This window comes from Perognathus longimembris, chromosome 10, assembly GCF_023159225.1.
Source record: "Perognathus longimembris pacificus isolate PPM17 chromosome 10, ASM2315922v1, whole genome shotgun sequence".
NCBI lineage: Eukaryota > Metazoa > Chordata > Mammalia > Rodentia > Heteromyidae > Perognathus > Perognathus longimembris.
In genome coordinates this window covers 30,029,070-30,101,158 of record NC_063170.1, presented here as the reverse complement: position 1 = coordinate 30,101,158, position 72,089 = coordinate 30,029,070, and positions in this window count along the sequence as shown.

Here is a 72,089-nt window from a genome sequence, read left to right as displayed (position 1 = left end):
TTACTGATAAACAGCTACCTATGCAGCATGTACATGTCGTTCCTAAATGAGCTTTTATCTCTCTCCCCTCACCACAAATCATATTCTTCTGAGGAGTTCCCAGTACATTATCCTTTCCACTGTGTAATTACCTTAACAAGCTCCAGCTGTTTTTATTCTCTGAAGGTTTACTCCCTGATATACAGCTGCCCTACCCTCTTCGTAAGTGCAGGTCCTAAATGAGCTATTTTGTCTGTTTCCTAACCACAATACAGATTCTTTTGGGGAGTTACCAGTACAGTAACCATACCAGGAAGTACTTAAATTATTAAGCTACTGCTTTTCTTAATCTCAGTGGAGATATTTACTAATAAACAGCTACCTACGCAGCATGTTCATGTCGTTTTTAAATGAGCTTTTATCTCTCTCCCCTCACCACAAATCAGATTCTTCTGAGGAGTTCCCAGTACATTATCCTTTCCCCTGTGTAATTACCTTAACAAGCTCCAGCTGTTTTTAGTCTCAGAAGGTTTACTCCCTGATATACAGCTGCCTACCCCCTTCGTAAGTGCTGGGCCTAAATGAGCTTTTTTCTCTGTTCCCTCACCACAATCCAGATTCTTTTGGGGAGTTACCAGTACAGTAACCATACCAGGAAGTACTTAATTTATTAAGCTACTGCTTTCTTAATCTCAGTGGAGATATTTACTGATAAACAGCTACCTACGCAGCATGTTCATGTCGTTCCTAAATGAGCTTTTATCTCTCTCCCCTCACCACAAATCAGATTCTTCTTTTTTTTTTTCAATTTTTTTTTATTATTAATTAAGCAAAAAAAGTTTTTTTACAATGTGTTGTGCAACGAGGGTACATTTACATAGTAGGGCAGTGTGTACATTTCTTGTGATATCTTACAACCTGTTTTTCTATCCCTTGTCTAGGTCAGGTAGACCCATATGCAATTTACAATGTATCAAGCACATATACAGTGTTCACAGACTTGGTCTCTACTGTCTCTCCATCTCCCTTTGTTAACAGTCATATATCAGGGAGATCATGCCCCTTTGTTTTCTGTGTTCTAGGCTTGTCTCGCTCAACATTATTTGTTCGAGTTCTGACCATTTCCCTGCGTATAACAGTATTTCACCATTCCTAATCGCTATGTAGTATTCCATTGTGTATAAGTACCATATTTTTTGGATCCATTCATCTGTGGAGGGGCATCTGGGTTGTTTCCAAATTTTGGCTATTGTGAATTGTGCCGCAATAAACATGGAAGTACAAATGTCCTTTTGATATCTTGGGTTTTGCTGTTTAGGATAGATGCCTAGGAGTGGTATGGCTGGGTCATAGGGTAGGTCTATATTGAGCTTTTTGAGAAACCTCCATACTGTTCTCCAAAGTGGTTGTACTAATTTGCACTCCCACCAACAATGGAGAAGGGTTCCTCTTTCCCCACAGCCCCTCCAGCATTTGTTGTTTCCTGAGTTCAGAGTATAGGCCATTCTAACTGGGCTGAGGTGGTATCTCAGGGTTGTTTTTATTTGCATTTCCTTTACTAGCAGGGATGTTGAGCATTTCCTCATGTGTTTCTTTGCCATTTTTATATCTTCTCTTGTGAAGTCTCTCTTTAGCTCTTTTGCCCATTTCCTAATAGGTTTATTGGGCTTGGAGGGGCTTAGTTTTTTGAGTTCTCTGTAGATGACAGATATCAGGCCTTTGTCTGTTGCTGTGCTGGTAAATATACTTTCCCATATCGTTGGCTGTCTTTCTATTTTGGTGGCTATGACCTTAGCTGTGCAGAAACTTTTTAATTTGTAGTAGTCCCATTTGTTGAGTCTTTCCCCTATTTGTTGTGCCCCTGGGACTCTATTCAGGAAGTTCCTTCCTGTGCCTATAAGTTCTAGTGTCTTTCCTACTCTGTCCTTCAGTAGTTTCAAGGATTCAGGTCTGATGTTGAGGTCCTTGATCCATTTTGAGTTGATCTTGGTGCATGGTGATAGGCTTGGGTCTACTTTGAGTTTTCTGCATATGGCTGCCCAGTTCTCCCAGCACCAGTAGTTGAAGAGGCTATGTTTATTCCATTGTATGTCTTTAGCTCCTTTGTCGAATATCAGTTTGCTGTAAGAGTGCGGTTTTATTTCTGGGTCTTCAATTCTAATCCACTGGTCTTCCGATCTGTTTTTATACCAATACCATGCTGTTTTTGTTATGATGGCCTTGTAGTAGAGCTTGAAGTCTGGTATGGTGATACCTCCTGCACTATGTTTTTTGCCTAGAATTGCTTTGGCTATTCTAGGTTTTTTGCTGTTCCATATGAATTTATGGACTGGTTTCTCTATTTCAGTGAAGAATGTGGCTGGGATTTTGATTGGTATTGCATTGAATTTGTATAACAATTTGGGCAATATGGCCATTTTCACTATATTGATTCTGCCTACCCATGAGCATGGGAGGTCTTTCCATCTCCTTGTGTCTTCTTTGATTTCCCTTATTAGATTTTTGTAGTTTTCATTGAATAGGTCCGTCACGTCCTTGGTTAAGTTGATCCCTAGGTACTTTATTCTTTTTTTGGCTACTGTAAATGGAATTGTTTCCATAATTTCCTTTTCTGTTTGTCTATTGCTGGTGTACAGAAAAGCTGCTGACTTTTGTGGATTGATTTTGTATCCTGCTACTTTGCCAAATTGGTTTATTAGATGTAGGAGTTTGGGTACTGAGTTTTTTGGGTCCTTGAGATATAAGATCATGTCGTCTGCGAATAGGGATAACTTGATTTCTTCCTTGCCGACGTGGATCCCTTTGATGTCCTCCTCTTGCCTTATTGCTATGGCTAGGGATTCCAGCACTATGTTGAACAGAAGTGGGGAGAGTGGGCATCCTTGTCTTGTTCCTGTGTTTAGGGGGAATGATTTAAGTTTCTCTCCATTTAATATGATATTAGCAGTTGGTCTGTTGTATATGGCTTTTATTGTTTTGAGGAATGTTCCATCTATTCCTGTTCTCTCCAAAGCTTTTAATAGGTATGGATGTTGTATTTTGTCGAAGGCTTTTTGGGCATCAACTGAGATAACAATGTGATTCTTGATTTTAGTTCTGTTTATGTGGTGAATTACATTGATTGATTTACGGATGTTGAACCATCCTTGTGACTGAGGGATGAAGCCTAATTGGTCATGATGTATGATATTCTTAATCAGTTTCTGGATCCTGTTAGCTAATATTTTATTGAGAAGCTTTGCATCTGTGTTCATTAGTGATATTGGTCTGTAGTTCTCTTTTTTTGTTGGATCTTTGCCTGGTTTGGGGATGAGTATGATATTAGCTTCATAGAATGAGTTCGGGATTTCTCCCTCCATTTCTATTTCGCGGAAGAGTTTGAGGAGTATTGGAATTAGCTCCTCACTAAAGGTTTTGTAGAATTCATTGGTGAATCCATCTGGGCCTGGGCTCTTCTTAGTAGGGAGGTTCTTGATTACCTCTTGTATCTCACTGTAAGTTATTGGTTTATTTAGTTGACTTATTTCTTCTTGGTTCAGTTTGGGCTGTTTGTACTTCTCTAAGAATTGATCCATTTCTGTAAAATTTTTGTTTTTTGCTGAGTAGAGGTTTTGCAAATAGCTCCTTATGATTGTTTGAATATCGTGTGTACTTGTCGTAATTTTTCCTGTGGAGTCCCTGATTTTACGAATATGAGTCTCTTCTCTTCTTTTTTTTGTGAGTCTTGCAAGGGGCCTGTCAATTTTGTTTATTTTCTCAAAGAACCAGCATTTAGTCTTATTTATTTGTTGAATGGTCTTTCTATTTTCAATCAGATTTATCTCTTCTTTAATCTTTGTAATCTCTCCCCTCCTAGTCGTTTTAGATTCTGTCATTTCTTGTTTCTCCAGTTGTTTTAGTTTCATCGTGAGGGTATTCACCTGCTCTGCTTCCATTCTTTTAATGTGGGTACTGAGTGCAATGATCTTGCCCCTCAGTACTGCCTTAGCTGAGTCCCATAGGTTTCTTTGTGATGTGTTTTCTTTGTCATTGTGGCTTATGAATTCCTTGATTTCATCTTTAATTTGATCTGTGGCCCAAGTGTTGGATAGCAACGTGGGGTTTAGCCTCCAAGAGTGTGTATAGGCTCTGTGGTATCCTTTGTTGTTGAGGGTTAACTTTAATCCACTGTGATCAGATATAATACATGGGATGATGTCAATACTTTTGTATTTGCTGAGGTTCTTTGTGTGGGCTATGACGTGGTCTATTTTGGAATATGATCCATGGGCTGCTGAAAAGAAGGTGTATTGGGTCTCTGTAGGGTGGAAGGTTCTATATAGGTCTGTTAGATCCATTTGGGAAATGGTGTTATTTAGGTCCTCAGCTCCCTTACTAATCCTCTGGGTGTTGGATCTGTCTATTGGAGAGAGAGGAGTATTAAAGTCACCCACTATGATTGTGTTTGCATCTATCTTGCTCTGTAATTCTGTGAGAATTTGCTTGACATATGTCGGGCCTCTTTTGTTCGGTGAGTATACATTTATTCTCAGAAGGTTTACTCCCTGATATACAGCTGCCTACCCCCTTCGTAAGTGCAGGTCATAAATGAGCTTTTTTCTCTGTTCCCTCACCACAATCCAGATTCTTTTGGGGAGTTACCAGTAGAGTAACCATACCAGGAAATACTTAATTTATTAAGCTACTGCTTTTCTTAATCTCAGTGGAGATATTTACTGATAAACAGCTACCTACGCAGCATGTTCATGTCGTTCCTAAATGAGCTTTTATCTCTCTCCCCTCACCAAAATTCATATTCTTCTGAGGATTTCCAAGTACATTATCCTTTCCACTGTGTAATTACCTTAACAAGCTCCAGTTGTTTTTATTCTCAGAAGGTTTACTCCCTGATATACAGCTGCCTACCCCCTTGGTAAGTGCAAGTCTTAAATGAGCTTTTTTCTCTGTTCCCTCACCACAATCCAGATTCTTTTGGGCAGTTACCAGTACAGTAACCATACCAGAAAGTACTTAATTTATTAAGCTACTGCTTTTCTTAATCTCAGTGGAGCTATTTACTGATAAACAGCTGCCAATGCAGCATTTTCATGTCTTTCCTAAATGAGCTTTTATCTCTCTCCCCTCACCAAAATTCATATTCTTCTGAGGATTTCCCAGTACATTATCCTTTCCCCTGTGTAATTACCTTAACAAGCTCCAGTTGTTTTTATTCTCAGAAGGTTTACTCCCTGATATACAGCTGCCTACCCCCTTGGTAAGTGCAAGTCTTAAATGAGCTTTTTTCTCTGTTCCCTCACCACAATCCAGATTCTTTTGGGCAGTTACCAGTACAGTAACCATACCAGAAAGTACTTAATTTATTAAGCTACTGCTTTTCTTAATCTCAGTGGAGCTATTTACTGATAAACAGCTGCCAATGCAGCATTTTCATGTCTTTCCTAAATGAGCTTTTATCTCTCTCCCCTCACCACAATTCATATTCTTCTGAGGATTTCCCAGTACATTATCCTTTCCCCTGTGTAATTACCTTAACAAGCTCCAGCTGTTTTTATTCTCAGAAGGTTTACTCCCTGATATACAGCTGCCTACCCCCTTCGTAAGTGCAGGTCCTAAATGAGCTTTTTTCTCTGTTCCCTCACCACAATCCAGATTCTTTTGGGGAGTTACCAGTACAGTAAACATACCAGGAAGTACTTAATTTATTAAGCTACTGCTTTTCTTAATCTCAGTGGAGATATTTACTGATAAACAGCTACCTACGCAGCATGTTCATGTCGTTCCTAAATGAGCTTTTATCTCTCTCCCCTCACCACAAATCAGATTCTTCTGAGGAGTTCCCAGTACATTATCCTTTCCCCTGTGTAATTACCTTAACAAGCTCCAGCTGTTTTTATTCTCAGAAGTTTTACTCCCTGATATACAGCTGCCTACCCCCTTCGTAAGTGCAGGTCCTAAATGAGCTTTTTTCTCTGTTCCCTCACCACAATCCAGATTATTTTGGGGAGTTACCAGTACAGTAACCATACCAGGAAGTACTTAATTTATTAAGCTACTGCTTTTCTTAATCTCCGTGGAGCTATTTACTGATAAACAGCTGCCTAAGCAGCATTTTCATATCTTTCATAAATGAGCTTTTATCTCTCTCCCCTCACCACAAATCAGATTCTTCTGAGGAGTTCCCAGTACATTATCCTTTCCCCTGTGTAAGTACCTTAACAAGCTCCAGCTGTTTTTATACTCAGAAGGTTTACTCCCTGATATACAGCTGCCTACCCCCTTCGTAAGTGCAGGTCCTAAATGAGCTTTTTTCTCTGTTCCCTCACCACAATCCAGATTCTTTTGGGAAGTTACCAGTACAGTAACCATACCAGGAAGTACTTAATTTATTAAGCTACTGCTTTTCTTAATCTCAGTGGAGATATTTACTGATAAACAGCTACCTACGCAGCATGTTCATGTCGTTCCTAAATGAGCTTTTATCTCTCTCCCCTCACCACAAATCAGATTCTTCTGAGGAGTTCCCAGTACACTATCCTTTCCCCTGTGTAATTACCTTAACAAGCTCCCGCTGTTTTTATTCTCAGAAGGTTTACTCCCTAATATATAGCTGCCTACCCGCTGAGTAAGTGCAGGTCCTAAATGAGCTTTTTTCTCTGTTCCCTCACCACAATCCAGATTCTTTTGGGGAGTTACCAGTACAGTAACCATACCAGGAAGTACTTAACTTATTAAGCTACTGCTTTTCTTAATCTCAGTGGAGATATTTACTGATAAACAGCTACCTACGCAGCATAATCATGTCGGTCCTAAGTGAGCTTTTATCTCTCTCCCCTCACCACAAATCAGATTTTTCTGAGGAGTTCCCAGTACATTATCCTTTCCCCTGTGTAATTACCTTAACAAGCTCCAGTTGTTTTTATTCTCAGAAGGTTTACTCCCTGATATACAGCTGCCTAACCCCTTGGTAAGTGCAAGTCATAAATGAGCTTTTTTCTCTGTTCCCTCACCACAATCCAGATTCTTTTGGGCAGTTACCAGTACAGTAACCATACCAGAAAGTACTTAATTTATTAAGCTACTGCTTTTCTTAATCTCAGTGGAGATATTTACTGATAAACAGCTACCTACACAGCATGTTCATGTCGTTCCTTAATGAGCTTTTATCTCTCTCCCCTCACCACAAATCAGATTCTTCTGAGGAGTTCCCAGTACATTATCCTTTCCCCTGTGTAATTACCTTAACAAGCTCCAGCTGTTTTTATTCTCAGAAGATTTACTCCCTCATATACTGCTGCCTACCCCCTTCGTAAGTGCAGGGAGTAAATGAGCTTTTTTCTCTGTTCCCTCACCACAATCCAGATTCATTTGGGGAGTTACCAGTACAGTAACCATACCAGGAAGTACTTAATTTATTAAGCTACTGCTTTTCTTAATCTCAGTGGAGATATTTACTGATAAACAGCGGCCTATGCAGCATTTTAATGTCGTTCCTAAATGAGCTTTTATCTCTCTCCCCTCACCAAAAATCAGATTCTTCTGAGGAGTTACAAGTACATTATCCTTTCCCCTGTGTAATTACCTTAACAAGCTCCAGCTGTTTTTATTCTCAGAAGGTTTACTCCCTGATATACAGCTGCCTACCCCCTTCGTAAGTGCAGGTCTTAAATGAGCTTTTTTCTCTGTCCCCTCAACACAATCCACATTCTTTTGGGGAGTTACCAGTATAGTAACCATACCAGGAAGTACTTAATTTATTAAGCTACTGCTTTTCTTAATCTCAGTGGAGATATTTACTGATAAACAGCTACCTACACAGCATGTTCATGTCGTTCCTAAATGAGCTTTTATCTCTCTCCACTCACCACAAATCAGATTCTTCTGAGGAGTTCCCAGTACATGATCCTTTCCCCTGTGTAATTACCTCAACAAGCTCCAGCTGTTTTTATTCTCAGAAGGTTTAGTCCCTGATGTACAGCTGCCTACCCCCTTCGTAAGTGCAGGTCCTAAATGAGCTTTTTTCTCTGTTCCCTCACCACAATCCAGATTCTTTTGGGGAGTTACCAGTACAGGAACCATACCAGGAAGTACTTAATTTATTAAGCTACTGCTTTTCTTAATCTCAGTGGAGATATGTACTGATAAACAGCTATCTACGCAGCATTTTTATGTCGTTCCTAAATGAGATTTCATCTATCTCCCCTCACCACAAATCAGATTCTTCTGAGGAGTTCCCAGTACATTATCCTTTCCCCTGTGTAATTACTTTAACAACTCCAGCTGTTTTTATTCTCAGAAGGTATACTCCCTGATATACAGCTGCCTACCCCCTTTGTAAGTGCAGGTCTTAAATGAGCTTCTTTCTCTGTTCCCTCACCACAATCCAGACTCTTTTGGGTAGTTACCAGTACAGTAACCATACCAGGAAATACTTAATTTATTAAGCTACTGCTTTTCTTAATCTCAGTGGAGATATTTACTGATAAACAGCTACCAATGCAGCATTTTCATGTCGTTCCTAAATGAGCTTTTATCTCTCTCCCCTCACCACAAATCAGATTCTTCTGAGGAGTTCCCACTACATTTTCCTTTCCCCTGTGTAATTACCTTAACAAGCTCCAGCTGTTTTTACTCTCAGAAGGTTTACTCCCTGATATACAGCTTCCTACCCCCTTCGTAAGGGCAGGTCCTTAATGAGTTTTTTCTCTGTTCCCTCACCACAATCCAGATTCCTTTGGGAAGTTACAACTACAGTAACCATACAAGGAAGTACTTAATTTATTAAGCTACTGCTTTTCTTAATCTCAGTGGAGATATTTACTGATAAACAGCTACCAATGCAGCATGTTCATGTCGTTCCTAAATGAGCTTTTATCTCTCTCCCCTCACCACAAATCAGATTCTTCTGAGGAGTTCCCAGTACATTATCCTTTCCCCTGTGTAACTACCTTAACCAGCTCCAGCTATTTTTATTCTCAGAAGGTTTACTCCCTGATATACAGCTGCCTACCCTCTTCGTAAGTGCAGGTCATAAATGAGCTTTTTTTTCTGTTCCCTCACCACAATCCAGATTCTTTTGGGGAGTTAACAGTACAGTAACCATACCAGGGATTACTTAATTTATTAACCTACTGCTTTTCTTTATCTCAGTGGAGATATTTACTGATAAACAGCTACCTATGAAGCAGGTTCATGGCGTTCCTAAATGAGCTTTTATCTCTCTCCCCTCACCACAAATCAGATTCTTCTGAAGAGTTCCCAGTACATTATCCTTTCCCCTGTATAATTACCTTAACAAGCTCCAGCTGTTCATATTCTCAGAAGGGTTCCTTCCTCATGTACAGCTGCCTGCCCCCTTGGTAAGTGCAGGTCCTAAATGAGCTTTTTTCTCTGTTCCCTCAACACAATCCAGATTCTTTTGGGGAGGTACCAGTACAGTAACCATACCAGGAAGTACTTAATTTATTAAGCTACTGCTTTTCTTAATCTCTGTGGAGGTATTTACTGATAAACAGCTACCTACGCAGCATGTTCATGTCGTTCCTAAATGAGCTTTTATCTCTCTCCCCTCACCACAAATCAGATTCTTCTGAGGAGTTCCCAGTACATTATCCTTTCCCCTGAGTAATTACCTTAACAAGCTCCAGCTGTTTGTATTCTCCGAAGGTTTACTAACTGATATAGAGCTGCCTAACCCCATCGTAATTGCAGCTCATAAATCAGCTTTATTCTCTGTTCCCTCAGCACAATCCAGATTGTTTTGTGGAGTTACCAGTACAGTAAACATACCAGGAAGTACTTAATTTATTAAGCTACTGCTTTTCTTAATCACAGTGGAGATATTTACTGATAAACAGCTACCTATGCAGCATTTTCCTGTCGTTCCTAAATGAGCTTTTATCTCTCTCCCCTCACCGCAAATCAGATTCTTCTGAGGAGTTCCCAGTACATTATCCTATCCCCTGTGTAATTACCTTAACAAGCTCCAGCTGTTTTTATTCTCAGAAGGGATACTCCCTGATATACAGCTGCCTACCCCCTTCGTAAATACAGGTCCTCAATGAGCTTTTTTCTCTGTTCCCTCACCACAATCCAGATTCTTTTGGGGAGTTACCAGTACAGTAACCATACCAGGAAGTACTTAATTTATTAAGCTACTGCTTTTCTTAATCTCAGTGGAGATATTTACTGATAAACAGCTACCTATGCAGCATTTTCATGTCGTTCCTAAATGAGCTTTTATCTCTCTCCCCTCACCACTAATCAGATTCTTCTGAGGAGTTCCCAGTACATTATCCTTTCCCCCGTGTAATTACCTTAACAAGCTCCAGCTCTTTTTATTCTCAGAAGGGATACACCCTGATATACAGCTGCCTACCCCCTTCGTAAGTGCAGGTCCTAAATGAGCTTTTTTCTCTGTTCCCTCACCACAATTCAGATTCTTTTGGGGAGTTACCAGTACAGTAACCATACCAGGAAGTACTTAATTTATTCAGCTACTGCTTTTCTTAATCTCAGTGGAGATATTTACTGATCAACAGCTACCTACGCAGCATGTTCATGTCGCTCCTAAATGAGCTTTTATCTCTCTCCCCTCACCACAAATCAGATTCTTCTGAGGAGTTCCCATTATCCTTTCCCCTGTGTAATTTCCTTAACAAGTCAGAGCTTTTTTTATTCTCAGAAGGTTTACTCCCTGATATACAGCTGACTACCCCCTTCGTAAGTGCATGTCCTAAATGAGCTTTTTTCTCTGTTCCCTCAACACAATCCAGATTCTTTTGGGGAGTTACCAGTAGAGTAACCATACCAGGAAGTAATTAGTTTATTAAGCTACTGCTTTTCTTAATCTCAGTGTAGATATTTACTGATAAACAGCTACCTATGAAGCAGGTTCATGTCGTTCCTAAATGACCTTTTATCTCTCTCCCCTCACCACAAATCAGATTCTTCTGAAGAGTTCCCAGTACATTATCCTTTCCCCTTTGTAATTACCTTAACATGCTCCAGCTGTTTTTATTCTCAGAAGGGATACTCCCTGATATACAGCTGCCTACACCCTTCGTAAGTGCAGGTCCCAAATGAGCTTTTTTCTCTGTTCCCTCACCACAATCCAGATTCTTTTGGGGAGTCACCAGTACAGTAACCATACCAGGAAGTACTTAATTTATTAAGCTACTGCTTTTCTTAATCTCAGTGGAGACATTTACTGATAAACAGCTACCTATGCAGCATTTTCATGTCGTTCCTAATTGAGCTTTTATCTCTCTCCCCTCACCACGAATCAGATTCTTCTGAGGAGTTTCCGGTACAATATCCTTTCCCCTGTGTAATTTCCTTAACAAGCCAGAGCTTTTTTTATTCTCAGAAGGTTTACTCCCTGATATACAGCTGACTACCCCCTTCGTAAGTGCATGTCCTAAATGAGCTTTTTTCTCTGTTCCCTCACCACAATCCAGATTCTTTTGGGGAGTTACCAGTACAGTAACCATACCAGGAAGTACTTAATTTATTAAGCTACTGCTTTTCTTAATCTCAGTGGAGATATTTACTGATAAACAGCTACATATGCAGCATTTTCATGTCGTTCTTAATTGAGCTCTTATCTCTCTCCTCTCACCACAAATCAAATTCTTTTGAGGAGTTCCCAGTACATTATCCTTTCTCCTGTGTAATTACCTTAACAAGCTCCAGCTGCTTTTATTCTCAGAAGGGTTACTCCCTGATATACAGCTGCCTACCCCCTTCATAAGTTCAGGTCGTAAATGAGCTTTTTTCTCTGTTCCCTCACCACAATTCAGATTCTTTTGGGGAGTTACCAGTGCAGTAACCATTCCAGGAAGTACTTAATTTATTAAGCTACTGCTTTTCTTAATCTCAGTGGAGATATTTACTGATAAACAGCTACCTATGCAGCATTTTCATGTCGTTCCTAAATGAGCTTTTATCTCTCTCCCCTCACCACTAATCAGATTCTTCTGAGGAGTTCCCAGTACATTATCCTTTCCCCTGTGGAATTACCTTAACAAGCTCCAGCTGTTTCTATTCTCAGAAGGGATCCTCCCTGATATACAGCTGCCTACCCCCTTCGTAAGTGAAGGTCCTAAATGAGCTTTTTTCTCTGTTCCCTGGCCACAATCCAAACTCTTTTGGGGAGTTACCAGTACAGGAACCATACCAGGAAGTACTTAATTTATTAAGCTATTGCTTTTCGTAATCTCAGTGGAGACATTTACTGATAAACAGCTACCTACGGAGCATGTTCATGTCGTTCCTAAATGAGCTTTTATCTCTCTCCCCTCACCACGAATCAGATTCTTCTGAGGAGTTTCCGGTACAATATCCTTTCCCCTGTGTAATTTCCTTAACAAGCCAGAGCTTTTTTTATTCTCAGAAGGTTTACTCCCTGATATACAGCTGACTACCCCCTTCGTAAGTGCATGTCCTAAATGAGCTTTTTTCTCTGTTCCCTCAACACAATCCAGATTCTTTTGGGGAGTTACCAGTAGAGTAACCATATCAGGAAGTACTTAATTTATTAAGCTACTGCTTTTCTTAAACCCAGTGGAGATAGTTACTGATAAACAGGTACCTAAGCAGCATGTTCATGTCGTTCCTAAATGAGATTTTATCTCTCTCCCCTCACCACAAATCGGATTCTTCTGAGGAGATCCCAGTACATTATCCTTTCCCGTGTGTAATTACCTTAACAAGCTCCAGCTGTTTTTATTCTCAGAGGGTTTACTCCCTGATATACAGCTGCCTACCCCCTTCGTAACTGTCGGTCCTAAATGGGCTTTTTTCTGTGTTCTCTCACCACAATCCAGATTCTTTTGGGGAGTTACCAGTACAGTAACCATACCAGGAAGTACTTAATTTATTAAGCTACTGCTTTTCTTAATCTCAGTGCAGATATTTACTGATAAACAGCTACCTATGCAGCATTTTCATGTCGTTCCAGAATGAGCTTTTATCTCTCTCCCCTCACCCCAAATCAGATTCTTCTGAGGAGTTCCCAGTACATTATCCTTTCCCCTGTGGAATTACCATAACAAGCTCCAGCTGCTTTTATTCTCAGAAGGGTTACTCCTTGATATACAGCTGCCTACCCCCTTCGTAAGTGCAGGTCGTAAATCAGCTTTTTTCTCTGTTCCCTCACCACAATCCAGATTCTTTTGGGGAGTTACCAGTACAGTAACCATACCAGGAAGTACTTAATTTATTAAGCTACTGCTTTTCTTAATCTCAGTGGAGATATTTACTGATAAACAGCTACCTATGCAGCATTTTCATGTCGTTCCTAATTGAGCTTTTATCTCTCTCCTCATACCACAAATCAGATTCTTCCGAGGAGTTCCCAGTACATTATCCTTTCCCCTGTGTAGTTACCTTAACACGCTCCAGCTGTTTTTATCCTCAGAAGGTTTACTCCCTGATATACAGCTGCCTACAACCTTCCTAAGTGCAGGACCTAAATGAGCTTTTTTCTCTGTTCCCTCAACACAATCCAGATTCTTATGGGGAGTTACCAGTACAGTAACCATACCAGGAAGTACTTAATTTATTAAGCTACTGCTTTTCTTAATCCCAGTGGAGATATTTACTGATAAACAGCTACGTAAGCAGCATGTTCATGTCGTTCCTAAATGAGATTTTATCTCTCTCCCCTCACCACAAATCAGATTCTTCTGAGGAGATCCCAGTACATTATTCTTTCCCGTGTGTAATTACCTTAACAAGCTCCAGCTGTTTTTATTCTCAGAAGGGATACTCCCTGATATACAGCTGCCTAACCCCTTCGTAAGTGCAGGTCCTAAATGAGCTTTTTTATCTGTTCCCTCACCACAATCCAGATTCTTTTGGGGAGTTAACAGTACAGTAACCATACCAGGAAGTACTTAGTTTATTAACCTACTGCTTTTCTTAATCTGAGTGAAGATATTTACTGATAAACAGCTACCTACGCAGGATGTTCATGTCGTTCCTAAATGAGCTTTTATCTCTCTCCCCTCACCACAAGAAATATTCTTCTGAGGAGTTTCCAGTACATTATCCTTTCCCCTGTGTAATTACCTTAACAAGCTCCAGCTGCTTTTATTCTCAGAAGCTTTACTCCCTGATATACAGCTGCCTACCCCCTTCGTAAGTGCAGGTCCTAAATGAGCTTTTTTCTCTGTTCCCTCAACAAAATCCAGATTCTTTTGGGGAGTTACCAGTACAGTAACCATATCAGGAAGTACTTAATTTATTAAGCTACTGCTTTTCTTAATCCCAGTGGAGATATTTACTGATAAACAGCTACCTAAGCAGCATGTTCATGTCGTTCCTAAATGAGCTTGTATCTGTCTCCGCTCACCACAAATCAGATTCTTCTGAGGAGTTCCCAGTACATTGTCCTTTCCCCTATGGAATTACCTTAACAAGCTCCAGCTGTTTCTATTCTCAGAAGGGATACTCCCTGATATACAGCTGCCTACCCCCTTCGTAAGTGAAGGTCCTAAATGAGCTTTTTTCTCTGTTCCCTCGCCACTATCCAAACTCTTTTGGGGAGTTACCAGTACAGAAACCATACCAGGAAATACTTACTTTATTAAGCTACTGCTTTTCTTAATCTCAGTGGGGATATTTACTGATAAACAGCTACCTACGCAGCAAGTTCATGTCGTTCCTAAAGAGCTTTTATCTCTCTCCACTCACCACAAATCAGATTCTTCTGAGGAGTTCCCAGTACATTATCCTTTCCCCTGTGTAATTACCTTAACAAGCTCCAACTGTTTTTATTCTCAGAAAGTTTACTCCCTGATATACAGCTGCCTACCCCCTTCGTAAGTGCAGGTCTTAAGTGAGCTTTTTTCTCTGTTCCCTCACCACAATCCAGATACTTTTGAGGAGTTACCAGTACAATAACCATACCAGGAAGTACTTAATTTATTAAGCTACTGCTTATCTTAATCTCAGTGGAGATATTTACTGATAAACAGCTACCTATGCAGCATTTTCATATCGTTTTTAAATGAGATTTTATCTCTCTCCCCTCACCACCAATCACATTCTTCTGAGGAGTTCCCAGTATATTACCCTTTCCCCTGTGTAATTACCTTAACAAGCTCCAGCTGTTTCTTTTCTTAAAGGGATACTCCCTGATATACAGCTGCCTACCCCCTTCGTAAGTGCAGATACTAAGTGAGCTTTTTCTCTTTCCCTCACCACAATCCAGATTCTTATATGGAGTTACCAGTACAGTAAACAAACCAGGAAGTACTTAATTTATTAAGCTACTGCTTTTCTTAATCTCAGTGGAGATATTTACTGATAAACAGCTACCTACGCAGAATGTTCATGTTGTTCCTAAATGACCTTTTATCTCTCTCCCCTCACCACAAATCAGATTCTTCTGAGGAGCTCCCAGTACATTATCCTTTCCCGTGTGTAATTACCTTAACTTGCTCCAGCTGTTTTTTTTTCTGAAATTTTTATTATCAAACTGACGTACAGAGAGGTTACAGTATCATACGTTGGGCATTGGATACTTTTCTTGTACTGTTTGTTGCCTTGTCCCTCATGCACCCCTCCCTCCCCCCCTTTCCCTCCCCCCCCAGGTGTTCAGTTCACTTACACCAAACAGTTTTGCATGTATTGCTTCTGTAGTTATTTCTCTTTTTTTACCCTGTGTCTCTAAAATTTGGTATTCCCTTTGAATTTCCTACTTCCAATAGCAGTAAACACGGTTTCCAAAATACTCAGATAAGATTACAGAGATAGTGTAGGTACAAACATAGGAAGGTGATACAAAACATCATCAATAATAGAAACTACACATACACATAGGACGTTGAAAGTAGTTACAATTGTGATATATCACTTGTTTCCATAACATGGAGTTCATTTCACTTAGCATCATCTTATTTGTTTCTAAGTTTATAGCTATTGGGCCTTGTAATGCTCTGCTATGGCTTGCCTAACCTGTACTAATTATTCCCAATAAGGGAGGCCATAGAGTCCATGTTTCTTTGGGTCTGGCTCACTTCACTTAGTATAACTTTTTCCAAGTCCTTCCATTTCCTTACAGATGGAATATCATTCTTTCTGATAGAGTCATAAAATTCCATTGTGTAAATGTACCACATTTTCCTGATCCATTCATCTATGGAGGGGCATCTGGGTTGGTTCCAGCTTCTCGCTATGACAAATTGTGCTGCGATGAACATTGTTGTGCTGGTGGCTTTACTGTGATTTTGTTTGTGGGCTTTTGGATAGATACCCAACAGTGGGGCTGCTGGGTCATAGGGGAGTTCTATATTGAGCCTTCTGAGGAATCTCCATACTGCTTGCCAGAGTGGCTGAACCAGTTTACATTCCCACCAACAATGAAGTAGGGTTCCCTTTGGCCACACCCCCTCCAACAATTGTTATTATTAGTTTTCTTGATATATGACATCCTTGCTGGGGTGAGATGGAATCTCAATGTTGTTTTGATTTGCATTTCCTTTATGGCCAGTGATGTAGAGCATTTTTTCATATTTCTATTGGCCATTCTCATTTCCTCATCAGAGAAGTTTCTTTGCAAGTCTTTAGCCCACTTGATGAAGGGGCTATTGGTTCTTTGCAGTTTTGTTTTGGAAGAAGGTAATTTTTTTAGTTCTGCATATATTTTAGAGATGAGGCCTTTGTCTGTTGAATGTCGGGTAAAGATCTTCTCCCAGTCTGTGGGCTTTCTGTTTACCTTGAGAGCTATGGCCTTTGCCGTGCAGAAGCTCTGGAGTTTGATGCAGTCCCATTTGTCCAACCTTTCTTTGATTTGTAGCCTTTGAGGGTCTTTGTTAAGGAAGTTGTGTCCTGTGCCAAGGAGCCCAAGTGTTTCTCCTACTCCTTCCTTTAGTGTCTTCAGGGTGCCTGTATTGATTTCAAGGTCTTTAATCAATTTGGAATTGATTTTGGTGCAGGGTGATATACAGCTGCCTACCCCCTTCGTAAGGACAGGTCCTAAATGAGGTTTTTTCTCTGTTCCCTCACCACAATCCCGATACTTTTGGGGAGTTACCAGTACAGTAACCATACCAGGAAGTACTTAATTTATTAAGATACTGCTTTTCTTAATCTCAGTGGAGATATTTACTGATAAACAGCTACCTACGCAGCATGTTCATGTCGTTCCTAAATGAGCTTTATCTCTCTCCCCTCACCACAAATCAGATTCTTCTGAGGAGTTCCCAGTACATTATCCTTTCCCCTGTGTAATTACCTTAACAAGCTCCAGCTGTTTTTATTCTCAGAAGGGATACTCCCTGATATACAGCTGCCTACCCCCTTCGTAAGTACAAGTTCAAAATGAGCTTTTTTCTCTCTTCCCTCACCAAAATCCAGATTCATTTGGGGAGTTACCAGTACAGTAACCATACCAGGAAGTACGTAATTTATTAAGCTACTGCTTTTCTTAATATCAGTGTAGATATTTACTGATAAACAGCTACATACGCAGCATGTTCATGTCGTTCCTAACTGAGCTTTCATCTCTCTCCCCTCACCACAAATCAGATTCTTCTGAGGAGTTCCCAGTACATTATCCTTTCCCCTGTGTAATTACCTTAACAAGCTCCAGCTGTTTTTATTCTCAGAAGGTTTACTCCCTGATATACAGCTGCCTACCCCCTTCGAAAGTGCAGGTCCTAAATGAGCTTTTCTCTTTGTTCCCTTACCACAATCCAGATACTTTTGGAGAGTTCCCAGTACAGTAACCATACCAGGAAGTACTTAATTTATTAAGTTACTACTTTTCTTAACCTCAGTGGAGATATTTACTGATAAACAACAACCTACACAGCATATTCATGTTGTTCCTTAATGTGCTTTTATCTCTCTCCCCTCACCACAAATCAGATTCTTCTGATGTTTTCTCAGTACATTATCCTTTCCCCTGTGTAATTACCTTAACAAGCTCTAGCTGTTTTTATTCTCAGAAGGGATACTCCCTGTTATACAGCTGCCTACCCCCTTCGAAAATGCAGGTCCTAAATGAGCTTTTTTCTCTGTTCCCTCACCACAATCCAGATTCTTTTGGGGAGTTACCAGTACAGTAACCATACCAGGAATTACTTAATTTATTAAACTACTGATTTCCTTAATCTCAGTTTAGATATTTACTGATAAACAGCTACCTACGCGGCTTGTTCATGTCGTTCCTAAATGAGCTTTTATCTATCTCCCCTCACCACAAATCAGATTCTTCTGAGGATTTCCAGGTACATTTTCTTTTCCCCTGTGTAATTAACTTAACAAGCTCCAGCTGTTTTTATTCTCAGAAGGGATACACCCTGATATACAGCTGCCTACCCCCTTCGTTTGTGCACGTCAAAAATGAGCTTTTTTCTCTGTTCCCTCACCACAAATCAGATTATTGTGAGGAGTTCCCAGTATATTATCATTTCCCCTGTGTAATTACCTTAACAAGCTCCAGCTGTTTTTATTCTCAAAAGTTTTACTCCATGATATACAGCTGCCTACCCCCTTCATATGTGCAGGTCCTAAATGAGCTTTTCTCTCTGTTTCCTCACCAAAATCCAGATTCTTTTGGAGAGTTCCCAGTACAGTAACCATACCAGGACGTACTTAATTTATTAAGTTACTACTTTTCTTAATCTCACTGGAGATATTTACTGATAAACAGCTACCTACACAGCATGTTCATGTCGTTCCTAAATGAGCTTTTATCTCTCTCCCCTCACAACAAATCAGATTCTTCTGAGGAGTTCCCAGTACATTATCTTTTCCCCTGTGTAATTACCTTAACAAGCTCCAGCTGTTTTTTTGCTCAGAAGGGATACTCCCTGATAGACAGCTGCCTACCCCCTTCGTAAGTGCAGGTCCTAAATGAGCTTTTTTCTCTTTCCCTCACCACAATCCAGATTTTTTTGGGGAGTTACCAGTACAGTAACCAAACCAGGAAGTTCTTAATTTATTAAGCTACTGCTTTTCTTAATCTCAGTGGAGATATTTACTAATAAACAGCTACCTATGCAGCATTTTCATGTCGTTCCTAAATGTGCTTTTATCTCTCTCCCCTCACCACAAATCAGATTCTGCTGATGTTTTCTCAGTACATTATCCTTTCCCCTGTGTAATTACCTTAACAAGCTCTAGCTGTTTTTATTCTCAGAAGGGATACTCCCTGATATACAGCTGCCTACCCCCTTCGTAAGTACAGGTCCTAAATGAGCATTTTTCTCTGTTCCCTCACCACAATCCAGATTTCTTTGGGAAGTTACCAGTACAATAACCATACCAAGAAGTACTTAATTGATTAAGCTACTGCTTTTCTTAATCTCAGTGGAGATATTTACTGATAAACAGCTACCTACACAGCATGTCCATGTCGTTACTAAATGAGCTTTAATCTCTCATCCCTCACCACAAATCAGATTCTTCTGAGGAGTTCCCAGTACATTAACCTTTCCCCTGTGTAATTACCTTAACAAGTTCCAGCTGTTTTTATTCTCACAAGGTTTACTCCCTGCTATACAGCTGCCTACCCCTTCGTAAGTGCAGGTCCTAAAAGAGCTTTTTTCTTTGTTCCCTCACCACAATCCAGATTCTATTGGGGAGTTACCAGTAGAGTAACCATACCAGGAAGTACTTAATTTATTAACCTACTGCTTTTCTTAATCTCAGTGGAGATATTTACTGATAAACAGCTACCTATGCAGCATGTTCATGTCGTTCCTTAATGAGCTTTTATCTCTCTCCACTCACCATAAATCAGATTCTTCTGAGGAGTTCCCTGTACATTATCCTTTCCCCTGTGTAATTACCTTAACAAACTCCAGCTGTTTTTATTCTCAGAAGGTTTACTCCCCGATATACAGCTGCCTACCCCCTTCGTAAGTGCAGGTCCTAAATGAGCTTTTTTCTCTGTTCCCTCACCACAATCTAGATTCTTTTGGGGAGTTACCAGTACAGTAACCATACCAGGAAGTACTTAATTTATTATGCTACGGCTTTTCTTAATCTCAGTGGAGATATTTACTGATAAACAGCTACGTATGCAGCATTTTCCTGTCGTTCCTAAATGAGATTTTATCTCTCTCCGATCACCACAAATCAGATTCTTCTGAGGAGTTCCCAGTACATTATCCTTTCCCCTGTGTAATAACCTTAACAAGCTCCAGCTGTTTTTATTCTCAGAAGGGATACTCCCTGATATATAGCTGCCTACCCCCTTCGTAAGTGCAGGTCCTAAATGAGCTTTTTTCTCTGTTCCCTCACCACAATCCAGATTCTTTTGGGGAGTTACCAGTACAGTAAACATACCAGGAAGTACTTAATTTATTAAGCTACTGCTTTTCTTAAACTCAGTGGAGATATTTACTGATAAATAGCTCCCTACGCAGCATGTTCATGTCGTTCCTAAATGAGCTTTCATCTCTCTCCCCTCACCACAAATCAGATTCTTCTGAGGAGTTCCCAGTATGTTATCCTTTCCCCTGTGTAATTACCTTAACACGCTCCAGCTGTTTTTATTCTCAGAAGGTTTACTCCCTGATATACAGCTGCCTACCGCCTTCGTAAGTGCAGGTCCTAAATGAGGTTTTTTCTCTGTTCCCTCACCACAATCCAGATTCATTTTTTTTTTGGCCAGTCCTTTGCCTTGGACTCAGGGCCTGATCACTGTCCCTGGCTTCTTCCCGCTCAAGGCTACCACTCTGCCACTTGAGCCACAGCGCCGCTTCTGGCCCTTTTCTGTATATGTGGTTGCTGGGGAATCGAACCTAGGGCCTCGTGTATCCGAGGCAGGCACTCTTCCCACTAGGCCATATCCCCAGCCATATCCTGGCGCGCACGCCAGGACGGAGATGCCCCTACGTCTCACCCCGACAGACCTGCAGGCCGAGGGTTGGTGGAGAGGACGATACGAGGGCAAAAAGAGAGAAAATAAGCATTTGAGCCAGAGCAGACAAAGCAGTCCCCACAACTGCTTTCTTAATCTCAGTGGAGATATTTACTGATAAACAGCTACCTATGCAGCATGTTCATGTCGTTCCTAAATGAGCTTTTATCTCTCTCCCCTCACCTCGAATCAGATTCTTCTGAGGAGTTCCCAGTACGTTATCCTTTCCCCTGTGTAATTACCTTAACAAGCTCCAGCTGTTTTTATTCTCAGAAGGGATACTCCCTGATATACAGCTGCCTACCCCCTTCGTAAGTGCAGGTCCTATATGAGCTTTTTTCTCTGTTCCCTCAACACAATCCAGATTCATTTGGGGAATTACCAGTACAGTAAACATACGAGGAAGTACTTAATTTATTAAGCTACTCCTTTTCTTAATCTCAGTGGAGTTATTTACTGATAAACAGCTCCCTACGCAGCATGTTCAGGTCGTTCCTAAATGAGCTTTTATCTCTCTGCCCTCACCACAAATCAGATTCTTCTGAGGAGTTCCCAGTACATTATCCTTTCCCCTGTGTAATTACCTTAACAAGCTCCACCTGTTTTTATTCTCAGAAGGTTTACTCCCTGATATACAGCTGCCTACCCCCTTCGTAAGTGCAGGTCCTAAATGAGCTTTTTTCTCTGTTCCCTCACCACAATCCAGATTCTTTTGGGGAGTTACCAGTACAGTAACCATACCAGGAAGTACTTAATTTATTAAGCTACTGCTTTTCTTAATCTCAGTGGAGATATTTACTGATAAACAGCTACCTACGCAGCATGTTCATGTCGTTCCTATATGAGCTTTTATCTCTCTGCCCTCACCACAAATCAGATTCTTCTGAGGAGTTCCCAGTACATTATCCTTTCCCCTGTGTAATTACCTTAACAAGCTCCAGCTGTTTTTATTCTCAGAAGGTTTACTCCCTGATATACAGATTCCAACCCACTTCGTAAGTGCAGGTCCTAAATGAGTTTTTTCTCTCATCCCTCACCACAATCCAGACTCCTTTGGGGAGTTACCAGTACAGTAACCATACCAGGAAGTAGGTAATTTATTAAGCTACTGCTTTTCTCAATCTCAGTGGAGATATTTACTGATAAACAGCTAACTACGGAGCATGTTCATGTCGATCATAAATGAGCTTTTATCTCTCTCCCCTCACCACAAATCAGATTCTTCTGCGGAGTTCCCAGTACATTATCCTTTCCCCTGTGTAATTACCTTAACAAGCTCCTGCTGTTTTTATTCTCAGAAGGGATACTCCCTGATATACAGCTGCCTACCCCCTTCGTAAGGGCAGGTCCTAAATGAGCTTGTTTCTCTGTTCCCTCACCACAATCCAGATTCTTTTGGGGAGTTACCAGTAGAGTAACCATACTAGGAAGTACTTAATTTATTAAGCTACTGCTTTTCTTAATATCAGTGGAGATATTTACTGATAAACAGCTACATATGCAGCATGTTCATGTCGTTCCTAACTGAGCTTTTATCTCTCTCCCCTCACCAAAAATCAGATTCTTTTGAGGAGTTCCCAGTACATTATCCTTTCCCATGTGTAATTACCTTAACAAGCTCCAGCTCTTTTTATTCTCAGATGGTTTTCTCCCTGATATACAGCAGCCTACCCCCTTCGTAAGTGCAGGTCCTAAATGAGATTTTTTCACTGTTCCCTCACCACAATCCAGATTCTTTTGGGGAGTTACCAGTATAGTAACCATACCAGGAAGTACTTAATTTATTAACCTACTGCTTTTCTTAATCTAAGTGAAGATATTTACTGAAAAACTGCTACCTATGCAGCATTTTCATTTCGTTCCTAAATGAGCTTTTATCTCTCTCCCCTCACCACAAATCAGATTCTTCTGAGGAGTTCCCAGTACATTATCCTTTCCCCTGTGTATTTACCTTAACAAGCTCCAGCTGTTTTTATTCTCAGAAGGGATACTCCCTGATATACAGCTGCCTACCCCGTTCGTAAGTACAAGTCCAAAATGAGCTTTTTTCTCTCTTCCCTCACCAAAATCCAGATTCATTTGGGTAGTTACCAGTACAGTGACCATACCAGGAAGTACTTAATTTATTAAGCTACTGCTTTTCTTAATCTCACTGGAGATATTTACTGATAAACAGCTACATATGCATCATGTTCATGTCGTTCCTAAATGAGCTTTTATCTCTCTCCCCTCACCACAAATCAGATTCTTCTGAGGAGTTCCCAGTACATTGTCCTTTCCCCTGTGTAATTACCTTAACAAGCTCCAGCTCTTTTTATTCTCAGAAGGTTTACTCCCCGATATACAGCTGACTACCCCCTTCGTAAGTGCCGGTCCTAAATGAGCATTTTTCTGTGTTCCCTCACCACAATCCAGATTCTTTTGGGGAGTTACCAGTACAGTAACCGTACCAGGAAGTACTTAATTTATTAAGCTACTACTTATCTTAATCTCAGTGGAGATATTTACTGATAAACAGCTCCCTATGCAGCATTTTCATGTCGTTTTTAAATGAGATTTTATCTCTCTCCCCTCACCACCAATCAGATTCTTCTGAGGAGTTCCCAGTATATTATCCTTTCCCCTGTGTAATTACCTTAACAAGCTCCAGCTGTTTCTTTTCTTAAAGGGATACTCCCTGATAAACAGCTGCCTAACCCCTTCGTAAGTGAAGGTCCTAAATGAGCTTTTTTCTCTGTTCCCTCGCCACAATCCAAACTCTTTTGGGGAGTTACCAGTACAGAAACCATACCAGGAAGTACTTACTTTATTAAGCTACTGCTTTTCTTAATCTCAGTGGGGATATTTACTGATAAACAGCTACCTACGCAGCAAGTTCATGTCGTTCCTAAAGAGCTTTTATCTCTCTCCACTCACCACAAATCAGATTCTTCTGAGGAGTTCCCAGTACATTATCCTTTCCCCTGTGTAATTACCTTAACAAGCTCCAACTGTTTTTATTCTCAGAAAGTTTACTCCCTGATATACAGCTGCCTACCCCATTCGTAAGTGCAGGTCTTACATGAGCTTTTTTCTCTATTCCCTCACCACAATCCAGATACTTTTGGGGAGTTACCAGTACAGTAACCATACCAGGAAGTACTTAATTTATTAAGCTACTGCTTATCTTAATCTCAGTGGAGATATTTACTGATAAACAGCTACCTATGCAGCATTTTCATGTCGTTTTTAAATGAGATTTTATCTCTCTCCCCTCACCACCAATCTGATTCTTCTGAGGAGTTCCCAGTATATTATCCTTTCCCCTGTGTAATTACCTTAACAAGCTCCAGCTGTTTCTTTTCTTAAAGGGATACTCCCTGATATACAGCTGCCTACCCCCTTCGTAAGTGCAGATACTAAGTGAGCTTTTTTCTCTTTCCCTCACCACAATCCAGATTCTTATGGGGAGTTACCAGTACATTATCCTTTCCCCTGTGTAATTACCTTAACAAGCTCCAGCTGTTTTTTTTTCTGAAATTTTTATTATCAAACTGACGTACAGAGAGGTTACAGTATCATACGTTGGGCATTGGATACTTTTCTTGTACTGTTTGTTGCCTTGTCCCTCATGCACCCCTCCCTCCCCCCCTTTCCCTCCCCCCCCAGTTGTTCAGTTCACTTACACCAAACAGTTTTGCATGTATTGCTTCTGTAGTTATTTCTCTTTTTTTACCCTGTGTCTCTAGAATTTGGTATTCCCTTTGAATTTCCTACTTCCAATACCAGTAAACACGGTTTCCAAAATACTCAGATAAGATTACAGAGATAGTGTAGGTACAAACATAGGAAGGTGATACAAAACATCATCAATAATAGAAACTACACATACACATAGGACGTTGAAAGTAGTTACAATTGTGATATATCACTTGTTTCCATAACATGGAGTTCATTTCACTTAGCATCATCTTATTTGTTTCTAAGTTTATAGCTATTGGGCCTTGTAATGCTCTGCTATGGCTTGCCTAACCTGTACTAATTATTCCCAATAAGGGAGGCCATAGAGTCCATGTTTCTTTGGGTCTGGCTCACTTCACTTAGTATAACTTTTTCCAAGTCCTTCCATTTCCTTACAGATGGAATATCATTCTTTCTGATAGAGTCATAAAATTCCATTGTGTAAATGTACCACATTTTCCTGATCCATTCATCTATGGAGGGGCATCTGGGTTGGTTCCAGCTTCTCGCTATGACAAATTGTGCTGCGATGAACATTGTTGTGCTGGTGGCTTTACTGTGATTTTGTTTGTGGGCTTTTGGATAGATACCCAACAGTGGGGCTGCTGGGTCATAGGGGAGTTCTATATTGAGCCTTCTGAGGAATCTCCATACTGCTTGCCAGAGTGGCTGAACCAGTTTACATTCCCACCAACAATGAAGTAGGGTTCCCTTTTGGCCACACCCCCTCCAACAATTGTTATTATTAGTTTTCTTGATATATGACATCCTTGCTGGGGTGAGATGGAATCTCAATGTTGTTTTGATTTGCATTTCCTTTATGGCCAGTGATGTAGAGCATTTTTTCATATTTCTATTGGCCATTCTCATTTCCTCATCAGAGAAGTTTATTTGCAAGTCTTTAGCCCACTTGATGAAGGGGCTATTGGTTCTTTGCAGTTTTGTTTTGGAAGAAGTTAATTTTTTTAGTTCTGCATATATTTTAGAGATGAGGCCTTTGTCTGTTGAATGTCGTGTAAAGAACTTCTCCCAGTCTGTGGGCTTTCTGTTTACCTTGGGAGCTATGGCCTTTGCCGTGCAGAAGCTCTGGAGTTTGATGCAGTCCCATTTGTCCAACCTTTCTTTGATTTGTAGCCTTTGAGGGTCTTTGTTAAGGAAGTTGTGTCCTGTGCCAAGGAGCCCAAGTGTTTCTCCTACTCCTTCCTTTAGTGTCTTCAGGGTGCCTGTTTTGATTTCAAGGTCTTTAATCCATTTGGAATTGATTTTGGTGCAGGGTGATATACAGCTGCCTACCCCCTTCGTAAGGACAGGTCCTAAATGAGGTTTTTTCTCTGTTCCCTCACCACAATCCCGATACTTTTGGGGAGTTACCAGTACAGTAACCATACCAGGAAGTACTTAATTTATTAAGATAATGCTTTTCTTAATCTCAGTGGAGATATTTACTGATAAACAGCTACCTACGCAGCATGTTCAAGTCGTTCCTAAATGAGCTTTATCTCTCTCCCCTCACCACAAATCAGATTCTTCTGAGGAGTTCCCAGTACATTATCCTTTCCCCTGTGTAATTACCTTAACAAGCTCCAGCTGTTTTTATTCTCAGAAGGTTTACTCCCTGATATACAGCTGCATACCCCCTTCTTAAGTGCAGGTCCTAAATGAGCTTTTCTCTCTGTTCCCTTACCACAATCCAGATACTTTTGGAGAGTTCCCAGTACAGTAACCATAACAGGAAGTACTTAATTTATTAAGTTACTACTTTTCTTAATCTCAGTGGAGATATTTACTGATAAACAGCAACCTACACAGCATGTTCATGTCGTTCCTAAATGAGCTTTTATCTCTCTCCACTCACCACAAATCAGATTCTTCTGAGGAGTTCCCAGTACATTATCCTTTCCCCTGTGTAATTACCTTAACAAGCTCCAGCTGTTTTTTTGCTAAGTAGAGATACTCCCTGATAGACAACTGCCTACCCCCTTCGTAAGTGCAGGTCCTAAATGAGCTTTTTTCTCTTTCACTCACCACAATGCAGATTCTTTTGGGGAGTTACCAGTACAGTAACCAAACCAGGAAGTTCTTAATTTATTAAGCTACTGCTTTTCTTAATCTCAGTGGAGATATTTACTAATAAACAGCTACCTATGCAGCATTTTCATGTTGTTCCTTAATGTGCTTTTATCTTTCTCCCCTCACCACAAATCAGATTCTTCTGATGTTTTCTCAGTACATTATCCTTTCCCCTGTGCAATTACCTTAACAAGCTCTAGCTGTTTTTATTCTCAGAAGGGATACTCCCTGATATACAGCTGCCTACCCCCTTCGAAAGTGCAGGTCCTAAATGAGCTTTTTTCTCTGTTCCCTCACCACAATCCAGATTCTTTTGGGGAGTTACCAGTACAGTAACCATACCAGGAAGTACTTAATTTATTAAGCTACTGCTTTTCTTAATCTCAGTGGAGATATTTACTGATAAACAGCTACCTATGCAGATGTTCATGTCGTTCCTAAATGAGCTTTTATCTCTCTCCCCTCACCACAAATCAGATTCTTCTGAGAAGTTCCCAGTTCATTATCCTTTCCCCTGTGTAATTACCTTAACAAGCTCCAGCTGTTTTTATTCTCAGAAGGGATACTCCCTGATATACAGCTGCCTACCCCCTTCGTTTGTGCAGGTCCTAAATGTGGTTTTTTCTCTGTTCCCTCACCACAATCCAGATTCTTTTGGGGAGTTACTAGTACAGTAACCATACCAGGAAGTACTTAATTTATTAAGCTACTGCTTTTCTTAATCTCAGTGGAGATATTTACTGATAAACAGCTACCTACGCAGCATGTTCATGTCGTTCCTAAATGAGGTTTTATCTCTCTCCCCTCACCACAAATCAGATTCTTCTGAGGAGTTCCCAGTACATTATCCTTTCCACTGTGTAATTACCTTACCAAGCTCCAGTTCTTTTCATCTCAGAAGGTTTACTCCCTGATATACAGCTGCCTACTCCCTTCGTAAGTGAAGGTCCTCAATGAGCTTTTTTCTCTGTTCCCTCACCACAATCCAGATTCTGTTGGGGAGTTACCAGTACAGTAACCATACCAGGAATTACTTAATTTATTAAACTACTGATTTCCTTAATCTCAGTTTAGATATTTACTGATAAACAGCTACCTACGCGGCTTGTTCATGTCGTTCCTAAATGAGCTTTTATCTATCTCCCCTCACCACAAATCAGATTCTTCTGAGGATTTCCAGGTACATTATCTTTTCCCCTGTGTAATTAACTTAACAAGCTCCAGCTGTTTTTATTCTCAGAAGGGATACTCCCTGATATACAGCTGCCTACCCCCTTCGTCTGTGCACGTCAAAAATGAGCTTTTTTCTCTGTTCCCTCACCACAAATCAGATTATTGTGAGGAGTTCCCAGTATATTATCATTTCCCCTGTGTAATTACCTTAACAAGCTCCAGCTGTTTTTATTCTCAAAAGGTTTACTCCATGATATACAGCTGCCTACCCCCTTCATATGTGCAGGTCCTAAATGAGCTTTTCTCTCTGTTTCCTCACCAAAATCCAGATTCTTTTGGAGAGTTCCCAGTACAGTAACCATACCAGGAAGTACTTAATTTATTAAGTTACTACTTTTCTTAATCTCACTGGAGATATTTACTGATAAACAGCTACCTACACAGCATGTTCATGTCGTTCCTAAATGAGCTTTTATCTCTCTCCCCTCACAACAAATCAGATTCTTCTGAGGAGTTCCCAGTACATTATCTTCTCCCCTGTGTAATTACCTTAACAAGCTCCAGCTGTTTTTTTGCTCAGAAGGGATACTCCCTGATAGACAGCTGCCTACCCCCTTCGTAAGTGCAGGTCCTAAATGAGCTTTTTTCTCTTTCCCTCACCACAATCCAGATTTTTTTGGGGAGTTACCAGTACAGAAACCAAACCAGGAAGTTCTTAATTTATTAAGCTACTGCTTTTCTTAATCTCAGTGGAGATATTTACTAATAAACAGCTACCTATGCAGCATTTTCATGTCGTTCCTAAATGTGCTTTTATCTCTCTCCCCTCACCACAAATCAGATTCTGCTGATGTTTTCTCAGTACATTATCCTTTCCCCTGTGTAATTACCTTAACAAGCTCTAGCTGTTTTTATTCTCAGAAGGGATACTCCCTGATATACAGCTGCCTACCCCCTTCGTAAGTACAGGTCGTAAATGAGCATTTTTCTCTGTTCCCTCACCACAATCCAGATTTCTTTGGGAAGTTACCAGTACAGTAACCATACCAGGAAGTACTTAATTGATTAAGCTACTGCTTTTCTTCATCTCAGTGGAGATATTTACTGATAAACAGCAACCTACACAGCATGTTCATGTTGTTCCTTAATGTGCTTTTATCTCTCTCCCCTCACCACAAATCAGATTCTTCTGATGTTTTCTCAGTACATTATCCTTTCCCCTGTGTAATTACCTTAACAAGCTCTAGCTGTTTTTATTCTCAGAAGGCATACTCCCTGATATACAGCTGCCTACCCCCTTCGAAAGTGCAGGTCCTAAATGAGCTTTTTTCTCTGTTCCGTCACCTCAATCCAGATTCTTTTGGGGAGTTACCAGTACAGTAACCATACCAGGAATTACTTAATTTATTAAACTACTGATTTCCTTAATCTCAGTTTAGATATTTACTGATAAACAGCTACCTACGCGGCTTGTTCATGTCGTTCCTAAATGAGCTTTTATCTATCTCCCCTCACCACAAATCAGATTCTTCTGAGGATTTCCAGGTACATTATCTTTTCCCCTGTGTAATTAACTTAACAAGCTCCAGCTGTTTTTATTCTCAGAAGGGATACTCCCTGATATACAGCTGCCTACCCCCTTCGTTTGTGCACGTCAAAAATGAGCTTTTTTCTCTGTTCCCTCACCACAAATCAGATTATTGTGAGGAGTTCCCAGTATATTATCATTTCCCCTGTGTAATTACCTTAACAAGCTCCAGCTGTTTTTATTCTCAAAAGTTTTACTCCATGATATACAGCTGCCTACCCCCTTCATATGTGCAGGTCCTAAATGAGCTTTTCTCTCTGTTTCCTCACCAAAATCCAGATTCTTTTGGAGAGTTCCCAGTACAGTAACCATACCAGGACGTACTTAATTTATTAAGTTACTACTTTTCTTAATCTCACTGGAGATATTTACTGATAAACAGCTACCTACACAGCATGTTCATGTCGTTCCTAAATGAGCTTTTATCTCTCTCCCCTCACAACAAATCAGATTCTTCTGAGGAGTTCCCAGTACATTATCTTTTCCCCTGTGTAATTACCTTAACAAGCTCCAGCTGTTTTTTTGCTCAGAAGGGATACTCCCTGATAGACAGCTGCCTACCCCCTTCGTAAGTGCAGGTCCTAAATGAGCTTTTTTCTCTTTCCCTCACCACAATCCAGATTTTTTTGGGGAGTTACCAGTACAGTAAACAAACCAGGAAGTTCTTAATTTATTAAGCTACTGCTTTTCTTAATCTCAGTGGAGATATTTACTAATAAACAGCTACCTATGCAGCATTTTCATGTCGTTCCTAAATGTGCTTTTATCTCTCTCCCCTCACCACAAATCAGATTCTGCTGATGTTTTCTCAGTACATTATCCTTTCCCCTGTGTAATTACCTTAACAAGCTCTAGCTGTTTTTATTCTCAGAAGGGATACTCCCTGATATACAGCTGCCTACCCCCTTCGTAAGTACAGGTCCTAAATGAGCATTTTTCTCTGTTCCCTCACCACAATCCAGATTTCTTTGGGAAGTTACCAGTACAATAACCATACCAAGAAGTACTTAATTGATTAAGCTACTGCTTTTCTTAATCTCAGTGGAGATATTTACTGATAAACAGCTACCTACACAGCATGTCCATGTCGTTACTAAATGAGCTTTAATCTCTCATCCCTCACCACAAATCAGATTCTTCTGAGGAGTTCCCAGTACATTAACCTTTCCCCTGTGTAATTACCTTAACAAGTTCCAGCTGTTTTTATTCTCACAAGGTTTACTCCCTGCTATACAGCTGCCTACCCCTTCGTAAGTGCAGGTCCTAAAAGAGCTTTTTTCTCTGTTCCCTCACCACAATCTAGATTCTTTTGGGGAGTTACCAGTACAGTAACCATACCAGGAAGTACTTAATTTATTATGCTACGGCTTTTCTTAATCTCAGTGGAGATATTTACTGATAAACAGCTACGTATGCAGCATTTTCCTGTCGTTCCTAAATGAGATTTTATCTCTCTCCGATCACCACAAATCAGATTCTTCTGAGGAGTTCCCAGTACATTATCCTTTCCCCTGTGTAATAACCTTAACAAGCTCCAGCTGTTTTTATTCTCAGAAGGGATACTCCCTGATATATAGCTGCCTACCCCCTTCGTAAGTGCAGGTCCTAAATGAGCTTTTTTCTCTGTTCCCTCACCACAATCCAGATTCTTTTGGGGAGTTACCAGTACAGTAACCATACCATGAAGTACTTAATTTATTAAGCTACTGCTTTTCTTAAACTCAGTGGAGATATTTACTGATAAATAGCTCCCTACGCAGCATGTTCATGTCGTTCCTAAATGAGCTTTCATCTCTCTCCCCTCACCACAAATCAGATTCTTCTGAGGAGTTCCAAGTATGTTATCCTTTCCCCTGTGTAATTACCTTAACACGCTCCAGCTGTTTTTATTCTCAGAAGGTTTACTCCCTGATATACAGCTGCCTACCGCCTTCGTAAGTGCAGGTCCTAAATGAGCTTTTTTCTCTGTTCCCTCACCACAATCCAGATTGTTTTTTTTTTTTGGCCAGTCCTTTGCCTTGGACTCAGGGCCTGATCACTGTCCCTGGCTTCTTCCCGCTCAAGGCTACCACTCTGCCACTTGAGCCACAGCGCCGCTTCTGGCCCTTTTCTGTATATGTGGTTGCTGGGGAATCGAACCTAGGGCCTCGTGTATCCGAGGCAGGCACTCTTCCCACTTGGCCATATCCCCAGCCATATCCTGGCGCGCACGCCAGGACGGAGATGCCCCTACGTCTCACCCCGACAGACCTGCAGGCCGAGGGTTGGGGGAGAGGACGATACGAGGGCAAAAAGAGAGAAAATAAGCATTTGAGCCAGAGCAGACAAAGCAGTCCCCACAACTGCTTTCTTAATCTCAGTGGAGATATTTACTGATAAACAGCTACCTACGCAGCATGTTCATGTCGTTCCTAAATGAGCTTTTATCTCTCTCCCCTCACCTCGAATCAGATTCTTCTGAGGAGTTCCCAGTACGTTATCCTTTCCCCTGTGTAATTACCTTAACAAGCTCCAGCTGTTTTTATTCTCAGAAGGGATACTCCCTGATATACAGCTGCCTACCCCATTCGTAAGTGCAGGTCCTATATGAGCTTTTTTCTCTGTTCCCTCAACACAATCCAGATTCATTTGGGGAATTACCAGTACAGTAAACATACGAGGAAGTACTTAATTTATTAAGCTACTCCTTTTCTTAATCTCAGTGGAGTTATTTACTGATAAACAGCTCCCTACGCAGCATGTTCAGGTCGTTCCTAAATGAGCTTTTATCTCTCTGCCCTCACCACAAATCAGATTCTTCTGAGGAGTTCCCAGTACATTATCCTTTCCCCTGTGTAATTACCTTAACAAGCTCCACCTGTTTTTATTCTCAGAAGGTTTACTCCCTGATATACAGCTGCCTATCCCCTTCGTAAGTGCAGGTCCTAAATGAGCTTTCTTCTCTGTTCCCTCAGCACAATCCAGATTCTTTTGTGGAGTTACCAGTACAGTAATCATACCAGGAAGTACTTAATTTATTAAGCTACTGCTTTTCATAATCTCAGTGTAGATATTTACTGATAAACAGCTACCTATGCAGCATGTTCATGTCGTTCATAAATGAGCTTTTATCTCTCTCCCCTCACCACAAATCAGATTCTTCTGAGGAGTTTCCAGTACATTATCCTTTCCCTGTGTAATTACCTTAACAAGCTCCAGCTGTTTTTATTCTCAGAAGGGATACTCCCTGATATACAGCTGCCTACCCCCTTCGTAAGTGCAGGTCCTAAATGAGCCTTTTTCTCTGTTCCCTCACCACAATCCAGATTCTTTTGGGGAACTACTAGTACAGTAACCATACCAGGAATTACTTAATTTATTAAGCTACTGCTTTTCTTAATCTCAGTGGAGATATTTACTGATAAACAGCTACATACGTAGCATGTTCAGGTCGTTCCTAAATGAGCTTTTATCTCTCTCCCCTCACCACAAATCATATTCTTCTGAGGAGCTCCCAGTACATTATCATTTCCGCTGTTTACTTACCTTAACAAGCTCCAGCCGTTTTTATTCCCAGAAGGTTTCCTCCCTGATATAAACATGCCTAACCCCTTCGTAAGTCCAGGTCCTAAATGAGCTTTTTTCTCTGTTCCCTCACCACAATCCAGATTCTTTTGGGGAGTTACCAGTACAGTAACCATACCAGGAAGTACTTAATTTATTAAGCTACAGCTTTTCTTAACCTTAGTGGAGATATTTACTGATAAACAGCTACCTACGCAGCATGTTCATGTCGTTGCTAAATGAGCTTTAATCTCTCTCCCCTCACCACAAATCAGATTCTTCTGAGGAGTTCCCAGTACATTATCCTTTCCCCTTTGTAATTACCTTAACAAGCTCCAGCTGTTTTTATTCTCAGAAGGTTTACTCCCTGATATACAGCTGCCTACCCCCTTCGTAAGTGCAGGTCCTAAATGAGCTTTTTTCTCTGTTCCCTCACCACAATCCAGATTCTTTTGGGGAGTTACCAGTACAGTAACCATACCAGGAAGTACTTAATTTATTAAGCTACCACTTTTCTTAATCTCAGTGGAGTTATTTACTGATAAACAGCTACCTAAACAGCATGTTCATGTCGTTCCTAAATGAGCTTTTAACTCTCTCCCCTCACCACAAATCAGATTCTTCTGAGGAGTTCCCAGTACATTATCCTTTCCCCTGTGTAATTACCTTAACAATCCCCAGCTGTTTTTATTCTCAGAAGGGATACTCCCTGATATACAGCTGCCTACCGACTTCGTCAAGGCAGGTCCTAAATGAGCTTTTTCCTCTGTTCCCTCACCACATTCCAGATTCTTTTGGGGAGTTACCCAGGAAGTACTTAATTTATTAAGCTATTGCTTTTCTTAATCTCAGTGGAGATATTTACTGATAAACAGCTACCTACGCAGCATGTTCATGTCTTTCCTAAATGAGCTTTTATCTCTCTCCCCTCACCACAAATCAGATTCTTCTGAGGAGTTCCCAGTACATTATCCTTTTCCCTGTGTAATTACCTTAACAAGCTCGAGCTGTTTTTATTCTCAGAAGGATTACTCCCTGATATACAGCTTCCTAACCACTTCGTAAGTGCAGGTCCTAAATGAGCTTTTTTCTCTGTTCCCTCACCACAATCCAGATTCCTTTTGGGGAGTTACCAGTACAGTAACGATACCAGGAAGTACTTAATTTATTAAGCTACTGCTTTTCTTAATCTCAGTGGAGATATTTACTGATAAACAGCTACCTATGCAGCATGATCATGTCGTTCCTAAATGAGCTTTTATCTCTCTCCCCTCACCACAAATCAGATTCTTCTGAGGTGTTCCCAGTACATTATCCTTTCCCCTGTGTAATTACCTTAACAAGCTCGAGCTGTTTTTATTCTCAGAAGGTTTACTCCCTGATATACAGCTGCCTATCCCCTTCGTAAGTGCAGGTCCTAAATGAGCTTTTTTCTCTGTTCCCTCACCACAGTCCAGATTCTTTTGGGAGTTACCAGTACAGTAACCACACAAGGAAGTACTTAATTTATTAAGCTACTGCTTTTCTTAATCTCTGTGGAGATATTTAGTGATAAACTTCTACCTATGCAGCATGTTCATGTCGTTCCTAAATGAGCTTTTATCTCTCTCCCCTCACCACAAATCATATTCTTCTGAGGAGTTCCCAGTACATTATCCTTTCCCCTGTGTAATTACCTTAAAAAGCTCCAGCTGTTTTTATTCTCAGAAGGTTTACTCCCTGATATACTGCTCCGTACCCCCTTCGTAAGTGCAGGTCCAAAATGAGCTTTTTTCTCTGTTCCCTCACCACACTCCAGATTCTTTGGGGGAGTTACCAGTACAGTAACCATACCAAGAAGTACTTAATTTATTAAGCTACTGCTTGTCATATCTCAGTGGAGATATTTACTGACAAACAGCTTCCTACGCAGCATGTTCATGTCGTTCCTAAATTAGCTATTATCTCTCTTCCCTCACCACATATCAGATTCTTCTGAGGAGTTCCCAGTACATTATCCTTTCCCCTGTGTAATTACTTTAACAAGCCCCAGCTGTTTTTATTCTCAGAAGGTTTACTCCCTGATATACAGCTTCCTACCGCCTTCGTAAGTGCAGGTCCTAAATGAGCTTTTATCTCTCTCCCCTCACCACAAATCATATTCTTCTGAGGAGTTCCCAGTACATTATCCTTTCCCCTGTGTAATTAACTTAACAAGCTCCAGCTGTTTTTATTCTCAGAAGGGATACTCCCTGATATACAGCTGCCTACCCCCTTCGTAAGTGCAGGTCCTAAATGAGCTTTCTTCTCTGTTCCCTCACCACAATCCAGAATCTTCTGGGGAGTTACCAGTACAGTAACCATACCAGGAAGTACTTAATTTATTAAGCTACTGCTTTTCTTAATCTCAGTGGAGATATTTACTGATAAACAGCTACCTACGCAGCATGTTCTTGTCGTTCCTAAATGAGCTTTTATCTCTCTCCCCTCACCACAAATCAGATTCTTCTGAGGAGTTCCCAGTACATTATCCTTTCCCCTGTGTAATTACCTTAACAAGCTCCAGCTGTTTTTATTCTCACAAGGTTTACTCCCTGATATACAGCTGCCGACCCCCTTCTTAAGTGCAGGTCCTAAATGAGCTTTTTTCTCTGTTCCCTCACCACAATCCAGATTCTTTTGGGGAGTTACCAGTACAGTAACCATACAAGGAAATTCTTAATTTATTAAGCTACTGCTTTTCTTAATCTCAGTGGAGATATTTACTGATAAACAGCTACCTACGCAGCATGTTCATGTCGTTCCTAAATGAGCTTTTTTTTTTTTTGCATTATTGATGAAGGTTTTTTTTTCTCAAATTTTTATTATCAAACTGACGTACAGAGAGGTTACAGTGTCATACGTTGGGCATTGGATACATTTCTTGTACTGTTTCTTGCCTTGTCCCTCATGCTCCCCTCCCTCCCCCCATTTCCCTTCTCCCCCCTGGTGTTCTGTTCACTTGCACCAAACAGTTTCGCAAGTATTGCTTTTGTAGTTATTTCTCTTTTTTTACCCTGTGTCTCTCGAATTTGGAATTCCCTTTGAATTTCCTACTTCCAATACTAGTAAACACGGTTTCCAATGTACTCAGATAAGATTACAGAGATAGTGTAGCTTCAAACATAGGAAGGTGATACAAAATATTATCTATAATAGAAACTACACATACACATAGGACGTTGAAAGTGTTTACAACTGTGATATATCACTTGTTTCCATAACATGGAGTTCATTTCTATTAGCATCATCTTATGTGTTTCTAAGGGTATAGGTATTGGGCCTGGTGATGCTCTGCTATGGCTTGCCTATACCTGTACTAATTATTCCCAATAAGGGAGGCCATAGAGTCCATGTTTCTTTGGGTCAGGCTCATTTCACTTAGTATGACTTTTTCCAAGTCCTTCCATTTCCTTACAAATGGAACAATGTCATTCTTTCTGATAGAGGCATAATATTCCATTGTGTAAATGTACCACATTTTCCTGATCCATTCATCTATGGAGGGGCACCTGGGTTGGTTCCAGCTTCTCGCTATGACAAATTGTGCTGCGATGAACATTGTTGTGCTGGTGGCATTACTGTGATTTTGTTTGTGGGCTTTTGGATAGATACCCAACAGTGGGGCTGCTGGGTCATAGGGGAGTTCTATATTGAGCCTTCTGAGGAATCTCCATACTGCTTGCCAGAGTGGGTGAACCAGTTTACATTCCCACCAACAATGAAGTAGGGTTCCCTTTTGTCCACATCCCCTCCAACAAGAGGAAGCAATCCAGAAATTCATATGGAACAATAAAAGACCTAGAATAGCAAAAACACTCCTAAGCAGAAAGAACAGTGCTGGAGGAATTACAATACCCAACTTCAAGCGGTATTATAAAGCTATAGTAATAAAAACAGCTTGGTATTGGCACCGGAACAGGCCTGAAGACCAATGGAACAGAATTGAAGACCCAGAATTAAACCCACAAAACTATGCCTACTTAATCTTTGATAAAGGTGCTAAAACAATAGTATGGAAGAAAGATAGCTTAAATGAACTTTTATCTCTCTCCCCTCACCACAAATCAGATTCTTCTGAGGATTTCCCAGTACATTATCCTTTCCCCTGTGTAATTACCTTAACAAGCTCCACCTGTTTTTATTCTCAGAAGGTATACTCCCTGATATACAGCTGCCTACCCCCTTTGTAAGTGCAGGTCCTAAATGAGCTTTTTTCTCTGTTCCCTCACAACAATCCAGATTCTTTTGGGGAGTTACCAGTAAAGTAACCATACCAGGAAGTACTTAATTTATTAAGCTACTGCTTTTCTTAATCTCAGTGGAGATATTTACTGATAAACAGCTACCTACGCAGCATGTTCATGTCGTTCCTAAATGAGCTTTTATCTCTCTCCCCTCACCACAAATCACATTCTTCTCAGGAGTTCCCAGTACATTATCCTTTCCCCTGTGTAATTACCTTAACAAGCTCCAGCTGTTTTTATTCTCAGAAAGTTTACTCCCTGATATACAGCTGCCTACCCCCTTCATAAGTGCAGGTCCTAAAGGAGCTTTTTTCTTAGTTCCCTAACCACAATCCAGATTCTTTTGGGGAGTTACCAGTACAGTAACCATACCAGGACGTATTTAATTTATTAAGCTACTGCTTTTCTTAGTCTCAGTGGAGATATTTACTCATAAAGAGCTACCTATGCAGCATTTTCATGTGGTTCCTGAATGAGTTTTATCTCTCTGGCCTCACCACAAATCAGATTCTTCTGTGGAGTTCCCAGTACATTATCCTTTCCCCTTTGTAATTACCTTAAAAAGCTCCAGCTGTTTTTATTCTCAGAAGGGGTACTCCCTGATATACACCTGCCTACCCCCTTCGTAAGTGCAGGTCCTAAATGAGCTTTTTTCTCTGTTCCCTCACCACAATCCAGATTCTTTTGGGGAGTTCCCAGTACAGTAACGAAACCAGGAGGTACTTAATTTATTAATCTACTGCTGTTCTTAATCTCAGTGGAGATATTTACCGATAAACAGCTACATACGCAGCATGTTCATGTCGTTCCTAAATGAGCTTTTATCTCTTTCCCCTCACCACAAACCAGATTCTTCTGAGGAGTTCCGAGTACAATATCCTTTCCCCTGTGTAATTACCTTAACCAGCTCCAGCTGTTTTTATTCTGAGAAGGTTTTCTTCCTGATATACAGCTGCCTGACCCCTTCATAAGTGCAGATCCTAAATGAGCTTTTTTCTCTGTTCCCTCACCACAATCCAGATTCTTCTGGGGAGTCACCAGTACAGTAACCATACCAGGAAGTACTTAATTTATTAAGCTACTGCTTTTCTTAATCTCAGTGGAGATATTTACTGTTAAACAACTACCTACACAGCATGTTCATGTCGTTCCTAAATGAGCTTTTATCTCTCTCCCCTCACCACAAATCAGATTCTTCTGAGGAGTTCCCAGTACATTACCCTTTCCCATGTGTAATTACCTTAACAAGCTCCAGCTGTTTTTATTCTCAGAAGGTTTACTCCCTTATATACAGCTGCCTACCCCCTTCGTTTGTGCAGATCCTAAATGAGCTTTTTTCTCTGTTCCCTCACCACAATCCAGATGCTTTTGTGGAGTGACCAGTACAGTAACCATACCAGGAAGTACTTAATTTATTAAGCTATTGCTTTTCTTAATCTCAGTGGAGATATTTACTGATAAACAGCTACCTACGCAGCATGTTCATGTCGTTCCTAAATGAGCTATTTTCTCTCTCCCCTCACCACAAATCAGATTCTTCTGAGGAGTTCCCAGTACATTATCCTTTCCCCTGTGTAATTACCTTAACATGCTCCAGCTGTTTTTATTCTCAGAAGGGAAACTCCCTGATATACAGCTGCCTACTCCCTTCGTAAGTGCAGGTCCTAAATGTGGTGTTTTCTCTATTCCCTCACCAAAATCCAGATTCTTTTGGGGAGTTACCAGCACAGTAACCATACCAGGAAGTACTTAATTTATTGAGCTACTGCTTTTCTTAATATCAGTGGAGATATTTACTGATAAACAGCTACCTATGCAACATGTTCATGTCGTTCCTAAATGAGCTTTTATCTCTCTCCCCTCACCACAAAATAGATGCTTCTGAGGAGTTCCCAGTACAATATCCTTTCCCCTGTGTAATTACCTTAACCAGCTCCAGCTGTTTTTATTCTGAGAAGGTTTACTCCCTGATATACAGCTGCCTAACCCCTTCGTAAGTTCGGGTCCAAGATGAGCTTTTTTCTCTGTTCCCTCACCACAATCCAGATTCTTTTGGGGAGTTACCAGTACAGTAACCAAACCAGGAAGTCCTTATTTTATTAAGCTACAAGCTACTGCTTTACTTAATCTCAGTGGAGATATTTACTGATAAACAGGTACCTATGCAGCATGTTCATATCGTTCCTAAATGAGCTTTTATCTCTCTCCCCTCACCACATATCAGATTCTTCTTAGGAGTTCCCAGTACATTATCCTTTCCCCTGTGTAATTACCTTAACAAGCTCCAGCTGTTTTTATTCTCAGAAGGTTTTCTCCCTGATATACAGCTGCCTACCCCCTTCGTAAGTGCAGGTCCTAAATGAGCTTTTTTCTCTGTTCCCTCACCACAATCCAGATTCTTCTGGGGAGTCACCAGTACAGTAACCATACCAGGAAGTACTTAATTTATTAAGCTACTGCTTTTCTTAATCTCAGTGGAGATATTTACTGTTAAACAACAACCTACGCAGCATGTTCATGTCGTTCCTAAATGAGCTTTTATCTCTCTCCCTTCACCACAAATCATATTCTTCTGAGGAGTTCCCAGTACATTACCCTTTCCCCTGTGTAATTACCTTAACAAGCTCCAGCTGTTTTTATTCTCAGAAGGTTTACTCCCTGATATACAGCTGCCTACCCCCTTCGTTTGTGCAGGTCCTAAATGAGCTTTTTTCTCTGTTCCCTCACCACAATCCAGATGCTTTTGGGGAGTTACCAGTAGAGTAAGCAAACCAGGAAGTACTTAATTTATTAAGCTATTGCTTTTCTTAATCTCAGTGGAGATATTTACTGATAAACAGCTACCTACGCAGCATGTTCATGTCGTTCCTAAATGAGCTATTTTCTCTCTCCCCTCACCACAAATCAGATTCTTCTGAGGAGTTCCCAGTACATTATCCTTTCCCCTGTGTAATTACCTTAACATGCTCCAGATGTTTTTATTCTCAGAAGGGAAACTCCCTGATAAACAGCTGCCTACTCCCTTCGTAAGTGCACGTCCTAAATGAGCTGGTTTCACAATTCCCTCACCAAAATCCAGATTCTTTTGGGGAGTTACCAGCACAGTAACTATACCAGGAAGTACTTAATTTATTGAGCTACTGCTTTTCTTAATATCAGTGGAGATATTTACTGATAAACAGCTACCTATGAAACATGTTCATGTCGTTCCTAAATGAGCTTTTATCTCTCTCCCCTCACCACAAATCAGATGCTTCTGAGGAGTTCCCAGTACAATATCCTTTCCCCTTGTGTAATTACCTTAACCAGCTCCAGCTGTTTTTATTCTGAGAAGCTTTACTCCCTGATATACAGCTGCCTAACCCCTTCGTAAGTTCAGGTCCTAGATGAGCTTTTTTCTCTGTTCCCTCACCACAATCCAGATTCTTTTGGGGAGTTACCAGTACAGTAACCAAACCAGGAAGTCCTTATTTTATTAAGCTACAAGCTACTGCTTTACTTAATCTCAGTGGAGATATTTACTGATAAACAGCTACCTACGCAGCATGTTCATGTCGTTGCTAAATGAGCATTTATCTCTCTCCCGTCACCAAAAATCAGATTCTTCTGAGGAGTTCCCAGTACGTTATCCTTTCCCCTGTGTAATTACCTTAAGAAGCTCCAGCTGTTTTTATTCTCAGAAGGTTTACTCTCTGATATACAGCTGCCTTCCCCCTTCGTAAGTGCAGATCGTAAATGAGCTTCTTTCTCTGTTCCCTCGCCACAATAAAAATTCTTTTGGGGAGTTACCAATACAGTTACCATACCAGGAAGTACTTAACTTATTAAGCTACTGCTTTTCTTAATGTCAGTGGAGTTATTTACTGATAAACAGCTACCTACGCAGCATGTTCATGTCGTTCATAAATGAGCTTTTATCTCTCTCCCCTCACCACAAATCAGATTCTTCTGAGGAGGAGTTCCAGGTACATTATCCTTTCCCCTGTGTAATTACCTTAACAAGCTCCAGCTGCTTTTATAGTCAGAAGGGTTACTCCCTGATATACAGCTGTCTACCCTCTTCGTAAGTGCAGGTCGTAAATGAACTTTTTTCTCTGTTCCCTCACCACTATCCTCATTCTTTTCGGGCGTTACCAGTACAGTAACCATACCAGGAAGTACTTAATTTATTAAGCTACTTCTTTTCTTAATCTCAGTGCAGATATTTACTGATAAACAGCTACCTATGCAGCATTTTCATGTCGTTCCTAAATGAGCTTTTATCTCTATTCCCTCACCAAAAATCAGATTCTTCTGAGGAGTTCTCAGTACATTTTCCTTTCCCCTGTATAGTTACCTTAACAAGCTCCAGCTGTTTTTATTCTCAGAAGATTTACTCACTGATATACAGCTGCCTACCTCCTTCGTGGGTGCAGGTCCTAAATGAGCTTTTTTCTCTGTTCCCTCGCCACAATCGAGATTCTTTTGGGGAGTTACCAGTACAGTAACCGTACCACAAAGTACTTAATTTATTAAGCTACTGCTTTTCTTAATCTCAGTGGAGATATTTACTGATAAACAGCTACCTACGCAGCATGTTCATTTCGTTCCTAAATGAGCTTTTATCTCTCTCCACTCTAGACAAATCAGATTCTTCTGAGTAGTTCCCAGTACATTATACTTTCCACTGTGTAATTACCTTAACAAGCTCCAGCTGTTTTTATTCTAGGAAGGTTTACTCCCTGATATACAGCTGTCTACCCCCTCGTAAGTGCAGGTCCTAAATGAGCTTTTTTCTCTGTTCCATCACGACAAATCAGATTCTTGTGAGGAGTTCCCAATACATTATCCTTTCCCCTGTGTAATTACCTTAAGAAGCTCCAGCTGTTTTTATTCTCAGAAGGTTTACTCCCTGATATACAGCTGCCTACCCGCTTCGTAAGTGCAGGTCCAAATGAGTTTTTTCTCTGTTCCCTCACTACATTCCAGATTCTTTTGCGGAGTTACCAGTACAGTATCCAAACCAGGAAGTACTTAATTTATTAAGCTACTGCTTTTCTTAATCTCAGTGGAGATATTTACTGATAAACAGCAACCTACGCAGCATGTTCATGTCGTTCATTAATGAGCTTTTATCTCTCTCCTCTTACCACAAATCAGATTCTTCTGAGGAGTTCCCAGTAAATTATCCTGTCCCCTGTATAATTACCTTAACAAGCCTTAGCTGTTTTTATTCTCAGAATGGATACTCCCTGATATACAGCTGCCTACCCCTTCGTAAGTGCAGGTCCTAAATGAGCTTTTTTCTCTGTTTACCTCACCACAATCCAGATTATTTTGGGGAATTACCAGTACAGTAACCATACCAGGTAGTACCTAATTTATTAAGCTACTGCTTTTCTTAATCTCAGTGGAGATATTTACTGATCAACAGCTACCTACGCAGCATGTTCATGTCGTTGCTAAATAAGCTTTTATCTCTCTCCCCTCACCACAAATCAGATTCTTCTGAGGAGTTCCGAGTACATTATCCTTTCCCCTGTGTAATTACCTTAACAAGCTCCAGCTGTTTTTATTCTCAGAGGGTTACTCCCTGATATACAGCTGCCTACCCCTTTCGTAAGTGCAGGTCCTAAATGAGCTTTTTTCTCTGTTCCCTCACCACAATCCAGATTCTTTTGGGGAGTTACCAGTACAGTAACCATACCAGGAATTACTTAATTTATTAAGCTACTGCTTTTTTTAATCTCAGTGGAGACATTTACTGATAAACAGCTACCTACGAAGCATGTTCATGTCGTTTCTAAATGAGCTTTTATCTCTCTCCCCTCACCACAAATCAGATTCTTCTGCGGAGTTCCCAGTACATTATCCTTTCCCCTGTGTAATTACCTTAACAAGCTCCAGCTGTTTTTATTCTCAGAAGGGATTCTCCCTGATATACACCTGCCTACCCCCTTCGTACGTGCACTTCCTAAATGAGCTTTTTTCTCTGTTCCCTCACCACAAATCAGATCCTTCTGAGGAGTTCCCAGTACATTATCATTTCCCCTGTGTAATTACCTTAACAAGCTTCAGCTGTTTTTATTCTCAGAAGGTTTACTCCCTGATATAGAGCTGGCTACTCCCTTCGTATGTGCAGGTCCTAAATGAGCTTTTTTCTCTGTTCCCTCACCACAATCCAGATTCTTTTGGGGAGTTACCTGTACAGTAACCATACCAGGAAGTACTTAATTTATTAAGCTACTGCTTTTCTTAATCTCAGTGGAGATATTTACTGATAAAGAGCTCCCTACGCAACAGGTTCATGTCGTTCCTAAATGAGCTTTTATCCTCTCCCCTCACCACAAATCAGATGCTTCTGAGGAGTTCCCAGTACATTATCATTTCCCCTGTGTAATTACCTTAACAAGCTCCAGCTGTTTTTATACTCAGAAGGGATACTCCGTGATATACAGCTGCCTAACTCCTTCGTAAGTGCAGGTACTAACTGAGCTTTTTTCTCTGTTCCATCACCACAATCCAGATTCTTTTGGGGAAATACCAGTACAGTAACCATACCAGGAAGTCCTTAATTTATTAAGCTACTACTTTTCATAATCTCAGTGTATATATTTACTGATAAAGAGCTAATTACACAGCATGTTCATGTCGTTCCAAATGAGCTTTTATCTCTCTCCCCTCACCACAAATCAGATTCTTCTGCGGAGTTCCCAGTACATTATCCTTTCCCCTGTGTAATTACCTTAACAAGCTCCAGCTGTTTTTATTCTCAGAAGGGATACTCCCTGATATACAGCTGCCTACCCTCTTCGTAAGTGCAGGTCCTTAATGAGCTTTTTTCTCTGTTCCCTCACCACAAATCAGATTCTTCTGAGGAGTTCCCAGTACATTATCATTTCCCCTGTGTAATTACCTTAACAAGCTCCAGCTGTTTTTATTCTCAGAAGGGATACTCCCTGATATACACCTGCCTACCCGCTTCGTAAGTGCAGGTCTTATATGAGCTTTTTTCTCTGTTCCCTCACCACAATCCAGATTCTTTTGGGGAGTTACTTGAACAGTAACCATACCAGGAAGTACTTAATTTATTACGCTACTGCTTTTCTTAATCTCAGTGGAGATATTTACTGATAAACAGCTCCCTACACAGCATGTTCATGTCGTTCCTTAATGAGCTTTTATCTCTCTCCCCTCACCACAAATCAGATTCTTCTGAGGAGTTCCCAGTTCATTATCCTTTCCCCTGTGTAATTACCTTAACAAGCTCCAGCTGCTTCTATTCTCAGAAGGGAAACTCCCTGATATACAGCTGCCTACCCCCTTCGTAAGTGCAGGTCCTAAATGAGCTTTTTTCTCTGTTCCCTCACCAAAATCCAGATTCTTTTGGGGAGTTACCAGTACAGTATCCATACCAGGAAGTACTTACTTTATTAAGCTACTCCTTTTCTCAATCTCAGTGGAGATATTTACTATTAAACAGCTACCTACACAGCATGTTCATGTCGTTCCTAAATGAGCTTTTATCTCTCTCCCCTCACCACAAATCAGATTGTTCTGAGGAGTTCCCAGTTCATTATCCTTTCCCTTGTATAATTACCTTAACAAGCTCCAGCTGTTTTTTATCTAAGAAGGGAGACTCCCTGATATACAGCTGCCTACCCCCTTCGTAAGTGCAGGTCCTAAATGAGCTTTTTTCTCTTTCCCTCACCACAATCCAGATTCTTTTGTGGAGTTACGAGTATATTAACCAAACCAGGAAGGACTTAATTTATTAAGCTACTGCTTTTCTTAATCTCAGTGGAGATATTTACTGATAAACAGCTACCTATGCAGCATGTTCATGTCGTTCCTAAATGAGCTTTTATCTCTCTCCCCTCACCACAAATCAGATTCTACTGAGGAGTTCCCAGTACATTATCCTTTCCCCTGTGTAATTACCTTAACAAGGTCAAGATGTTTTTATTCTCAGAAGGGATACTGCATGATATACAGCTGCCTACCCCCTTCGTAAGTGCAGGTCCTAAATGGGCTTTTTTCTCTCTTCCCTCACCACAATCCAGATTCTATTGGGGAGTTACAAGTAGAGTAACCATACCAGGAAGTACTTAATTTATTAAGCTACAGCTTTTCTTAATCTCAGTGGAGAATTTTACTGATAAACCGCTACCTACGCAGAATGTTCATGTCGTTCCTAAATGAGCTTTTATCTCTCTCCCCTCACCACAAAACATATTATTCTGAGGAGTTCCCAGTACATTTTCCTTTCCCCTGTGTAATTACCTTAACAAGCTCCAGCTGTTTTTTTGCTCAGAAGGTTTACTCCCTGATATACAGCAGCCTACCCCATTGGTAAGTGCATGTCCTAAAAGAGCTTTTCTGTCTGTTCCCTCACCACAATCCAGATTCTATTGGGGAGTTACCAGTACAACAACCATACCAGGAAGTACTTAATTTATTAAGCTACTGCTTTTCTTAATCTCAGTAGAGATATTTACTGATAAACAGCTACCTACGCAGCAGGTTCATGTCGTTCCTAAATAAGCTTTTATCTCTCTCCGCTCACCACAAATCAGATTCTTCTGAGGAGTTCCCAGTACATTATCCTTTCACCTGTGTAATTACCTTAACAAGCTCAAGCTGATTTATTCTCAGAAGGTTTACTCCCTGATATACAGCTGCCTACCCCCTTCGTAAGTGCAGGTCCTAAAAGAGCTTTTTTCTCCGTTCCCTCAACACAAATCAGATTCTTCTGCGGAGTTCCCAGTACATTATCCTTTCCCCTGTGTAATTACCTTAACAAGCTCCAGCTGTTTTTATTCTCAGAAGTTTTACTCCCTGATATACAGCTGCCTACCATCTTCATAAGTGCAGGTCCTAAATGAGCTTTTTTCTCTGTTCCCTCACCTCAATCCAGATTCTATTGGGGAGTTACCAGTACAGTAGCCATACCAGGAAGTACTTAATTTATTAAGCTACTGCTTTTCTTAATCTCAGTGGAGATATTTACTGATAAACAGCTACCTACGCAGCATGTTCATGTCGTTCCTAAATGAGGTTTTATCTCTCTCCCCTCACCGACAAATCAGATTCTTCTGAGGAGTTCCCAGTACATTATCCTTTCCCCTGTGTAATTACCTTAACAAGCCCCAGCTGTTTTTATTCTCAGAAGGGTTACTCCCTGATATACACCTGCCTACTCCTTCGTAAGTGCAAGTTCTAAATGAGCATTTTTCTCTGTTCCCTCACCACAATCCAGATTCTTTTGGGGCGTTACCAGTACAATAACCATACCAGGAAGTACTTAATTTATTAAGCTACTGCTTTTCTTAATCTCAGTGGAGATATTTACTGACAAACAGCTACCTATGCGGCATTTTCATGTCGTTCCTAAATGAGCTTTTATTTCTCTCCCCTCACCTCAAATCAGATTCTTCTGAGATGTTCCCAGTACATTATCCTTTCCCGTGTGTAATTACCTTAACAAGATCCAGGTGTTTTTATTCTCAAAAGGGATACTCCCTGATATACAGCTGCCTACCCCCTTCGTAAGTGCAGGTCCTAAATGAGCTTTTTGTCTGTTCCCTCACCTCAATCCAGATTCTTTTGGGGAGTTAACAGTACAGTAACCATACCAGGAAGTACTTTATTTATTAAGCTACTGCTTTTCTTAATCTCAGTGGAGATATTTACTGATAAACAGCTACCTACGCAGCATGTTCATGTCGTTCCTAAATGAGCTTTTATCTCTCTCCCCTTACCATAAATCAGATTCTTCTGAGGAGTTCCCAGTACATTATCCTTTCCCCTTTGTCACTAACTTTACAAGCTCCAGCTATTTTTATTCTCAGAATGGATACTCCCTGATATACAGCTGCCTACCCCTTTCGAAATTGCAGGTAATAAATGAGCTTTTTTCTCTCTTACCTCACCACAATCCAGATTCTTTTGGGGAGTTACCAGTACAGTAACCATACCAGGAAGTACTTATTTATTACGCTCCTGCTTTTCTTAATCTCAGTGGAGATATTTACTGATAAACAGCTACCTACGCAGCATGTTCATGTCTTTCTTAAATGTGCTTTTATCTCTCTCCCCTCACCACAAATCAGATTCTTCTGAGGGGTTCCCAGTACATTATCCTTTCCCCTGTTTAATTACCTTAACAAGCTCCAGCTCTTTTTTTTCTAAGAAGAGATACTCCCTGATATACAGCTGCCTACCCCCTTCGTAAGTGCAGGTCCTAAATGAGCTTTTTTCTCTTTCCCTCACCACAATCCAGATTCTTTTGGGGAGTTACCAGTACAGTAACCAAACCAGGAAGTACTTAATTTATTAAGCTACTGCTTTTATTAATCTCAGTGGAGATATTTCTGATAAACAGCTACCTACACAGCATGTTCATGTCGTTCCTAAATGAGTTTTATCTTTCTCCCCTCACCACAAATCAGATTCTTCTGAGGAGTTCCCAGTACATTATCCTTTCCCATGTGTAATTACCTTAACAATCTCCAGCTGTTTTTATTCTCAGAAATTTAACTCCCTGATATACAGCTGCCTATCCCATTCGTAAGTGCCGGTCCTAAATGAGCATTTTCTCTGTTCCCTCACCACAATCCAAATTGTTTTGCGGAATTACCAATACAGCAACCATACCAGGAAGTACTTAATTTATTAAGCTACTGCTTTTCTTCATCTCAGTGGAGAATTTACTGATAAACTGCTACCTACGCAGCATTTTCATGTCGTTCCTAAATGAGCTTTTATCTCTCTCCACTCAACACAAATCAGATTCTTCTGAGGAGTTCCCAGTACATTATCCTTTCCCCTGTGTAATTACCTTAACAAGCTCCAGCTGTTTTTATTCTCAGAAGGGATACTCCCTGGTATACAGCTGCCTACCCCCTTGGTAAGTGCAGGTCCTAAATGAGCTATTTTCTCTGTTCCCTCACCACAATCCAGATTCTTTTGGGGAGTTACCAGTACAGTAAGCATACCAGGAAGTACTTAATTTATTAAGCTACTGCTTTTCTTAATCTCAGTGGAGATATTTACTGATAAACAGCTACCTACGCAGCATGTTCATGTCGTTCCTAAATGACCTTTTATCTCTCTCCCCTCACCACAAATCAGATTCTTCTGAGGAGTTCCCAGTACATTATCCTTTCCCCTGTGTAATTACCTTAACAAGCTCCAGCTGTTTTTATTCTCAGAAGGTTTACTCCCTGATATACAGCTGCCTACCCCCTTCGTAAGTGCAGGTCCTAAATGAGCTTTTTTCTCTATTCTCTCACCACAAATCAGATTCTTCTGAGGAGTTCCCAGTACGTTATCATTTCCCCTGTGTAATTAGCTTAACAAGCTCCAGCTGTTCTTATTCTCAGAAGGTTTACTCCCTGATATACAGCAGCCTACCCCCTTTGTAAGTGCAGGTCCTAAATGAGCTTTTTTCTCTCTTCCCTCATCACAATCCAGATTCTTTTGGGGAGTTACCAGTATAGTAACCATACCAGGAAGTACTTAATTTATTAAGCTACTGCTTTTCTTAATCTCAGTGGAGATATTTACTGATAAACAGCAACCTACCCAACGTGTTCATGTCGTTCCTAAATGAGCTTTTATCTCTCTCCCCTCACCACAAATCAGACTCTTCTGAGGTTTTCCCAGTACATTTTCCTTTCCCCTGTGTAATTACCTTAACAAGCTCCAGCTGTTTTTATTCTCAGAAGGTTTACTCCCTGATATACAGCTGCTACCGTCTTCGTAAGTGCAGGTCCTTAATGAGCTTTTTTCTCTGTTCCCTCACCACAATCCATATTCTTTTGTTGAGCTACCAGTACAGTAACCTTACCAGGAAGTACTTAATTTATTAAGCTACTGCTTTTCTTAATCTCAGTGGAGATATTTACTGATAAACAGCTACCTACACAGCATGTTCTTGTCGTTCCTAAATGAGCTTTTATCTCTCTCCCCTCACCACAAATCAGATTCTTCTAAGGAGTTCCCAGTACATTATTCTTTCCCCTGTGTAATTACCTGAACAAGCTCCAGCTGTTTTTATTCTCAGAAGGTTTATTCCCTGATATACAGCTGCCTACCCCCTTCGTAAGTGCAGGTCCTAAATGAGCTTTATTCTCTGTTCCCTCACCACAATCCAGATTCTATTGGGGAGGTACCATTACAGTAACCATACCAGGAAGTACTTAATTTATTAAGCTATTGCTTTTCTTAATCTCAGTGGAGATATTTACTGATAAACAGCTACCTATGCAGCATTTTCATGTCGTTCCTAAATGAGCTTTTATCTCTCTCCCCTCACCACAAATCAGATTCTTCTGAGGAGCTCCCAGGACATTATCCTTTCCCCTGTGAAGGTACCTTAACAAGCTCCAGCTGTTTTTATTCTCAGAAGGTTTACACCCTGATATACAGCTGCCTAACAACTTCGTAAGTGCAGGCCTTAAATGAGCTTTTATCTCTGTTCCCTCACCACAATCCAGATTCTTTTGGGGAGTTACCAGTACAGTAACCATACCAGGAAGTACTTAAATTATTAAGCTACCGCATTTCTTAATCTCATTGGAGATATTTACTGATAAACAGCTATCTATGCAGCATGTTCATGTCGTTCCTAAATGAGCTTTTATCTCTCTCCCCTCACCACAAATCAGATTCTTCTGAGGAGTTCCCAGTACATTATCCTTTCCCCTGTGTAATTACCTTAACAAGCTCCAGCTGTTTTTATTCTCAGAAAGTTTACTCCCTGATATACAGCTGCCTACCCCCTTCGTAAGTGCACGTCCTAAATGAGCTTTTTTCTCTGTTCCCACACCACAATCCAGATTCACTTGGGGAGTTCCCAGTACAGTATCCATACCAGGAAGTACTTAATTTATTAAGCTACTGCTTTTCTTAATCTCAGTGGAGATATTTACTGATAAACAGCTACCTACGCAGCATGTTCCTGTCGTTCTAAATGAGCTTTTATCTCTCTCCCCTCACCACGAATCAGATTCTTCTGAGGAGTTCCCAGTACATTATCCTTTCCCCTGTGTAATTACCTTAACATGCTCCAGCTGTTTTTAATCTCAGAAGGGATACTCCCTGATATACAGCTGCCTACCCCCTTCGTAAGTGTAGGTTCTAAATGAGCTTTTTTATATGTATCCTCACCACAATCCAGATTCATTTGGGGAGTTACCAGTACAGTAACCATACCAGGAATTACTTAATTTATTAAGCTACTGCTTTTCTTAATCTCAGTGGAGATATTTACTGATAAACAGCTACCTACGCATCATGTTCATTTCGTTCCTAAATGAGCATTACCTCTCTCCCTTCACCACAAATCCAATTCTTCTGAGGAGATCCCAGTACATTATCCTATCCCCTGTGTAATTACCTTAACTAGCCCCAGCTGTTTTTATTCTCAGACAGGTTTACTCCCTGATATACAGCTGCCTACCCCCTTCGTAAGTGCAGGTCTTAAATGAGCTTTTTTCTCTGTTCCCTCACCACAAATCAGATTCTTTTGGGGAATTTCCAGTACAGAAACCATACCAGGAAGTACTTAATTTATTAAGCTACTGCTTTTCTTAATCTCAGTGGAGATATTTACTGATAAACAGCTACCTACGCAGCATGTTCATTTCGTTCCTAAATGAGCATTATCTCTCTCCCTTCACCACAAATCCAATTCTTCTGAGGAGATCCCAGTACATTATCCTTTCCCCTGTGTAATTACCTTAACTAGCCCCAGCTGTTTTTATTCTCAGACAGGTTTACTCCCTGATATACAGCTGCCTACCCCCTTCGTAAGTGCAGGTCCGAAATGAGCTTTTTTCTCTGTTCCCTCACCAGAATACAGATTCTTTTGGGGAGTTACTAGTACAGTAACCATACCAGGAAGTACTTAATTTATTAAGCTACTGCTTTTCTTAATCTCAGTTGAGAGCTTTACTGATAAACAGCTACATTCCGTGTATGTTCATGTCGTTCCTAAATGAGATTTTATCTCGATCCCCTCACCGCAGATCAGATTCTTCTGATGAGTTCCCAGTACATTATCCTTTCCCCTGTGTAATTACCTTAACAAGCTCCAGCTGTTTTTATTCTCAGAAGGGATACTCCCTGATATACAGCTGCCTACACCCTTCGTAAGTGCAGGTCCTAAATGAGCTTTTTTCTCTGTTCCCTCAGCAACATTCAGATCCTTTGAGGAGTTACCAGTACAGTAACCATACCAGGAAGTACTTAATTTATTAAGCGACTGCTTTTCTTAATCTCAGTGGAGATATTTACTGATAAAGGGCTACCTACCCAGCATGTTCATGTCATTCATAAATGAGCTTTTATCTCTCTACCCACACCACAAATCACATTCTTCTGAGGAATTCCCAGTACATTATCCTTTACCCTGTGTAATTACCTTAACAAGCTCCACCTGTTTTTATTCTCAGAAGGGATACTGCCTGATAAACAGCTACATAGCCCCTTCGTAGATGCAGGTCTTAAATGAGCTTTTTTCTCTTTCCCCTAACCACAATACAGATTCTTTTGGTGAGTTACCAGGACAGTAACCATACCAGGAAGTTCTTAATTTATTAAGCTACTGCTTTTCTTAATCTCAGTGGAGATATTTACTGATAAAGAGCTACCTACGCTTCATGTTCATGTCGGTCCTAAATGAGCTTTTTTCTCTCTCCCCTCACCACAAATCAGATTCTTCTGAGGAGTTCCCAGTACATTATCCTTTCCCCTGTGTAATTACCTTAACATGCTCCAGCTGTTTTTAAGCTCAGAAGGGATACTCCCTGATATACAGCTGCCTACCCCCTTCGTAAGAGTAGGTTCTAAATGAGCTTTTTTATATGTATCCTCACCACAATCCAGATTCATTTGGGGAGTTACCAGTACAGTAACCATACCAGGAATTACTTAATTTATTAAGCTACTGCTTTTCTTAATCTCAGTGGAGATATTTACTGATAAACAGATACCTACGCAGCATGTTCATTTCGTTCCTAAATGAGCATTATCTCTCTCCCTTCACCACAAATCCAATTCTTCTGAGGAGATCCCAGTACATTATCCTTTCCCCTGTGTAATTACCTTAACTAGCCCCAGCTGTTTTTATTCTCAGACAGGTTTACTCCCTGATATACAGCTGCCTACCCCGTTCGTAAGTGCAGGTCTTAAATGAGCTTTTTTCTCTGTTCCCTCACCACAATCCAGATTCTTTTGGGGAATTTCCAGTACAGTAACCATACCAGGAAGTACTTAATTTATTAAGCTACTGCTTTTCTTAATCTCAGTGGAGATATTTACTGATAAACAGCTACCTACGCAGCATGTTCATTTCGTTCCTAAATGAGCATTATCTCTCTCCCTTCACTACAAATCCGATTCTTCTGAGGAGATCCCAGTACATTATATTTTCCCTTGTGTAATTACCTTAACAAGCCCCAGCTGTTTTTATTCTCAGACAGGTTTACTCCCTGATATACAGCTGCCTACCCCCTTTGTAAGTGCAGGTCTTAAATGAGCTTTTTTCTCTTTTCCCTCACCACAATCCAGATTCTTTTGGGGAATTTCCAGTACAGTAACCATACCAGAAAGTACTTAATTTATTAAACTACTGCTTTTCTTAATCACAGTGGAGATAATTACTGATAAACAGTTACCTACGCAGCATGTTCATGTTGTTCCTAAATGAGCTTTTATCTCTCTCCCCTCACCACAAATCAGATTCTTCTGAGGAGTTCCCAGTACATTATCCTTTCCCCTGAGTAATTACCTTAACCAGATCCAGCTGTTTTTATTCTCAGAAGGTTTACTCCCTGATATACAGCTGCCTACCCCCTTCGTAAGTGCAGGTCCGAAATGAGCTTTTTCTCTGTTCCCTCACCAGAATACAGATTCTTTTGGGGAGTTACTAGTACAGTAACCATACCAGGAAGTACTTCATTTATTAAGCTACTGCTTTTCTTAATCTCAGTTGAGAGCTTTACTGATAAACAGCTACATTCCGTGTATGTTCATGTCGTTCCTAAATGAGATTTTATCTCTCTCCCCTCACCCCAAATCAGATTCTTCTGATGAGTTCCCAGTACATTATCCTTTCCCCTGTGTAATTACCTTAACAAGCTCCAGCTGTTTTTATTCTCAGAACGGATACTCCCTGATATACAGCTGCCTACCCCCTTCGTCAGTGCAGGTCCTATATGAGCTTTTTTCTCTGTTCCCTCACCACAATCCAGATTCTTTTGGGGAGTTACCAATACAGTAACCATACCAGGAAGTACTTAATTTATTAACCTACTGCTTTTCTTAATCTCAGTGGAGATATTTACTGATAAACTGCTACCTAGGCAGCATGTTCATGTCGTTCCTAAATGAGCTTTTATCTCTCTCCCCTCACCAAAAATCAGATTCTTCTGAGCAGTTCCCAGTACATTATCCTTTCACCTGTGTAATTACCTCAACAAGCTACAGCTGTTTTTATTCTCAGAAGGTTTACTCCCTGATATACAGCTGCCTACACCCTTCGTAAGTGCAGGTCGTAAATTAGCTTTTTCCTCTGTTCCCTCACTAAAATCCAGATTCTTTGGGGAGTTACCAGTACGGTAACCATACCAGGAAATACTTAATTTATTAAGCTACTGCTTTTCTTAATCTCAGTGGAGATATTTACTGATAAAGAGCTACCTACGCATCATGTTCATGTCGGTCCTAAATGAGCTTTTTTCTCTCTCCCCTCACCACAAATCAGATTCTTCTGAGGAGTTCCCAGTACATTATCCTTTTCACTGTGTAATTACCTTAACAAGCTCCAGCTATTTTTATTCTCAAAAGGGATACTCCCTGATATACACCTGCTTACCCCCTTCATAAGTGCAGGTCCTAAATGAGCTTTTTTCTCTCTTCCCTCACCAAAATCCAGATTCTTTTGGGGAGTTACCAGTAAAGTAACCTTACCAGGAAGTACTTAATTTATTTAGCTACTGCTTTTCTTAATCTCAATGGAGATATTTACTCATAAACAGCTACCTACCCAGCATGTTCATGTCGTTCCTAAATGAGCTTTTATCTCTCTCCCCTCACTACAAATCTGATTCTTCGGATGAGTTCACTGTACATTATCCTTTCCCGTATATAATTACCCTAACAAGCTCAAGCTGTTTTTATTCTCAGAAGTGATACACCCTGATATACAGCTGACTACCCCCTTCCTAAGTGCAGGTCTTAAATGAGCTTTTTTCCCTGTTCCCTCACCACAATCCAGATTCTTTTGGGGAGTTACCAGTACAGTAACCATACCAGGAAATACTTAATTTATTAAGCTACTGCTTTTCTTAATCTCAGTGGAGATATTTACTGATAAACAGCTACCTACCCAGCATGTTCATGTCATTCATAAATGAGCTTTTATCTCTCTCCCCTCACCACAAATCAGATTCCTCTGAAGAATTCCCAGTACATTATCCTTTACCCTGTGTTATTACCTTAACAAGCTCCAGCTCTTTTTATTCTCAGAAGGGATACACCCTGATATACACCTGCCTACCCCCTTCGTAAGTGCAGGTCCTAAATGAGCTTTTTTCCCTGTTCCCTCACCAAAATCCAGATTCTTTTGGGGTGTAACCAGTACAGTAAACATAACAGGAATTACTTAATTTATTAAGCTACTGCTCTTCTTAATCTCAGTGGAGATTTGTACTGCTAAAAGGCTAGCTACCCAGGATACTCTTGATATTCGTAAATGAGGTTTTATCTCTCTCCCCTCACCACAAATCAGATTCTTGTGAGGAGTTCCCAGTACATTAACCTTTCCTCGATGTACTTACCTTAACAAGCTCCACCTGTTCTTATTCTAAGAAGGAATACTCCCTGATATACAGCTGCCTACCACCTTCGTTACTGCAGGTGCTAAATGAGCTTTTTTCTCTGTTCCCTCACCGCAATCCAGACTCTTTTGGGGAGTTACCAGTACAGTAACCATACCAGGAAGTACTTAATTTATTAAGCTTCTGCTTGTATTAATCTCAGTGTAGATATTTACTTATATGCAGCTACCTACCCAGTATGTTCATGTCGTTCCTAAGTGAGCTTTTATCTCTCTTCCTTCAAAACAAATCAGATTCTCCTGAAGAGTTCCCAGTACAATAACCTTTCCTTGATGTAATTACCTTAACAAGCTCCAGCTGATCTTCTTCTCAGAAGGGGTACTCCCTAATATACAGCTGCCTACCACCTTCGTTAGTACAGGTCCTAAATAAGCTTTTTTCTCTGTTCCATCACCACAATCCAGATTCTTTGGGGAATTACCAGTACAGTAACCGTACCAGGAAGTAGTTAATTTATTAAGCTACTGCCTCTCTTAATCTCAGTGGAGATATATACTGATAAACACCTACATACCCAGTATTTTCATGTCATTCATAAATGAGCTTTTATCTCTCTCCCCTCACCACAAATCAGATTCTTCTGAGGGGTTCCCAGTACATTAACCTGTCCTCGATGTAATTACCTTAACAAGTTCCAGCTGTTCTTATTCTCAGAAGGGATACTCCCTGATATACAGCTGCCTACAACCTTCATAAGTGCAGGTCTTAATGAGCTGTTTTCTCTGTTCCCTCACCACAATCCAGATTCTTTTGGGGAGTTAACAGTACAGGAACCATACCAGGAAGTACTTAATTTATTAAGCTACTGCTTTTCTTAACCTCAGTGGAGATATTTACTGATAAACAGCTACCTACGCAGCATGTTCATGTCGTTCCTAAATGAGCTTTTACCTCTCTCCCCCCACCACAAATCAGATTCTTCTGAGGAGTTCTCAGTACATTATCCTTTCACCTGTGTAATTACCTTAACAAGCTCCAGCTGTTTTTATTCTCAGAAGGGATACTCCCTGATATACAGCTGCCTACAACCTTCGTAAGTGCAGGTCTTAATGAGCTGTTTTCTCTGTTCCCTCACCACAATCCAGATTCTTTTGGGGAGTTAACAGTACAGGAACCATACCAGGAAGTACTTAATTTATTAAGCTACTACTTTTCTTAATCTCAGTGGAGATATTTACTGATAAACAGCTGCCTACGCAGCATGTTCATGTCGTTCTTAAATGAGCTTTTATCTCTCTCCCCTCACCACAAATCAGATTCTTCTGAGGAGTTCCCAGTAAATTATCCTTTCCCCTGTGTAATTACCTTAACAAGCTCCAGCTGTTTTTATTCTCAGAAAGTTTACTCCCTGATATACAGCTGCCTACCCCCTTCGTAATTGCAGGTCCTAAATTAGCAATTTTCTCTGTTAACTCACCACAATCCAGATTCTTTTGGGGAGTTACAAGTACAGTAACCATACCAGTAAGTACTAAATTTATTAAGCAACTGCTTTTCTTAAACTCAGTGCAGATATTTACTGATAAACAGCTACCTATGCAGCATGTTCATTTCGTTCCTAAATGAGCTTTTATCTCTCTCCCCTCACCACAAATCAGATTCTTTTTAGGAGTTCCCAGTACATTATCCGTTCCCCTGTGTAATTACCTTAACAAGCTCAAGCTGTTTTTATTCTCAGAAGGTTTACTCCCTGAAATACAGCTGCCTACCTCCTTCGTAAGTGCAGGTCCTAAATGAGGTTTTTTTCTCTATTCCTTCACCAAAATCCAGATTCTTTTGGGGAGTTGCCAGTACAGTAAACCTACCAGGAAGTTCTTAATTTATTAAGCTACTGCTTTTCTTAATCTCAGTGGAGATATTTACTGATAAACATCTACCTATGCAGCATGTTCATGTCTTTAATAAATGAGCTTTTATCTCTCTGCCCTCACCACAAATCACATTCTTCTGAGCAGTTCCCAGTATATTATCCTTTCCCCTGTGTAATTATCTTAACAAGCTGCAGCTGTTTTTATTCTCAGAAGGGATACTCCCTGATATATAGCTGCCTACCCCTTCATAAGTGCAGGTCCTAAATGAGCTTTTTTCTCTGTTCCCTCACCAATATCCAGATTCTTTTGGGGAGTTACCATTACAGTAACCATACCAGGGAGTACTTAATTTATTAAGCTACTGCTTTTCTTAATCTCAGTGGAGATATTTACTGATAAACTGGTACCTACGCAGCATATTCATGTCTTTCCTAATTGAGCTTTTATCTCTCTCCCCTCAGCACAAATCAGATTCTTATGAGGAGTTCGCAGTACATTATCCTTTCCCCTGTGTAATTACCTTAACAAGCCCCAGCTGTTTTTATTCTCAGAAGGGATACTCCCTGATATACAGCTGCCTACAACCTTCGTAAGTGCAGGTCTTAATGAGCTGTTTTCTCTGTTCCCTCACCACAATCCAGATTCTTTTGGGGAGTTAACAGTACAGGAACCATACCAGGAAGTACTTAATTTATTAAGCTACTGCTTTTCTTAACCTCAGTGGAGATATTTACTGATAAACACCTACCTACGCAGCATGTTCATGTCGTTCCTAAATGAGCTTTTACCTCTCTCCCCCCACCACAAATCAGATTCTTCTGAGGAGTTATCAGTACATTATCCTTTCCCGTGTGTAATTACCTTAACAAGCTCCAGCTGTTTTTATTCTCAGAAGTTTTACTCCCTGATATACAGCTGCCTACCCCCTTCGTAAGTGAAGGTCCTAAATGAGCTTTTTTCTCTGTTCCCTCACTACAATCCAGATTCTTTTGGGGAGTTACCAGTACAGTAACCATACCAGGAAGTACTTAATTTATTAAGCTACTACTTTTCTTAATCTCAGTGGAGATATTTACTGATAAACAGCTGCCTACGCAGCATGTTCATGTCGTTCTTAAATGAGCTTTTATCTCTCTCTCCTCACTACAAATCAGATCCTTCTGAGGATTTCCCGGTACATTATCTTTTCTCCTGTGTAATTACATTAACAAGCCCCAGCTGTTTTTATTCTCAGAATTGATACTTCCTGATATACAGCTGCCTACACCCTTCGTAAGTGTACGTCCTATATGAGCTTTTTTCTCTGTTCCCTCACCATAATCCCGATTCTTTTGGGGAGTTACCAGTACAGTAACCATACCAGGAAGTACTTAATTTATTAAGCTCCTGCTTTTCTTAATCTCAGTGGAGATATTTCCTGATAAACAGCTACCTACGCAGCATGTTCATGTCGTTCTTAAATGAGCTTTTATCTCTCTCCCCTCACCACAAATCAGATTCTTTTGAGGAGTTCCCAGTAAATTATCCTTTCCCCTGTGTAATTACCTTAACAAGCTCCAGCTGTTTTTATTCTCAGAAAGTTTACTCCCTGATATACAGCTGCCTACCCCCTTCGTAATTGCAGGTCCTAAATTAGCAATTTTCTCTGTTAACTCACCACAATCCAGATTCTTTTGGGGAGTTACCAGTACAGTAACCATACCAGGAAGTACTAAATTTATTAAGCTACTGCTTTTCTTAAACTCAGTGCAGATATTTACTGATAAACAGCTACCTATGCAGCATGTTCATTTCGTTCCTAAATGAGCTTTTATCTCTCTCCCCTCACCACAAATCATATTCTTTTTAGGAGTTCCCAGTACATTATCCGTTCCCCTGTGTAATTACCTTAACAAGCTCAAGCTCTTTTTATTCTCAGAAGGTTTACTCCCTGAAATACAGCTGCCTACCTCCTTCGTAAGTGCAGGTCATAAATGAGGTTTTTTCTCTATTCCCTCACCAAAATCCAGATTCTTTTGGGGAGTTACCAGTACAGTAAACCTACCAGGAAGTTCTTAATTTATTAAGCTACTGCTTTTCTTAATCTCAGTGGAGATATTTACTGATAAACATCTACCTATGCAGCATGTTCATGTCTTTACTAAATGAGCTTTTATCTCTCTGCCCTCAGCACAAATCACATTCTTCTGAGCAGTTCCCAGTATATTATCCTTTCCCCTGTGTAATTATCTTAACAAGCTGCAGCTGTTTTTATTCTCAGAAGGGATACTCCCTGATATATAGCTGCCTACCCCTTCGTAAATGCAGGTCCTAAATGAGCTTTATTCTCTGTTCCCTCACCAATATCCAGATTCTTTTGGGGAGTTACCATTACAGTAACGATACCAGGGAGTACTTAATTTATTAAGCTACTGCTTTTCTTAATCTCAGTGGAGATATTTACTGATAAACTGGCACCTACGCAGCATATTCATGTCTTTCCTAATTGAGCTTTTATCTCTCTCCCCTCACCACAAATCAGATTCTTCTGAGGAGTTCCCAGTACATTATCCTTTCCCCTGTGTAATTACCTTAACAAGCTCCAGCTGTTTTTATTCTCAGAAGGTTTACACCCTGATATAGAGCTGCCTACCCCCTTCGTAAGTGAAGGTCCTAAATGCGCTTTTTTCTCTGTTTCCTCACCACAATCCAGATTCTTTTTGGGAGTTACCAGTACAGTAACCATACCAGGAAGTACTTAATTTATTAAGCTACTGCTTTTCTTAACCTCAGTGGAGATATTTACTGATAAACAGCTACCTACGCAGCATGTTCATGTCGTTCCAAAATGAGCTTTTACTCTCTCCCCTCACCACAAATCAGATTCTTCTGAGGAGTTCCCAGTACATTATCCTTTCCCATGTGTAATTAACATAACAAGCTCTAGCTGTTTTTATTCTCAGAAGGTTTACTCCCTGATATACAGCTGCCTAACCCCTTCGTAAGTGCAGGTCGTAAATGATCATTTTCACTGTTCCCTCACTACAATCCAGATTCTTTTGGGGAGTTACCAGTACAGTAACCATACCAGGAAGTACTTAATTTATTAAGCTACTGCTTATCTTAATCTCAGTGGAGATATTTACTAATAAACAGCTACCTACGCAGCATTTTCATTTCATTCCTAAATGGCTATTATCTCTCTCACCTCACCAAAAATCAGATTCTTCTGAGGAGTACCTAGTACGTTATACTATTCCCTGTGTAATTACCTTAACAAGCTCCAGCTGTTTTTATTCTCATAAGGGATACTCCCTTATAAACAGTTGCCTACCACCTTCGTAAGTGCAGGTCCTAAATGAGCTTTTTTCTCTGTTCCCACACCACACCCAGATTCTTTTGGGGAGTTACCAGTACAGTAACCATACCAGGAAGTACTTAATTTATTAAGCTACTGCTTTTCTTAATCTCAGTGGAGATATTTACTGATAAACAGCTACCTATGCAGCATTTTCATATCGTTCCAAAATGAGCTTTTACTCTCTCCCCTAACCACAAATCAGATTCTTCTGAGGAGTTCCCAGTACATTATCCTTTCCCCTGTGTAATTACCTTAACAAGCTCCAGCTGTTTTTATTCTCAGAACGGATACTCCCTGATATACAGTTGCCTACCCCCTTCGTAAGTGCAGGTCCTAAATGAGCTTTTTTCTCTGTTCCCTCACCACAATCCAGATTCTTTTGGGGAGTTACCAGTACAGTAACCATACCAGGAAGTACTTAATTTATTAAGGTACTGCTTTTCTTAATCCAGTGGAGATATTTACTGATAAACAGCTACCTATGCAGCTTGTTCATGTCGTTCCTAAATGAGCTTTTATCTCTCTCCCCTCACCACAAATCAGATTCTTCTGAGGAGTTCCCAGTACATTATCCTTTCCCCTGTGTAATTACCTTAACAGACTCCAGCTGTTTTTATTCTCAGAACTTTTACTCCCTGATATACAGATGCCTACCCATTCGTAAGTGCAGGTCCTTAATGAGCTTTTTTCTCTTTTCCCTCACCACAATCCAGATTCTTTTGGGGAGTTACCAGTATAGTAACCATACCAGGAAGTACTTAATTTATTAAGCTACTGCTTTTCTTAATCTCAGTGGAGATATTTGCTGATAAACATCTACCTATGCAGCATTTTCATGACGTTCCTTAAAGAGCTTTTATCTCTCTCCCGTAAACACAAATCAGATTCTTCTGAGGAGTTCACAGTACATAATCCTTTCCCCTGTGTAATTAACTTAACAAGCTCCAGCTATTTTTATTCTCAGAAGGGATACTCCCTGATATACAGTTTCCTACCCCCTTCGTAAGTGCAGGTCCTAAATGAGCTTTTTTCTCTGTTCCCTCACCACAATCAAGATTCTTTTGGGGAGTTACCAGTACAGTAACCATACCAGGAAGTACTTAATTTATTAAGCTACTTCTTTTCTTAATCTCAATGGAGATATTTACTGATAAACAGCTACCTATGCAGCATGTTCATGTCGTTCCTAAATGAGCTTTTATCTCTCTCCCCACACCACAAATCAGATTCTTCTGAGGAGTCCCCAGTACATTATCCTTTCCCCTGTGTAATTACCTTAACAAGCTCCAGCTGTTTATTTTCTCAGGAGAGATACTCCCTGATATACAGCTGCCTACCCCCTTCGTAAGTGCAGGTACTAAGTGAGCTTTTTTCTCTGTTCCCTCACCACAATCCAGATTCTTTTGGGGAGTTACCAGTACAGTAACCATTCCAGAATGTACTTAATTTATTAAGCTCCTGCTTTTCTTAATCTCAGTGGAGATATTTACTGATAAACAGCTACCTACGCAGCATGTTCATGTCGTTCCTAAATGAGGTTTTATCTCTCTCCACTCACCACAAATCAGATTCTTCTGAGGAGTTCCCAGTACATTATCCTTTCCCCTGTGTAATTACCTTAACAAGCTCCAGCTGTTTTTATCCTAAGAAGGTTTACTCTCTGATATACAGCTGCCTACCCCTTTCGTAAATGCAGGTCCTAAATGAGCTTTTTTCACTGTTCCCTTACCACAATGCAGATTCTTTTGGGGAGTTACCAGTAGAGTAACCATACCAGAAAGTACTTAATTTATTAAGCTACTGCTTTTCTTAATCTCAGTGGAGATATTTACTGATAAACAGCTATTTATGCAGCATTTTCATGTCGTTCCTAAATTAGCGTTTATCTCTCTCTCCTCACCACAAATCAGATTCTTCTGAGGAGTTCCCAGTACATTATCCTTTCTCCTGTGTAAATACCTTAACAAGTTCCAGCTGTTTTTATTCTCAGAAGGTTTCCTCCCTGATATACAGCTGCCTACCCCCTTCGTAAGGGCAGGTCCTAAATGAGCTTTTTTCTCTGTTCCCTCACCACAATCCAGATTCTTTTCGGGAGTTACCAGTACAGTAACCATACCAGGAAGTACTTAATTTATTAAGCTACTGCTTCTCTTAATCTCAGTGGAGATATTTACTGATAAACAGCTACCTATGCAGCATTTTCATATCGTTCCAAAATGAGCTTTTACTCTCTCCCCTAACCACAAATCAGATTCTTCTGAGGAGTTCCCAGTACATTATCCTTTCCCCTGTGTAATTACCTTAACAAGCTCCAGCTGTTTTTATTCTCAGAAGGGATACTCCCTGATATACAGTTGCCTACCCCCTTCGTAAGTGCAGGTCCTAAATGAGCTTTTTTCTCTGTTCCCTCACCACAATCCAGATTCTTTTGGGGAGTTACCAGTACAGTAACCATACCAGGAAGTACTTAATTTATTAAGGTACTGCTTTTCTTAATCCCAGTGGAGATATTTACTGATAAACAGCTACCTATGCAGCTTGTTCATGTCGTTCCTAAATGAGCTTTTATCTCTCTCCCCTCACCACAAATCAGATTCTTCTGAGGAGTTCCCAGTACATTATCCTTTCCCCTGTGTAATTACCTTAACAAACTCCAGCTGTTTTTATTCTCAGAACGTTTACTCCCTGATATACAGATGCCTACCCATTCGTAAGTGCAGGTCCTTAATGAGCTTTTTTCTCTTTTCCCTCACCACAATCCAGATTCTTTTGGGGAGTTACCAGTATAGTAACCATACCAGGAAGTACTTAATTTATTAAGCTACTGCTTTTCTTAATCTCAGTGGAGATATTTGCTGATAAACATCTACCTATGCAGCATTTTCATGACGTTCCTTAAAGAGCTTTTATCTCTCTCCCGTAAACACAAATCAGATTCTTCTGAGGAGTTCACAGTACATAAGCCTTTCCCCTGTGTAATTAACTTAACAAGCTCCAGCTATTTTTATTCTCAGAAGGGATACTCCCTGATATACAGCTGCCTACCCCCTTCGTAAGTGCAGGACTTAAATGAGCTTTTTTCTCTGTTACCTCACCACAATCCAGATTCTTTTGGGGAGTTACTAGTACAGTAACCATACCAGGAAGTACTTAATTTTTTAAGCTACTGCTTTTCTTAATCTCAGTGGAGATATTTACTGATAAATAGCTACCTACGCAGCATGTTCATGTCGTTCCTAAATGAGCTTTTATCTCTCTCCCTTCACCCCAAATCAGATTCTTCTGAGGAGTTCCAAGTACATTATCCTTTCCCCTGTGTAATTACCTTAACACATCCAGGTGTTTTTATTCTCAGAAGAGATACTCCCTGATATACAGTTTCCTACCCCCTTCGTAAGTGCAGGTCCTAAATGAGCTTTTTTCTCTGTTCCCTTACCACAATCAAGATTCTTTTGGGGAGTTACCAGTACAGTAACCATACCAGGAAGTACTTAATTTATTAAGCTACTTCTTTTCTTAATCTCAATGGAGATATTTACTGATAAACAGCTACCTATGCAGCATGTTCATGTCGTTCCTAAATGAGCTTTTATCTCTCTCCCCACACCACAAATCAGATTCTTCTGAGGAGTCCCCAGTACATTATCCTTTCCCCTGTGTAATTACCTTAACAAGCTCCAGCTGTTTATTTTCTCAGGAGAGATACTCCCTGATATACAACTGCCTACCCCCTTCGTAAGTGCAGGTACTAAGTGAGCTTTTTTCTCTGTTCCCTCACCACAATCCAGATTCTTTTGCGGAGTTACCAGTACAGTAACCATTCCAGGATGTACTTAATTTATTAAGCTCCTGCTTTTCTTAATCTCAGTGGAGATATTTACTTATAAACAGCTACCTACGCATCATGTTCATGTCGTTCCTAAATGAGGTTTTATCTCTCTCCACTCACCACAAATCAGATTCTTCTGAGGAGTTCCCAGTACATTATCCTTTCCCCTGTGTAATTACCTTAACAAGCTCCAGCTGTTTTTATCCTAAGAAGGTTTCCTCCCTGATATACAGCTGCCTACCCCCTTCGTAAGGGCAGGTCCTAAATGAGCTTTTTTCTCTGTTCCCTCACCACAATCCAGATTCTTTTGGGGAGTTACCAGTACAGTAACCATACCAGGAAGTACTTAATTTATTAAGCTACTGCTTTTCTTAATCTCAGTGGAGATATTTACTGATAAACAGCTACCTACGCAGCATGTTCATTTCGTTCCTAAATGAGCATTATTTCTCTCCCTTCACCACAAATCCGATTCTTCTGAGGAGATCCCAGTACATTATCCTTTCCCATGTGTAATTACCTTAACAAGCCCCAGCTGTTTTTATTCTTAGACAGGTTTACTCCCTGATATACTGCTGACTACCCCCTTCGTAAGTGCAGGTCTTAAATGAGCTATTTTCTCTGTTCCCTCACCACAATCCAGATTCTTTTGGGGAATTTCTAGTACAGTAACCATACCAGAAAGTACTTAGTTTATTAAACTACTGCTTTTCTTAATCTCAGTGGAGATATTTACTGATAAACAGCTACCTATGCAGCATGATCATGTCGTTCCTAAATGAGCTTTTATCTCTCTCCACTCACCACAAATCAGATTCTTCTGAGGAGTTCCCAGTACATTATCCTTTCCCCTGTGTAATTACCTTAACAAGCTCAAGCTGTTTTTATTCTCAGAAGGTTTACTCCCTGATATACAGCTGCCTACCCCCTACCTAAGTGCAGGTCCTAAATGAGCTTTTTTCTCTGTTCACTCACCAAAATCCAGATTCTTTTGGGGAGTTACCAGTACAGTAACCATACCAGGAAGTACTTAATTTATTAAGCTACTGCTTTCCTTAATCTCAGTGGAGATATTTACTGATAAACAACTACCTATGCAGCATTTTCATGTCGTTCCTAAATGAGCTTTTATCTCTCTCCCGTCACCACAAATCCGATTCTTCTGAGGAGTTCCCAGTACATTATCCTTTCCCATGTGTAATTACCTTAACAAGCTCCAGCTGTTTTTATTCTCAGAAGGGATACAACCTGATATACAGCTGCCTACCCCGTACGTAAGGGCAGGTCCTAAATGAGCTTTTTTCTCTGTTCCGTCACCAGAATACAGATTCTTTTGGGTAGTTACCAGTACAATAACCATACCAGGAAGTACTTAATTTATTAAGCTACAGCTTTTCTTAATCTCAGTTGAGAGCTTTACTGATAAACAGCTACATTCCGAGTATGTTCATGTCGTTCCTAAATGAGCTTTTATCTCTCTCCCCTCACCACAAATCAGATTCTTCTGAGGAGTTCCCAGTACATTATCCTTTCCCCTGTATAATTACCTTAACAAGCTCCAGCTGTTTTTATTCTCAGAAGGGATACTCCCTGATATACAGCTGCCTACCCCCTTCGTAAGTGCAGGTCCTATATGAGCTTTTTTCTCTGTTCCCTCACCACAATCCAGATTCTTTTATGGAGTTACCAGTAGAGTAACCATACCAGGAAGTACTTAATTTATTAAGCTACTGCTTTTCTTAATCTCAGTGGAGATATTTACTGATAAACAGCTACCTACGCAGCATGTTCATGTCGTTCCTAAATGATCTTTTATCTCTCTCCTCTCACCACAAATCAGATTCTTCTGAGGGGTTCCCAGTACATTATCCTTTCACCTGTGTAATTACCTTAACAAGCTACAGCTGTTTTTATTCTTAGAAGGTTTACTCCCTGATAAACAGCTGCCTACACCCTTCGTAAGTGCAGGTCGTAAATGAGCTTTTTTCTCTGTTCCCTCACCACAATCCAAATTCTTTGGGGAGTTACCAGTATGGTAACCATACCAGGAAGTACTTGATCTATTAACCTACTGCTTTTCTTAATCTCAGTGGAGATATTTACTGATAAACAGCTACCTAGGCAGCATGTTCATGTCGTTCCTAAATGAGCTTTTATCTCTCTCCTCTCACCACAAATCAGATTCTTCTGAGGAGTTCCCAGTACATTATCCTTTCACCTGTGTAATTACCTTAACAAGCTACAGCTGTTTTTATTCTCAGAAGGTTTACTCCCTGATATACAGCTGCCTACACCCTTCGTAAGTGCAGGTCCTAAATGAGCTTTTTTCTCTGTTCCCTCACCAGCATCCAGATTCTTTTGGGGACTAACAGTACAGTAACCATACCAGTAATTTCTTAATTTATTAAGCTACTGCTTTTCTTAATCTCAGTGGAGATATTTACTGATAAACAGCTACCTACGCAGCATGTTCATGTCGTTCCTAAATGAGCTTTTATCTCTCTCCCCTCACCACAAATCAGATTCTTCTGAGGAGTTCCCAGTACATTATCCTTTCACCTGTGTAATTACCTTAACAAGCTACAGCTGTTTTTATTCTCAGAAGGTTTACTCCCTGATATACAGCTGCCTACCCCCTTCGTTAGTGCAGGTCCTAAAAGCTTTTTTCTCTGTTCCCTCAGCACCATTCAGATCCTTTGGGGAGTTACCAGTAGAGTAACCATACCAGGAAGTACTTAATTTATTAAGCTACTGCTTTTCTTAATTTCAGTGGAGATATTTACTGATAAACACCTACCTACCCAATATTTTCATGTCGTTCCTAAATGAGCTTTTATCTCTCTCCCCTCACCACAAATCAGATTCTTCTCAAGGGTTCGCTGTACAGTAACCTGTCCTCGATGTAATTACCTTAACAAGCTACAGCTTTCCTTATTCTCAGAAGTGATACTCCCTGATATACAGCTGCCTACAACCTTCGTAAGTGCAGGTCTTAATGAGCTGTTTTCTCTGTTCCCTCACCACAATCCAGATTCTTTTGGGGAGTTACCAGCACAGGAACCATACCAGGAAGTACTTAATTTATTAAGCTACTGCTTTTCTTAATCTCAGTGGTGATATTTACTGATAAACAGCTACATAAGCAGCATGTTCATGTCGTTCCTAAATGAGCTTTTACCTTTCTCCCCTCACTACAAATCAGATTCTTCTGAGGAGTTCCCAGTACATTATCCTTTCCTCTGTGTAATTACCTTAACAAGCTCAAGCTGTTTTTACTCTCAGAAGGGATACTACCTGATATATACGTGCCTACCCCCTTAGTAAGTGGAGGTCCTAAATGAGTTTTTTCTCTGTTCCCTCACCACAATTCAGATTCTTTTCGGGAGTTACCAGTACAGTAACCATACCAGGAAGTACTTAATTTATTAAGCTACTGCTTTTCTTAATGTCAGTGGAGATATTTACTGATAAACAACTACATACCGAGTATGTTCATGTCGTTCCTAAATGAGCTTTTATCTCTCTCCCCTCACCACAAATCAGATTCTTCTGAGGAGTTCCCAGTATATTATGCTTTCCCATGTGTAAAACCTTAACAAGCTCCAGCTGTTTTTATTCTCAGAAGGGATACTCCCTGATATACAGCTGCCTACCCCCTTCGTAAGTGCAGGTCTTAAATGACCTTTTTTCTCTGTTCAATCACCACAATCCAGATTCTTTTGGGGAGTTACCAGTACAGTAACCATACCAGGAAGTACTTAATTTATTAAGCTACTGCTTTTCTTAATCTCAGGGGAGATATTTACTGATAAACAGCTACCTACGCAGCATGTTCATGTCGTTCCTAAATGAGCTTTTATCACTCTCCTCTCACCACAAATCAGATTCGTCAAAGGGGTTCCCAGTACAATATCCTTTCACCTGTGTAATTACCTCAACAAGCTACAGCTGTTTTTATTCTCAGAAGGTTTACTCCCTGATATACAGCTGCCTACACCCTTCGTAAGTGCAGGTCGTAAATTAGCTTTTTCCTCTGTTCCCTCACTAAAATCCAGATTCTTTGGGGAGTTACCAGTACGGTAACCATACCAGGAAATACTTAATTTATTAAGCTACTGCTTTTCTTAATCTCAGTGGAGATATTTACTGATAAAGAGCTACCTACGCATCATGTTCATGTCGGTCCTAAATGAGCTTTTTTCTCTCTCCCCTCACCACAAATCAGATTCTTCTGAGGAGTTCCCAGTACATTATCCTTTTCACTGTGTAATTACCTTAACAAGCTCCAGCTATTTTTATTCTCAAAAGGGATACTCCCTGATATACACCTGCTTACCCCCTTCATAAGTGCAGGTCCTAAATGAGCTTTTTTCTCTCTTCCCTCACCAAAATCCAGATTCTTTTGGGGAGTTACCAGTAAAGTAACCTTACCAGGAAGTACTTAATTTATTTAGCTACTGCTTTTCTTAATCTCAATGGAGATATTTACTCATAAACAGCTACCTACCCAGCATGTTCATGTCGTTCCTAAATGAGCTTTTATCTCTCTCCCCTCACTACAAATCTGATTCTTCGGATGAGTTCACTGTACATTATCCTTTCCCGTATATAATTACCCTAACAAGCTCAAGCTGTTTTTATTCTCAGAAGTGATACACCCTGATATACAGCTGACTACCCCCTTCCTAAGTGCAGGTCTTAAATGAGCTTTTTTCCCTGTTCCCTCACCACAATCCAGATTCTTTTGGGGAGTTACCAGTACAGTAACCATACCAGGAAATACTTAATTTATTAAGCTACTGCTTTTCTTAATCTCAGTGTAGATATTTACTGATAAACAGCTACCTACCCAGCATGTTCATGTCATTCATAAATGAGCTTTTATCTCTCTCCCCTCACCACAAATCAGATTCCTCTGAAGAATTCCCAGTACATTATCCTTTACCCTGTGTTATTACCTTAACAAGCTCCAGCTCTTTTTATTCTCAGAAGGGATACACCCTGATATACACCTGCCTACCCCCTTCGTAAGTGCAGGTCCTAAATGAGCTTTTTTCCCTGTTCCCTCACCAAAATCCAGATTCTTTTGGGGTGTAACCAGTACAGTAAACATAACAGGAATTACTTAATTTATTAAGCTACTGCTCTTCTTAATCTCAGTGGAGATTTGTACTGCTAAAAGGCTAGCTACCCAGGATACTCTTGATATTCCTAAATGAGGTTTTATCTCTCTCCCCTCACCACAAATCAGATTCTTGTGAGGAGTTCCCAGTACATTAACCTTTCCTCGATGTAATTACCTTAACAAGCTCCACCTGTTCTTATTCTAAGAAGGAATACTCCCTGATATACAGCTGCCTACCACCTTCGTTACTGCAGGTGCTAAATGAGCTTTTTTCTCTGTTCCCTCACCGCAATCCAGACTCTTTTGGGGAGTTACCAGTACAGTAACCATACCAGGAAGTAGTTAATTTATTAAGCTTCTGCTTGTATTAATCTCAGTGTAGATATTTACTTATATGCAGCTACCTACCCAGTATGTTCATGTCGTTCCTAAGTGAGCTTTTATCTCTCTTCCTTCAAAACAAATCAGATTCTCCTGAAGAGTTCCCAGTACAATAACCTTTCCTTGATGTAATTACCTTAACAAGCTCCAGCTGATCTTCTTCGCAGAAGGGGTACTCCCTAATATACAGCTGCCTACCACCTTCGTTAGTACAGGTCCTAAATAAGCTTTTTTCTCTGTTCCATCACCACAATCCAGATTCTTTGGGGAATTACCAGTACAGTAACCGTACCAGGAAGTAGTTAATTTATTAAGCTACTGCCTCTCTTAATCTCAGTGGAGATATATACTGATAAACACCTACATACCCAGTATTTTCATGTCATTCATAAATGAGCTTTTATCTCTCTCCCCTCACCACAAATCAGATTCTTCTGAGGGGTTCCCAGTACATTAACCTGTCCTCGATGTAATTACCTTAACAAGTTCCAGCTGTTCTTATTCTCAGAAGGGATACTCCCTGATATACAGCTGCCTACAACCTTCGTAAGTGCAGGTCTTAATGAGCTGTTTTCTCTGTTCCCTCACCACAATCCAGATTCTTTTGGGGAGTTAACAGTACAGGAACCATACCAGGAAGTACTTAATTTATTAAGCTACTGCTTTTCTTAACCTCAGTGGAGATATTTACTGATAAACAGCTACCTACGCAGCATGTTCATGTCGTTCCTAAATGAGCTTTTACCTCTCTCCCCCCACCACAAATCAGATTCTTCTGAGGAGTTCTCAGTACATTATCCTTTCACCTGTGTAATTACCTTAACAAGCTCCAGCTGTTTTTATTCTCAGAAGGGATACTCCCTGATATACAGCTGCCTACAACCTTCGTAAGTGCAGGTCTTAATGAGCTGTTTTCTCTGTTCCCTCACCACAATCCAGATTCTTTTGGGGAGTTAACAGTACAGGAACCATACCAGGAAGTACTTAATTTATTAAGCTACTACTTTTCTTAATCTCAGTGGAGATATTTACTGATAAACAGCTGCCTACGGAGCATGTTCATGTCGTTCTTAAATGAGCTTTTATCTCTCTCCCCTCACCACAAATCAGATTCTTCTGAGGAGTTCCCAGTAAATTATCCTTTCCCCTGTGTAATTACCTTAACAAGCTCCAGCTGTTTTTATTCTCAGAAAGTTTACTCCCTGATATACAGCTGCCTACCCCCTTCGTAATTGCAGGTCCTAAATTAGCAATTTTCTCTGTTAACTCACCACAATCCAGATTCTTTTGGGGAGTTACAAGTACAGTAACCATACCAGGAAGTACTAAATTTATTAAGCAACTGCTTTTCTTAAACTCAGTGCAGATATTTACTGATAAACAGCTACCTATGCAGCATGTTCATTTCGTTCCTAAATGAGCTTTTATCTCTCTCCCCTCACCACAAATCAGATTCTTTTTAGGAGTTCCCAGTACATTATCCGTTCCCCTGTGTAATTACCTTACCAAGCTCAAGCTGTTTTTATTCTCAGAAGGTTTACTCCCTGAAATACAGCTGCCTACCTCCTTCGTAAGTGCAGGTCCTAAATGAGGTTTTTTCTCTATTCCTTCACCAAAATCCAGATTCTTTTGGGGAGTTGCCAGTACAGTAAACCTACCAGGAAGTTCTTAATTTATTAAGCTACTGCTTTTCTTAATCTCAGTGGAGATATTTACTGATAAACATCTACCTATGCAGCATGTTCATGTCTTTAATAAATGAGCTTTTATCTCTCTGCCCTCACCACAAATCACATTCTTCTGAGCAGTTCCCAGTATATTATCCTTTCCCCTGTGTAATTATCTTAACAAGCTGCAGCTGTTTTTATTCTCAGAAGGGATACTCCCTGATATATAGCTGCCTACCCCTTCATAAGTGCAGGTCCTAAATGAGCTTTTTTCTCTGTTCCCTCACCAATATCCAGATTCTTTTGGGGAGTTACCATTACAGTAACCATACCAGGGAGTACTTAATTTATTAAGCTACTGCTTTTCTTAATCTCAGTGGAGATATTTACTGATAAACTGGTACCTACGCAGCATATTCATGTCTTTCCTAATTGAGCTTTTATCTCTCTCCCCTCAGCACAAATCAGATTCTTATGAGGAGTTCGCAGTACATTATCCTTTCCCCTGTGTAATTACCTTAACAAGCCCCAGCTGTTTTTATTCTCAGAAGGGATACTCCCTGATATACAGCTGCCTACAACCTTCGTAAGTGCAGGTCCTAAATGAGCTTTTTTCTCTGTTCCCTCACCAATATCCAGATTCTTTTGGGGAGTTACCAGTACAGTAACCATACCAGGAAGTACTTAATTTATTAAGCTCCTGCTTTTCTTAATCTCAGTGGAGATATTTACTGATAAACACCTACCTACGCAGCATGTTCATGTCGTTCCTAAATGAGCTTTTACCTCTCTCCCCCCACCACAAATCAGATTCTTCTGAGGAGTTATCAGTACA